A 72089-nucleotide genomic window follows, 5' to 3' on the forward strand; every position below is an offset into this window, starting at 1 on the left:
TGCTCAGAGCCATTTGAACCATTTGAACTACTATCACTAGTCTCACGGAAACCCAGGTAAATGTCCCTCAGTGCATAATACTGCCCCAACCGGCCTGCATCCTTGGTATGGAACATCTTCGAGCTACTGTTAACCTGAAAGATCGCATATTCGAGCACGACTATCCACCTGGTGTAACAAAATCGTCACTCATCCAATCATTCGACACACTTCTATTGATTTACGTTCGGTTCTCGATGCTACCACGTCCACAGCATCCCAACACACATTGTTTCCCCATTTCCAACAGTATGCACTGAATGGTGATCTCGGAAAATAGTATTACTCTCTTTCGTTAGTCCTAACAATACCACCACTTCTGTGTAAGTATGGCCCAGAGCCAGAAAATATCTTTTAGCACAGTCGTAGAAATGTCAATCTACTCTCCTTGATATGTACTGACATGGGTAGATACTTTATGACCACCAGAAAAAATGAAAAATATACAAACTTCGTTATTTATCGAAGACTTTTATTCACAACATACTTTTTAAAGATATGCTGATGTGTGGGAGGGTCCTGAACTTGAAAATATGAGTACAGGATTTTTTTTATGAAAATCGTACCTAGTAATAAGTCTTAAATTTTGAGGTACTGAACAATTTTAAACAGTTGCGGAATCAGGGAGATAAAATAATTAAGGAACAACAAACATTATTTCTAAATTTCAAAGTAGGAAGAATATATCCCCCCCCCCCCCTTCTCTCACCTTTTGGCGGTTTGAGGGTTAAATATGTCACAAATAGTTGTATATCCTAATTTACAGACCAGGCAAGACTGCGACCTCCGAGTTCTGTGATGAAGCGTGTATGTTCAACCGAGCATCAGCCGCTTTCATACACGCTCACAACAGCATCTTGCTAACAGCGGACTAGCTGCGCTGTTTCACAGCTTGTCGTTCCCAGGCATCAGCTCGTAACATTCTATCCTTTGTCATAGTCGTTTACCTCAATACGTTCTCCAGTTTGAGGCCAATATTGTCTCAAGAATGATCCCTATTGCTTTCTGCTGTGATTATAACATTCCCTTACCGAGTCAGATGCTGTATAGCTAGAATGTGAAACTGAGCCTCACTACGGTAGTGGTCATAATGTTTCAGCTCATCATTGTATGTCACATAATAGGCCTTGTAGACATAACAACTACGTGATGTTAACAGTAATGTAGATTGTCAGCGTCACCTGTTATTCCTTTTTAAGTTAGTTTTTTTTCCTATGGAACTGTATATTTGTCTCTACTATTAACGTTTTCATTACAGATTCTCATCGTATCTCTCTGACTTATACATTCAGTGTCCTGTAAACATATGAACAGCTGTTTCTGGTGTTTCATTCTCAACATATTGTTATCAGAGAAACCACAATTTCACCGTAAGAACTTCGAACACTCTTCTTTTTCTTATCTGAATTGTATTACTTGTCTCTGTAGCTAGTTTTTATTTCATCAGACACATTTCAGGTCTATTACTTTTACTGTTTTACTTTCCTTCAATGAATTTTTGCCCTTTCTATCCCGATCTGTTAAGGAACCTGTTGCCATTTTACATGGAAGTTGGCACATTTAAGTAATTTGATGCTTTACACATTAACACACTCTTTTTTGTATGCTGAGGTCTTTTGTCACATACTTAAATAATGTATGAAAAGCATCCTACATGCCCCACTTTCACATAAAGCAATAAATGTCTATGTGAGGAATTTACTCTTCCGAAAACTGAGTTTACAGAATTAATGGTTTATTAAATGACTGGTTCCCATCATAACTGGTAAATTTGAAATTGAACATAACAGTTAATAAACGTAGAAAGAGTTAATTGAATAACAGAAACCATAAATGATTTTCCCCTAGGATAACTCTGATATTCAATACCGTTTCTCATGTATTTGAATTTAATAAGGAAAACACTGAACTACTTATTTCTGTAGATTATATAAGTATTACATTAAATTATGGTGTACAGAAAGAAACGGAGATAATGTAATACTTAGTTTTCAGAAGATTCTTAAAATCATTTTCTGTACTTGTGGACACCTTACACGTTGAAGCAAAATAATAAGCACTTCCCATCAACGAGAACAATATCAATTCCAAACATAATAACTGCTGTGGAGTTCAGAACTAGCACAGACTATTTAAACTTTTTGTGTAGAAGTAAGTGAAAACATAATGTGAATAAATAATTTAGGAGTATGTGACATAGTAATATCATTCGAGATTTCAGAGCCAATCGAATACTGAAGTTAATATTTTGATTTCGTCATGCTATGTGGAACAATATTCCCCAGTTACTAAAATTTTTAGAAAAATGATATTGCTGCCAGATACACTGTTTCCAGCTACTCTGCACCTGTTACGAGACTTTTCTGAAAGCCACAGAAGACACAAAGCTACGGTTTCCAAGTATTGTGCATCGATGGAAGGGGTGTCCTACTTAAAGTGGCTGGCAGCTTAGGGGCACCACGATATTCCGAGGACCTAAGACAGTTAAGTGTGCATGCAATACTTTGAGTGCCATACCCGTTATATTACTTGTCTTCAGTGTGTGAAGAAAGTCTATGACCGTAATATTACAACAGCTTCGTGAAGGCTGCCATGCCGTAATATCACAGGTGTAGCAGTTCATACTCAGAAGATGTAAAATTACGGGCATGACATTATTTTCTCACATAATACAACGTAATATAATGGGCACGTCAGTAAAATTGTTAAGGGGTTTCCTGTAATTAACAAATGGAAATTGGGCTAAGCTTTAGCCTTCTTGACGCCTCAGGAATACCCATAAACACCTGAAGTGATGCTCAGCGGTTTTCTGAAGAAAATCTGGGAACTAGCTGCCAGCCGAGACAGGCGCCATAACGGCAGAAGGCTTGAGAACGCCGTTTGAATTCCTGCGTTCCATGCTAGCTGACGTCCAGGGGGTTTACGTATCAAAACCAGGAAGTCTGGCATCCTGTAACGGTGATTGGCAGGGTCTGTTACCCAGCATCGTTCCGCCATTGGGTGATATTACACACTGATATCGTCAATGACAAAGGAATCGGAAAAAGAAAATGAAAAACAGAACTATCGACCACAGGCAGCCTCTGGATCACTGGGAGGATTCTGACATTAGAAAGCCTTTTTGGTTCATTAATAGATATCTCTGAGTCCCCACTGTCAGACTTTCTTTCGAAGATGATTGCAAGAGCATTCTGCGACCTTTGTGAATTCATTCTGAGGTAATTAGAGATTCACACAGGAAATAATATCAGGAAAGATTACATGCGTCACAGTAAGTGATTCGCATTCTGTTTTACATAGAGCATTCTGCTTTGTCGTCATAGTTTTCAGACTGTGAGTCTTATAAGGGTACAATATTCTCTACATATGATCTTTGGATCGATTATGCACAGGAAACAGAAAGTACAAATGTAACTGCTGTGGAGCGACCGAGCTTGGAGGCAGTAGCGTTCAGGCAGAGCTGAAAGTCGCTCACTGGAAACAGTACCGTAAAGGCAGGACTGATAGTCGGTCATGCATACGGTTATCGTGTAATGGGACACATTTTGTTTGAAGTGCTCTTTAATTATGTCTGTTCATATCAATGCTAGTGTGTTTAACGAAATAAATGTTGTATAGTAAAGTCCGCGATCTGCTAATGTCAGTAGTATAACACCCAGCATCACTTTCTGTATTGAGTAAAGTTAATAGTAGGAACGTAGAATTTCCAATCTAAATGAATTAAATGCAGGACAGCCGTTGACAAAAACCAATGGGGAGTAGCCCTGCATATGGCGACCATGACAGGACATCGATTCCAATGCAGCTTCGGATAGCACAGAGAAGACATCACCGCAACTGGTGAATCCGTAGTAATTCGGCACAGCATCGATTGGAGTGAAATTCGATTTGACCCTGTGTAGGAGTGTCTCGGAAAGGAACAGTAACGAACTTAACAACATTTAATTACGAGGCTGAACTTTTTTAAATACGTGTAAGCGATAACTTATTAACAGTCAGTGTAGATAACACTGTTAACATGACCGACACAAAGCAGAACATTAGTGCTGTAAATGAGGAAGGAGAGTTCAACGATTGATTGAACGGAGAGCAGAGTAATGGGGTAGAAGATACCACAGCCGGAGTAAGCACGAACCTTGCTTACTATGCGCAGACGTTGTGTTATTGGTAATCTTTATGGTTTCAGAAGGGATACTATGGCTGTCAGTGGACATTTGTTCGTAGTGCCTCGGTTGTGTGATGCCTTGCATAATTGGGGAGCGTAATAATTTTTGATTTAACGTGATTACTGGCAGTGAAGAAAAGTCGATCGCATTTAGTAAAGAGAATTAACATTACTAAGATAATGCTGTGTTAGATGAAGCAGACAGCAACAATGTTGACGGGCTGACTGTTGACAGGACTGAGAAACAAAAATTTCTATAACTAAGATCATAAACCAGATATTCATGGGGTTTCCTTTATTAAGAAATTTAAACACGCATTTAAGAAGCTCTATAGTGAGAATGCTGAAATTTCACTTGCATCAGTCACATGTGGGGGGTATCCGAGAGTCCTAAAATCACTACAACTTTCAAGAATTTCAGTTCGCATTTTTAAATAAATATTGGTCTAAAGAGAAACAGAATGAGAACTGCTGGAATGAAATAATAACAGTAAATATCAGATTCGAAATAATGCCGGATCCGAGACAAATTCCAAGGGCTTGGACGACCAAGTAGATTTGATTGCCGAAATGACGGGAACCATCGATGAAATAATTATGATACATGCGATCGATTCAACCAAAGCAGTTCGCCGAGTCGACCATATATCAACGGACACAAAACACAGTTCCGATCACCGGAACGTGCTAGAAGGCGTGACCGTAATCAATGAAATAATGAACTGATAAACTAGGAAAGTTTCGGAAGCGACCCGCTCCGAAACTCAATTAGAAATGAAACGGTCATAAATGATGTTGAATACTAATCCGTATGAAAGCGTTGATGCGGTAGAACATTTGTACAGGGAAAAGAAAGAAACATAAAAAGAAGTTTTAGTGCCTTTTGTTGAAATGGAAACTTGTGGTATAATTATAGACGCTCTAACACTTTCAGAAAGTGAAACAAGCGCAAATTCTGAAAGTTTATTTACACAGTTATACAACAGGATGGCGTTCCAAACGTGTTGTCAGCGTAGTCGGTAATAGAAGCAAACCCATTAAAGGACAGGCCTCATTGAAGTTTAGGATTAAAGAGGATGAATACGAACAGAGGGTACTAATTGTTGGCTCTGTTAATGTTGGACTGGCTACCGGAATAGACTGGTGCACTGTAATGAAGTGTAGTATTTATTTTGAGGAAATTTGTCTGTGGATTAAGATGAATAGTGGACAGAAGAACATTTTTTTAAGGGATTAATAACTGAAGGTGATAGTAGCACTGCGTTCTTCAAGATAAGGTTAATGTGTTTTGGAGGAGAAAATGAAATTGTGGATGTCAGTGTTTCTGAGAACGATGTTGAACTGCAGGAGAAGAATAGTAATGAGGACGTTGTAAATAGTATGCAGCTCAAGATTTGATCGTTAATAGAATTGTCTGAATCGAAGGAAGAACTCATTGAAGTGTTGAAATTTTATGCTGGTTTAATTTCAGAATTAGGTGGATTAATTAAAGAATGAGTTTAGAGAAATGAAGGGAGGCACCATGAGCCGTTCCGCAATAAATCATATGCACTACCATTAACCAGGAGAGTAGTCGTTAATGAAGATGTCACTGGAATGTTGAATAACCAGATAACTGAGGGCACATATTGTGAATGCTCCAACCCAATGCACGTTATTGCTAAGAAGCGTTCGCATTGTTCTGGATGCCCGTGCGATGAATTAAATAGTTCTGTCGCAACTGTTCAACCTGAAAACTTAAGAGTGTTTGCTACAGCGGTTCAAATGAGTCAAATATTTAAGTAGTATTTTAGTAGTATTGACTTGACTAGCAGCTATTGGCAGCTGCTCTTGGACGAAGATAGTAGAAAATATACTGCATTGTTACACAACGGAAGATGTTACCAGTTTCAGAGGATGCCGTTCGGTTAGTCAATATCTTGAGCAGCTTTCATGCGAACACTTAATGAAATGTTAGGAGAAGACGGTTAAAGCATGTGACGTTCTACGTTGATGACGTTTAGTTAGTGGCTTACTGCCTCCTAGGAATGACATTTGGATATTCTTCGTTGAGCATATAACGCTTTTAGAAGACCTGAAGTTTGCATTTACTCGCAAAAATCAGAATTCACCAAATCACAGATGAAGTATCTCGGTAATGTTATTTCGTCGCTTGGAATTGAAACGGATCCGGCAAAAATGAACACAGTGAGGAATTTTCCGCTACCGAAATGCAGCAAGAAGCTTAAATCCTTTATCGGTTTCTGTCATTTCTATCGACGTTTCCTGCCTGGATTTTGTTTAACTTCTCCTCTGTTAATGGAAATATTGAAGAAAGATACCATTTGGAAGTGGGGTAAAAAACACTAAGACACGTTCGAATTGATTAAAACAACTATATGTAGGACCAATACAGCGCCATGCTGATCTAAATATTTTTTTTTGTCTCGAAACGGATTCAAGTGATTATGTTGTTGGTACAGTATTATATTAGCTAATAGAAATTAACGGAGTAAGTGGGCATCACCCACTTGCATTCGCTAGCCGTGAAAGCCGTGAAAGAAAATATGATGTTACAGAAAAGGAAGCACTCACTATCGTGTGGAGTCTTGAAAAGTTTCGCTTCTACTTGTTTGGAAGACACACAGTAGTTGTGAGATAGCATACTTAATTGCCAATTGATGTATGACAGGCTCAACGGCTGGGCATTGGTTCTTCGACAATACAGCTCCAAAACATAGCACCAGATGAGCTGTCAAGGTTATCTTAAGGACATGAATCTGTTAATGCTGCACACCCACGGTAGAAAGACGAGAGTATCCACTTCTTGAGATGCGTGAAAGGTGAACGTTCCGTAAGAAAAATACTCAGAAACGTAAGACATGAACAGGACGCCGACGAAACCCTTGAAATGGAAAAGGAGAAATATGACGATCTGAATGCTGTAGGTGGCGACAAAATACGTCAGCGTTCTTTGAAACAGGATGAAATTTTATACCGACGAAGAAAGGTTAACTCAGATCAATGGAGGTTGTACATACCTATACATGTTACAGACGATCTAATCTAATTTGTGCATGTGTGTTATGGTCCTTTTGGACAACGTATGTGCATCTTGAGGTAACGGGAAAATGTTATTTTCCACTAAATGGTTAAGAAAGTTCGCTAAATACTGAAGTCTTGCGAACTTCATTAAAAAACTCAAGTATCTACAGGGCCGCATAAACGGTTTTTGCACTGTATAATACGTCAAAAACCTCGAGAAATCTCGGCCCTTGACCTCTACAGGCCGCTGCCTCCATCTAAAAGAAATTTCAATCAAATTAGAGTGGTGATGGACATTTTTCCTAATTTATACGGTTTCATCCACTGAGCCAATAGCAAAATTAGAATCAAGAAACTGGGGGAAGAATATTACGTGAATGCGGTTAAACCAGAATGCATTTTATCTGCTAACAGCCCACATTTCCGATCTCATATGCGGAAAGATTTTTGTACGGTAAGGGGATTAGAAATGTTGCTATATCTACGTATGTCCATGTATTTGAGATGGCTGCGCAGGCCGCGGTGGCCGAGGCGTTCTAGGTTCTTCAGTCCGGAACCGCGCGACTGCTACGGTCGCAGGTTCGAATGCTGTCTCGGGCGTGGTCTATGGGACTGATGACCTCGGATGTTAAGTCCCATAGTGCTCAGAGCCACTTGAACCATTTTGGGATGGCTGCCGGACGGCTGTTGGATAGGCGATGTCAAATTAGATACCCTTAAGCCTGCCATGGCAGGTAATCGTGGAAGTGTTCCCTGTAGATTTCTACTAACTCCATTATCGCTGACCGCTGTTTTGATCACAACCGAGGTAGATTCTTCCTGCACATCGGTCAGGGGCCTGAAGATGGCGGAGCAAAACGCTGAAACTGGTGGCCAGATAAAATATGGTTGAAAATTGACTGCTGAAAGATTTTTCATTTGACATCTCCTGTTGCTATATCGGCTTATAGGCCCGTTTTCAGTCCTTCCAAGCACCCTAGTTGGGAGTTGGGACGTTTGTTCCGTGCCAATTGCGGCAAAAAACACAATAAATTGCTTGAACGACTAACTGATTTTGAAAGTGTGATGAGCAGCTTAGCTCGTGATTCAGCGGGATCACCATCATCTATAGTTCTCTTTGGCAAGGAGCCAGACAGCATATTTCATGAATACATTAAGTTTCCGCAAGATGACATCACGCAAGAGCAACGTTTAAAAAACGCTTTTGAGACAACGAGGAAGCGGGCACAAGGAAGGAAGTCACCTATGAAGTCGCTGACTTAATACTTACCCGAATGCACACGAAATCATCACGTATTAATGACGAGATAAAGAAGTTTCACCACTATTACCATGCCATTTACGATCAGGAAACTAGTACGTCCGAATTCAGTCGATGTAGAAAGGACACAATCTATGATCAGTATCACAGTCTTCAATACATCGGAAACATCTAAATGCACTATCAGTAACAAACACTGCGAAGATAAAATTCTGTGAACCATGTTATTGTGTTTACAAATGTCAGTACACTGAACTGTAGAAATGGACAATAGTCGGTAGCTATTGTGAGCTAGGATTAATAGCCTGAAATGGTTAACGACAATGACTTAGGTTTAAGCAAATATGAAAGCCATAGTCCGTAGCTACTGTGAGCTAGGATTAATAGCGTGAAGTGGTTAGCTACAATGACTTAGGTTTAAGCAAATATTAACGCCATTTATTGTTATATACTGCGTTCTGATTATCAGGAGAACGTTTCAGCAGACGCGTGATGCGAGTGTTTCGTCAGTAAAGGGTCTGAGAAGGCTAGGGGATGCGAGCGCAGCTTCTGTATTATAGCACCACAGCCTAAGAACTTTTTTGTGTTCGCATGTTGACGAGCCGTCTGGATGCGCATGCGCAGCGGTTGTCGCTGTTCAAGATTCAAGAGCTGTTAACTTGGCTAGCAGTCCCGAGAATCAGCCTGTCAGCGACGTGTAGCGAAGCACGCGGAGCGCGCATTTGACGTGTCTGCTGCTGTCAGCCAGGCAAAAAGTTCGCACGCTGTCTAGAAGGGAGACCTTGTCAGGGCATGGAATAATGGGACGCTGACGTCACCACTCATTTGCTGACCTGTTGATAGACCGTGCGTACAGTGTTTAGGCAAACGTGGGCGCAAACTTGACTTTGCAGTTATTGAAACGGTAACGACGGACTCTTCTAACCCATGCAGCATCGATGCCCCAGCCCTTATTCATCGAGATGCGACACAAATGCGTGCGATTTACAACACATCACATAGTAAAGTGTCTAAAGCATAGTACTACTGTATATGCTTACTGGAACTATTTGTCCCCGACGGCTCCAGTGCCACGTGTGATGATCTACTCAACATATAGGCAGCGACCAACAGCAGAGTACAAAGTAAAGCTATTATCAGAAATTGTGCACAGTGCAACGGCAGTGTATTCTCAAATATGTTTGTTGCAACGACAGTGTATTATCTAATTTTTTATGTAAATATTGGAAACCAATAACAAGTTATGACATGTTGTCAATGCTATGGTAAACATTTAAATAACCTGTATACTGTGTGACGAAGTAGTTCATAGCTCTGACCATTTTATTACTAAACCTGATGTAATAAGTCTCAAAATCATAACATTTTCATGTATGTCCTGTTTATTTGTGTATTGGTAGACTGAGATTGATGTAGAAGGTATCAAAAGCATAACATTTTCATGTATGTCCTATTTATTTGTGTATTGGTAGACTGAGATTTACATTTTTTGTCACTGAATTTTAATAATTTACGCAGTTTATGTCTTTATTTATGAGAAATAATGACTTTTTTATAATTAAATGATAAGGCCGATCGCAGAGCATTGCTATGGTCAGCGAAGTCAAATGTATAGGCCATTTCAGGCATATTGTTTCATTTACATAGCATTCAGCCATCAGATCAGTAAATTCTATATGGACCCTAATCAAATACACAGACAAGTAAGAATATTGATTTCGTGATTTATTGATTTTTTACGTCTTCAAGATCAATCAACTGTATAGCGCAAACTTAATTCTTCATAAAAATTGTTAGTGAAGTGATTGTGTCTATTCATACAGTTAGTTAATTTTTCATAAGATATGTAACATTTACCTTCCTGTTTGCTCTCTTTTGACTTTAATAATTAAAATTGAATGTCACCATTTAATTTACATGTATTAAGGTCTTGTTTTGGTGGGGATATGTAAGGGTACAATACCCTCTACATAAGCTCTTTGGATCGACTGTGTGCAGGCAACAGAGAGAACAATTGCAATTGTGGTGGAGAACCGAATTTGAAGGTAGTAGCGTTCAGGCAGAGCTGATATTCGCTCAGTGAAAGCAATACCGTAATGGCAGAGCTGATAGTCTACCATGCGCATGGTTATTGTGTTACGGTATGCAGATTGTTTGAAATGTTCTGTAATTGTGTCTGTTAATATCTGTGCTTGCGTTTTTAACAGAATGATTGTTGTATAGTAAAACTGCGAATTGCTCATTTCAGTAGTATATCAGACAGCATCACTTACAGTGATGAGCAAAATTAACTATATGAAAGCGACATTTCCAATCTAAATCAACTAAATGCACGCCGCCCATTGAAATGAGGAGTAGTCTGGCAGTCTGAACCCGGCATTCACTCCCAACTCTACTATCGCTTTGTGGCGTCTTCATTTCCCATTCTGTGTCTGATGGTATGTCTGCCAGTTCCATGAACGAGTAAAGAAGCATTCAACTTTACTCTCGCTAACCGATCCCAACTTCCTTACACACTGCCTCTGAAAACCACTACGACAATAGACACTGTGTATGTACACTGTACACTGGGAGCCAACGTGTGTCCCCTCCTGTGAGTACAACAAGTACGATATTATAGTGCCTGTGTTGTTAAGGGGAACAATGGAACATGAATTGCAGTGACTACAGCTGTTATGAAATACATTAAATGCATTTACAGTTGCGAGTATGAACAACCGTCAACTTTATAAGAGAATGACATGGACTCGAATACGAATTTATAACTTTACCCGAGTCGTCGCCTTAGCCGCTTTTGCTATCCGTGCATTGCTCACAGCAGGCCTAAACTTATGTATGTTGTCGATCCTACATTACAACCTGTACTCGTATTCAGATTATGTAATTACCATACAGTGGAAGACATTTTCATTGATAGTCACTGTCTGGTATCGACAGATAAGTATAATATCGCAGTGCCTGTCTTGCATGCATGCATGCATGTAGTATCTCACGCAGCAACGACTACTTATGGAAGTCTGAGTAGGACCGTGAGTAGCAGACATATAGCCAATGTAGTTAAGGCAGTGGCTCGCGCAAAGCGGGACATTTGGGTTCGAGTCCTGGTCTGGCACAAATTTTCATTGCCGTCATTCCTTTATACAGCTGATGGTTGTTCGTATTCGCAGCTGCGAGTGCATTCGAGTACATTAAAGATGTCTCGGCTGCTGGGTATCTGTTTTACCTGCAGAGAATTTAGTCAAGAAAGAACCAACATGATGAGAATAAATGGGCCTAAGCGTGCACCCCCACTATCAACCCGGAAACGCCGAGCTTCATGGAGGAAAAACTGCTGGCTGTCACTCAATAGCCGTCCCAAACCACGAGACGCTCTCCAGGAGATCGACGCGTCACGCCATCACATTACCCGCTCTAAACCTGCTAGAATCATCAGTTCTGTCATTTGGTAAGATGAACTATTAACTGGTACCTTCCACTCCCCCCCCCCCCCCCCCCCCCCTCTTTCAGCTCCTCCAGCCCAGCATCGCAACACTTATCTAATTAAATTTCTTGGAGATATGAATGTTCATTAGCAAAGAATGCTAGTAAAAATTTTACGACACTAGATGAGGAACTGACTTGCTTACCTGCTGTGTAAAGTTGAAATTCTTACTAGAGCGAGCTAAATTCTTTAAGGAAATTAAAAATGTCTCCTTCTAACATTTTTATCCATTACAAATATGAAAAGCATAGAACGGAAGAATGAAAAATGCTTGCTTTTGGGAAAACTACGATTTTCTGGCTATTTCGTATAATATTTGCTCCACTTCCATACTTTGTGCCCTCGCACAGTCGATCAGGGACTGTGTCGTCCTCTGGACATTGGATGTCAATAGGGTGGGCTATTAGGTTAACGGAACGCTCCCCTGCCCATAAATGTTTTCTGTATAAAACCAGAGCCGCAGTATGAGGAGATTTGCAAAAAGAATGGCAGCCGCTTCCTACGGAACTTCCTGGAATTATCTTTAAATGGTGAAACATAAGCATACATACTGAAGTGACAAAAGTCGTGGGATAGCGTTATGCACATGTATAAATGGCTGTATTATCGCACAGAAGGTACAAAAGAGCGGTGCACTGGTGGAGCTCTCATTTGAACTCAGGTGATTCATGTGAAAAGTTTTCCGACGTGATGATGGCCACACGACGGGAGTTAACAAATTTTTAATGTGGGATCGTAGTTGGAACTAGACACATGGGGAATTCCATACTGAAAATCGTTAGGGAATTCTATATTCTGAGATCCAAGCAACAAGAGTGTACCAACAATACCAAATTTCTGGCATTACATCTCACAACAGACAACGCAGTGGCTGACGGCAGCCACGTAACGACAAAGAGAAGCGGCGTTTACGTACAGTTGTTATAGTTAACAGACAAGCAACACTGCTTGAAATAACAGCAAAAATCAACGTGGGACGTACGACGAACGTATCCGTTAGGACAGTGAGGCTAAATTTGACGTTAATGGGCTATGCCAGCACACGACCGTCGTGAGTGTCTTTGTTAACAGAACGGCACACCCTACAGCTCCCCTTCTGGGCTCAACACCGTATCTTTAAGACCCTACACGAGTGGAAAACCTTGACTCGGCCAGATGAGTTTGGATTTCAGTTCGTAGGAGCTGATGCTCGTGTTCAAGTTTGGCGCTGACCCAACGAAACCATTGACCCTATTTGTCAACAAGGTACTGTGCAAGCTGGTGGTGACTCCATAATGGTGTGGGCTGTGTTTAGATGGAATGTACAGGGTCCTATGGTTCAACTGGACTGACCATTGACTGTAAATGGCTATGTTCAGCTACTTGGAGACCAATTGCTGCCACTCATGGACTTCATTCTTATTGATGACAGTGTGCCATGTCACTAGGTAACAATTGTTCGCTATTGGTTTGAAGAACATTGTGGACAATTTTCGCGAATGATTTGGCCACCCAGATCATCCGTCATGAACACCATCTAACATTTATGTGACGTAATCCAAAGATCAGTTCGTGCACAAAATCCTGCAGCGGCATCACATTCGCAGTTATGGACTGCTATAGAGGCAGTGTGGCTCAGTAGTTCTGTATAAGACTTGTTGAGTCTATGTCACATACAGTTGCTGCACTACGCCAGGCAGAAGGAGGTCTAATACGATATTAGGAGGTAAACGGTGAATTTTGTCACCACAGTGTTTACTCAGTTGCATCACCATATAAGCACGCTCTTGCCTGACGTTACTATTGTTACGTACATCCAACATGTCCACTTTGTGCATTTCAAACAAGTTAAAATATAAATATTTATCTAATAGTTTGTATTCCTACATTATGATATGGGAGGCTATACGATATGTAATTCTGTAGCCAGAGGCTGTAAGTATTGCCGTATAAAGAGTAAAACTGCATTAATGTGGGGCCATTGGTTCAAGGTGTTGATTTGTTATTGAGTATTAGTGTGAACGGTAAGTAATGTAAAGCTATATTTAACAGAAGCATATGATGAAGCCAATGAAATTTTACCATAATCAAATTATTTAGGAATTAATAGAATGGAGTAGTAACTCACGGTATTCCTCCTATGTACAGCGGTAATTCGACATTGAGTTCAGTTAATGGTGGTCCTGAGGTCCCTCTCGCGACTGGCCCGTCGTCTAACTGCAAGGTTCCTTCTCGGTCCACACGGCTAATCTTCACGGAATGCCATTTTCTGAGGTCTACTCTGTTTGAGGTCCTGAAAATAATGGCGAATCGCTAATACAGCATATACAATAAACTAAAGGTATAGGTACAATACAGTTCTTCCATTGCGACCTCTGCCTACAACTTCAATCACAATCAATCACAAGACATTGTTTAGAATTAGAACTACGTAGGTTGTCTCTCCTAAGAACTGTCAGGCGTATTTTCTACTGTGCTTCAAATCATTTTTGCAATTTCACTTTGGTGATCAGTAGATGGAGCCACCCCACTCAAATGTTACTCATCACGTCTTTCATGCGAGGCCACATGTCGGAGGTAAGTGTCATTACTTTTTGCCTTAGAAGCAAAATTGTTTTTAATGTGGCATATGATAGAGAGGTTCCAAATTAGTCTAGTCTGATATTCGTTTGCTCTAAATGTGTCAATAGGGACAGTAAAACCCGAAACATGGCAAGTACTCTAGCAGCGGCACAGCAACGCCTTCGTCAGTGCTGACTACTACGCCATGCAGTAGCGCCGCTGAATCGCTCCTGAAGTACTATTTATTCTTCCTTTTTCACTGCCCTTGTTGCGAGACATCGCTAAAACGTATTTTGCCTTAGACTAATTCCGAACCGTTCTATCAAAAACGCACGTCAATTCCCGCTTTAAAAATCATTTTGTTTGTAACGGGAAATAAACCGACGCTTTCGATCAACACAGGTCATCGCACGAATGACGAGATTCAGAAAATGTGTTTGCGCTGACGCCAGATATACGTTGCAAAAGCCAAATTTCAAATATCTGCCGAAAGACCAGAGAAAATGTTGGTAACGACTCTTAGGAGAGACATTCAGTATAAATTTAAATATGATGTGTTCTCTGGTGACGATGGACATATGCATTCAAGATAGAAAGCAAGTAGCTCACATTGGAAATAAAGGATCATTTAACAAAATAAGCTAGTAACTCACGTGTCAAACATTAACGACTATGTATAGTTGTCCCACGTGTATCTTCACTTACAGACTGCGAAACATACTGATAATTGTATCCTAAAACCAACGAGAAAACACCTTCCGAGAGAAGGTCAAATGAATTCAAAGGTATATCTGTATGCTATGGTTATGTTTTCTATGAAAGTTAAAATTACGTCTTTAGGATTAGAGTACAATGGTATTCTGTAATCTGTATACCTATAAACTTGTAGGATTTGAATTACTCATTGAAAAAACTCAGTAATTTCTTTTTATTTATTTTATCCCTCCAAACGTATTCAAGCAGCTACCTCTCACCATCATTTCATTAAAAGGACGTCAGCCAGCGTTTACTCAGTGCATTGTTCAATAAATCTTAAGCCAACCTAAAATAACAACAACACATATGCTTTAATATCTATGTTATACTATACGCAGTAGGCTTTTGAAAGGCATATTCTAAATATAGACTTACCTCCAATGCTCGAGAACGTGCTTATTCACGTTATCTACTTCGGGCACTTCGATGGCGTTAGAATTTTGCTACAACACTGATTTACAGTTCGTTGGTCGATGATTGACTGCGAATCGCTTGTGACAACCCATTCATCCACCTCGCACGAATCCATGTCTTCGTATCCGGGAATTATTTTCACTATATCTCGCAAGTTTTCAGAATTTTGTGACTCGTCTTCCTCAAATTCACCATACAGTTCTCTCTAGCACCTTGAGGAGTACCTGTTTTCACATTATCCCAGGTTTCACGTAATAATACATTTTGTGTTTCATATTCACTGTCTTTAGATCATCATACATGGCTTTGTTTCACATGTCATTATCGTGCAGAATGGTTCTCAAAAATAGTCCATGGTTGTGCAGTTAGATACCACTGTTACGACCCGCAGTAGTGACTAAATTAGAGTGGTAAAATTTGGGAAAATGAAACGCTCACCAATATCGCCAATTTTTAACTAGCAGCGATGCACAGGCGCATTTTTAATTAAAAAGACCATTCTTAGATAAACATTTTCAAATTTCGATACGAATTTATCTCTAAACAATTCGGCAGAGTTCGTAAGACATCCAAGAACATTTTTGGGTTACATATAAAAAGTGGTAACACATTTTTGGCAACATCCTTCAAACAAGGCTCGAGTTTTTCTCGGCTTTCAGATGGACACTGGGGGCAGTATGTGTCTATGAGAAGCGTTTGATACAACAACAGTTATTCATCCTTTTTTCACTTTGTATCCTGGGGTGGACGTTTATTTCGAGGAAGCTAAGGATTATGCAGGCAAATTCTTGAAATTAACTACAATTCATCGGCATTGTAAATGTCGTTCTTTCTGTAACCTTGCCTGTAATCTTAAAACTCTGTTCTCCATATGTCAACCGCGTCTGGGTCCGCAGATAACTTTTCTCTATATAAGTCAAATTGCCGAATGCTGTATATCTTTTGAACCTGTCTAGCCAAACAGAGCTGCATAAAAATCTCTTCGTTGGTCACCTAACAACTCAACCAACATTTTACGTTTTTCTTGTAGTATTTGATTGTCAAACGTGTGCCCTTTTGTCGTTGTTTGATGGACCAAAGATAAAGAGCATCGCCTGCTTTTTCAAAAATCAGATTTTTAAGTATTTTTCGAAGATAGTTTTTTACAGTTTGCTCTAGAGGTCTGAAACGTCACCTCTGCAAAACCGCAATCATTTTCAACAAACTTCATTAACAGTTGCATATTTATTAGTGAAATTAATCATTAAGTGCTTTCCGCTTAATCGCCGGAGCACAAAAATACACACAAAACAGAAAGAAACAACCATCTCAATGCACTTTTGTTGGCAGCGTAGCTTTGTTTACTTTCCCCGCAACTGCAGGCCAGCACACTCTAGCATCGAAATATTTCCACGATGTACAGGTTTGTTTTTTATTTGCGATTTTTGGAGTCGTTTCGGATAAAGCGGATTTCGCTTGACCCGAGATCGTTTAACTGGAGTTTTACTGTACTATACTACTACTACTACAATGTATTTCGATCGAGTCTCCTTCACTCCCTTCAAAGAAGAATTAGGTTGTACATTGCCTTACATTACTACACAAATTTTCCTCATGTGCTTCAGTTCCCATTTCCGTTAATTGCTCCCCACTCGGCATATTGAGCAAGTTAGTTTACGTTAGTTTAAAAAGTGTGTAGGCTTAGGGACTGATGACCTCAGCAGGTTCGCCCCATAAGACCTTACCACAAATTTCCAATTTTTTCCGTTCATTGTACCGTTATGGGGCGTAGCCACCATAGTGCTTTCCGGGTTCGTTCTGGTTCTATAGCATCGCCCACTGAGCATTCTCGTCATGCTGAGGTGCCTGCTGACTATAGCTAGGACTTGGGTTTCGCGATACAGCGTCAGCTAAAACATTTAAACTATCAAAGTCCACTTTTACTGCAAATATGCTGTAACATATTTAAAACTGAAATCTTGCTTAGCAATCCTTGTTATATTTGCAGCTAGGAGATATTACGATGGAGCATGATTTGTGTAGCGATTTCGCCGAATCTACAGCTGGTGTTTGCCACCCACCAGTTTTGTTAAGATATTTAGGAAAAGGCTTATGTCCGGAAATGTTCTTATCAAGTTCCCTACTTGGGTCAAAATACGCTGGCTGAAGCCTTTCCTTTGCATCAAGGAGTAAACCTAACGTTTTAGTTTGTGTTTATGAGGGCTTCTGCCGCTGATAACGTTCTGTAAATGTAAAATTATTTATTGCTAAATGACTTGTCGATGACTTCCCAAGAATTTCGTGTCTTTCTTGGTAATGCCTTTCTCTTATCAAGTAGACTGAAGGCGGATTCTTATTTGCAGATCCAAGGGGCATAAACAATACATGTATATAATTACGCCGTCTGTAGATGTGCCGCTGAATATTCTACAGCAGGATAGCGCTCTTCGTCGCCGTATTTCTCTCATAATAGTAGCTCGTTTAACCAGCTGAAACCTGTGTACAGAAACACTGATGTTATAGCTCACAATATATGTTAATATAGCATCGTAGTTCGCTGTTAAATTCGGGGGCAGCAGAACTTTTTCGTCTCATACACTCCTGGAAATGGAAAAAAGAACACATTGACACCGGTGTGTCAGACCCACCATACTTGCTCCGGACACTGCGAGAGGGCTGTACAAGCAATGATCACACGCACGGCACAGCGGACACACCAGGAACCGCGGCGTTGGCCGTCGAATGGCGCTAGCTGCGCAGCATTTGTGCACCGCCGCCGTCAGTGTCAGCCATTTTGCCGTGGCATACAGAGCTCCATCGCAGTCTTTCACACTGGTAGCATGCCGCGACAGCGTGGACGTGAACCGTATGTGCAGTTGACGGACTTTGAGCGCGGGCGTATAGTGGGCATGCGGGAGGCCGGGTGGACGTACCGCCGAATTGCTCAACACGCGGGGCGTGAGGTCTCCACAGTACATCGATGTTGTCGCCAGTGGTCGGCGGAAGGTGCTCGTGCCCGTCGACCTGGGACCGGACCGCAGCGACGCACAGATGCACGCCAAGACGGTAGGATACTACGCAGTGCAGTAGGGGATCGCACCGCCACTTCCCAGCAAATTAGGGACACTGTTGCTCCTGGGGTATCGGCGAGGACCATTCGCAACCGTCTCCATGAAGCTGGGCTACGGTCCCGCACACCGTTAGGCCGTCTTCCGCTCACGCCCCAACATCGTGAAGCCCGCCTCCAGTGGTGTCGCGACAGGAGGGACGAATGGAGACGTGTCGTCCTCAGCGATGAGAGTCGCTTCTGCCTTGGTGCCAATGTTGGTCGTATGCGTTTTTGGCGCCGTGCAGGTGAGCGCCACAATCATGACTGCATACGATCGAGGCACACAGGGCCAACAGCCGGCATCGTGGTGTGTTGAGCGATCTCCTACACTAGCCGTACACCTCTGGTGATCGTCGAGGGGACACTGAATAGTGCACGGTACATCCAAACCGTCATCGAACCCATCGTTCTACCATTCCTAGACCGGCAAGGGAACTTGCTGTTCCAACAGGACAATGCACGTCCGCATGTATCCCGTGCCACCCAACGTGCTCTAGAAGGTGTAAGTCAACTACCCTGGCCAGCAAGATCTCCGGATGTGTCCCCCATTGAGCATGTTTGGGACTGGATGAAGCGTCGTCTCACGCGGTCTGCACGTCCAGCACGAACGCTGGTCCAACTGAGGCGCCAGGTGGAAATGGCATGGCAAGCCGTTCCACAGGACTACATCCAGCATCTCTACGATCGTTTCCATGGGAGAATAGCAGCCTGCATTGCTGCGAAAGGTGGATATACACTGTACTAGTGCCGACATTGTGCATGCTCTGTTGCCTGTTTTTATGTGCGTGTAGTTCTGTCAGTGTGATCATGTGATGTATCTGACCCCAGGAATGTGTCAATAAAGTTTCCCCTTCCTGGGACAATGAATTCACGGAGTTCGTATTTCAATTTCCAGGAGTGTATTAACATTTCCATTTATTATAAAACTGCCCTTTTTAGTACATATTTTGTGCAATCCTGTAATATACATTGTCAGGCACACGCATAGCTAAATACCTGGTATATTTCTCTGGTTTCTTGCCGCATAAGATCTGCTATCTGTACCTTTAAAAGTGTGAACTAACCTGAGTGTGTGTAATACAATTAATGACCTTACCGTATTGTCTGTCATTCGAAAGACTTAGGAAGCCCTCGCTCATTTTATTAAGGCATCTTGGAGGCTAACTGAATTGCTTGTGTGTCACAGTTCGCCTCATTACAGAGGTATCATCAGCGGTTATTTGAATGTCCCAACTGTCGCCCCACAACAGTTTATGAGCCGCTTGGCCGATTATTCACGTAGCTAGCAACTCGCGTCTACCGTCCACGGCTGCAAACTCGATGCAGACTGCTCTCCAGTCTCAATGCTTCAAATGGTGGGTACTAAGCTGCGCTGAGGGCAAAACCGTTATCTCGATTGACAAGATTCCCAGTCATTCGTATCTCAGCTGCTTCCTTAATAATGCTGTCCTGAAACAGTTAGCCAACAACAGGACAGATGTCTTTTCGGAATTGTACACGTGATTTACGTTAAGTTATGCTCGGCCAATAGAGATCTGTTTTGTTGCCCAACTCTTACGTTGCGTATATGTATATACACGCTGAGGTGCCAAAGAAACTTGTATAGGTATGCCTATTCAAATACCGAGTTATATAAACAGCCAGAATACGGCGCTGCGTTCGGCAACGCCTATATAAGACGACACGTATCTGGCACTGTTGTTAGATCGGTTACTGCAGCTATGATGGTAGGATATCAAGATTGAAGTTAGTCTGACCGTGATATTATAGTCGGCGCACAAGCGATGGGACACAGCATCTCCGAGGTAGCGATGAACTGGGGATTTTCCTATACGGCCATTTCACGAGTGAACCGTGAATATTAGGAATGTGGTAAAACATCAGATCTCCGACATCGCCGTGGCCAGAGAAGATTCTGCAAGAACGGGACCAACGACGACGAAAGAGAATCATTCAACGTGACGGAAGTCCAAATCTTCCGCAAATTGCTGCATATTTCAAAGATGGGCTGTCAACAAGTTTCAGTGTGCGAACCATTCAACGAAACATCATCGACATGGGCATACGGAGCCGAGGTCTCACTCGAGTAGCCTTGATGACTGCACGATACAAAGCTTTACACCTCACCTGGGCCCGTCAACACCGACATTGGGCTGTTGATGGCTGCAAATTTGTTGCCTGGTCGGAAGAGCCTTGTTTCAAACTCCATTTAGCGGATGACGTGTGTGGGTATGGAGACAAGCTCATGAATCCATGTACAATGCATGTCAGCAGGAGACTGTTCAAGCTGGTGGTCGCTCTGTAATGGCGTGGGGCATGCGCAGCTGGAGTAATATGGGACCCCTTATACGACTCTGACAGGTGACACGTACGAAAGCATCCTGTCTGATCATCTGCATCCATTCATGTCCATTGTGCATTCCGATAGACTTGGGCAATTCCAGCAGGACAGTGCGAAAGCCAACACGTCCAGAATTGCTACAGAGTGGCTCAGGAACACTCTTCTCAGCTGAAACACTTCCGTTGGCCACCAAAATTCTCAGATATGAACATTATTGGGCATATATGGGATGTCTTGGAACGTGGTGTTCAGAAGAGATCTTGACCCTCCAGTACTCTTAAGGATTTATGCAAAGCCCTGCAGGATTCATGGTATCAATTCCCTCCAGCATTACTTCACACATTAGTCAAGTCCATGCCACGTCTTGTTGTGAAACTTTTGTGTGCTCGCGGGGGCCCTACACTATATTAGGCAGGCCTACCACTTTCTTTGGCTCTTTTCTGTGTATTTTTTATTTGGTAAGTGGTCGAAATATGAGCTTCATACATTTCTTACACAGAGCTCGACCGATTCATGCGGAATATGTCTGGCAGGATAGCAATCTTCTATTCTCTTTCACCGTTTCGTCCTTCTCCGCTCTGGTTCTTGCGTCTGTGTGCATCATGCGCAGTTTTAATTTACTTATTTCTCTAGCCAGTGGAAATAAAAGGTTATACTAACCGGTTCTGCTCCTTCGATAAGATACTCTCATCAGATATGGTCTTTGACGTATGCATCACCGTTGTCACAAAGGTGTATCGCTATCCTGCATGCTGGCAACTAGTCGCTTGTGTTGGTGAATTTCACGTATACTCCGTATTTGCTTGAACAAAGTTTTGAACCACATAGCACAACATTCCTGGGCAAATCGTTACCCTTAGTATTTTAAATCATGTGGAATATCAGACACAGAGGGCCTTCTAAATATCTACAATTATGCCTATTAAATATTTTGTACCTGTTGAATATGCTAACTTTCTCGCCATATTATTGGTGTCTTCCACAAATTTCCGCTTTCTCAGCCCATATTGGGTATTGCGTTATCATATTAAAATCCTGTGGTATTTAGCGTATTTATTACACACTACTGGCCAGTAAAATTGCTACACTACGAAGATGGCGTGCTACAGACGCGAAATTTAACTGACAGGAAGAAGATGCTATGATATACAAGTGATTAGCTGTTCAGAGCATTCACACAAGGCTGGCGCCGGTGGCGACACCTACAACGTGCTGACATGAGGAAAGTTTCCAACCGATTTCTTATACACAAACAGCAGTTGACCGTCGTTGCCTGGTGAAACGTTTTTGTGATGCCTCGTGTAAGGAGGAGAAATGCGTACCATCACGTTTCTGACTTTGATAAAAGTCGGATTGTATCCTAATGCTATTGCGGTTTATCGTATCCCGACAGTGCTGCTCGCATTGGTCGAGACCCAATGATTGCTAGCAGAATATGGAATCGGAGACCTCAGGAGGGTAATACGGAAAGCCAGGCTGGATCCTCGTATCACTAGCAGTCGAGATGACAGGCATCTTATCCGCATGGCTGTAACCGAGTGCAGCCACGTCTCGATCCCTGAGTCAACATATGAGGACGTTTACAAGACAACAACCCTCTGCTCGAACAGTTCGACGACGTTTGCAGCAGCTCGGAGAACATGGATGGGGTTACCCTTGACGCTGCATCAGAGACAGGAGCCCCTGCGATGTGTACTCAACGACGAATGTGGGTGCACGAATGGCAAAACATAATTTTTCGGATGAATCCAGATTCTGTTTCAAATGATGGTCGCATCCATGTTTGGCGACATCGCGGTGAACGCACATTGGAAGCGTTTATTCGTGATGGTATGGGGTGTCATTGGTTACACGTCTCGGTCAACTCTTGTTCGCATTGACGGCACTTTAAACAGTGGCTGTTACATTTCAGATGTGTCACGACCCGTGGCTGTACCCTTCATTCGAGCCCTGCGAAACCCTACATTTCAGCAGGATAATGCACGACCGCATGTTGGAGGTCCTGTACGGGCCTTTCTGAATAGAGAAAATGTTCGACTGCTGCCCTGTCCAGCACATTGTCCAGATCTCTCACCAATTGAAAACGTCTGGTCAATGGTGGCCGAACAACTGGCTCGTCACAATACGCCAGTCACTACTCTTGGTGAACTGTGGTATCGTGCTGAAGCTGCATGCGCAGCTGTAACTGTACACGCCATCCAAGCTCTGTCTGACTCAATGCCCAGGCGTATCAAGGCCATTATTACGGCCAGAGGTGGTTGTTCTGGGTACTGATGTCTCACGATCTACGCACCCAAATTGCGTGAAAATGTAATCACATGTCATTTCTAGTATAATATATTTGTCGAATGAATACCCGTTTAGCATCTGCATTTCTTCTTGGTGTAGCATTTTTAATGGCCAGTAGTGTAGTTTTCTCCATAATCTTAACCGTTATATTCGCCATGCAGGTACGCCGATAAAACAGGGGGAGTAAGCGATCTTCGTCTTTTTCCTTTTTTAATGGCAGTACTTCTGCTGTATTACAACATTTTCGGGTCGTCCTTGGGTCATGTATACGATGATTAAACGGTTCTCGTAAGGAACTACACTGGGACATAATGACTGCATGAATTTCCATGGTATCCCATTAGGCCCTAGATTTCCTTTGTTTCTCATTTCGCATATATTATCAGCTGTATGAAGTGCACGGATACGTGTCAGCTGTATTGTTGGAAGGGGTTTCAAGCTCCTGCCTCGGTTTTTGAGACATTCACTGTTGCCGACTGCGCTATTTTTTTGGGAATTTAGAAAGACGGCGTAAGTTATCTTCAATCAGAAGGATTCTCAACAATTATCAATAAAATGATTCTTTTTAAATGTGAAGAAATACTCAACCTAAATGATGCTTGTTCTTGTGAAATGTCCAGCACAATTACACGTTTGAAATTATTACAAAACCTTAAAAATATTAAAGTCCTGTTACTGTGGGTCTGAGTGATGCCTATTTACAGTCCAGAGCTGGCCTACGGAGCCTAAGTCGGAGACGGCGGACGAACACTGCAGCTTGTAGACTTGGCAGTAACTGGAGACTGTACACGACCAGCAGCACTGAAGACAAACCGGCCGTAGTGGCCGTGCGGTTCTAGGCGCTACAGTCTGGGACCGAGAGACCGATAAGGTGGCAGGTTTGAATTCTGCCTTGGGCATGGATTTGTGTGATGTCCTTAGGTTAGTTGGATTTAATTAGTTCTAAGTTCTAGGCGACTGATGACCTTGGAAGTTAAGTCGCATAGTGCTCAGAGCCATTTGAACCAGTTTGCACTGAAAACAACTCTCCTGAGCGGGCGCACTCTCGACGGTTTCTCGGGCCCTCGCAAGACAGACGTCGCGGTGCGGGCTGGGGGGAGCACCGTGCGCTACAGTTCCTCTGTCAGTCTCCTCATCTAGGAACAGCGGAAGTGTTGCTCCACCCCCCCCCCCCCCCACGCCTCCTCCAACCTCCGCCTTCGCCCCCCCCCCCCCCCCCCCACAGCGACGAACACCATATAGTTCTCCGACGACGGTGCGTCCTTCGAGGAGCGAGAGGTGTGGTGATGGTAGTCACCACAATCGATAAGCCGTGCTAGAAACACTCCTAGCGCAGCAGCTGTATTGGTTTGCAGTACTACCTATACCAAGATCCCCAAGGGGTCCCAGCTGCCAACGCATGGGCATCACGTATGTAGATAGCGATTGGTCGATGCCTCGTTAAATACCGGAGCACTGAGCTACGGCGGATAATTTTCTTCAGTTCGCCGAGTCGTGTACAATCTCCAGTTAATGGCGAGTCTACAAGCTGTAGTGTTCATCTGTCGTCTCTCAGACTTAGACTTCGTAGGCATCGTTAGCCAGCTCTGGACTCTACGTACGCCTCAAATGTTCAAATGTGTGTGAAATCTTGTGGGACTTAACTGCTGAGGTCATCAGTTCCTAAGCTTACACACTACTTAACCTAAATTATCCTAAGGACAAACACACACACCCATGCCCAAGGGAGGACTCCAATCTCCGCCGGGACCAGCCGCACAATCCATGACTGCAGCGGCCTAGACTGCTCGGGTAATTCCGCGCGGCTACGTACTCCTCACTCTGAAGCACAATGACATGACTTTAATATTTTAGAGGATTCGGAATAATTTCAAATGTTTAATTATCCTAGACATTGCACAAGCACAAGTATTTCCTCATATTTAATAAATATCGTTTTATTACTAATTGTTGAGAATCTTTCTGATTGAAGATAGCAAACATCGTCCTCCTGCATTCCCAACAAGTTTCATCCTGAATGAGACTTTCACTATACAGTGGAGTGTGCGCTGATATGAAACTTCTTAGCAGGTCAAAACTATGTGCCGGACCAAGGCTCGAACTCGGAACCTTTGTCTTTCGCGGTCAAGTGCTCTACCATCGGATCTACCAAAGCACGACTCACGCCCCGTCCCCACTGCTTTACTTCTGCCAGTACTTCGTGTCCTACCTTCCAAACTTTACAGAACCTGTCCTGCGAACCTTGCAGATCTAGCAATCCTGAAAGAAGGGATATTGCGGACACATGACTTAGCCACAGTTGGGGGATGTTTCGAGGATGAGATTTTCAATCTGCAGTGGATTGTGCGCTGATATGAAACTTCCTGGCAGATAAAACCTGTGTGCCTTACCGAGACTCATTCTGGAAACATCCCCCAGGCTGTGGCTATGCCATGTCTCTGCAATATCCTTTCATTCATTAGTGCTAGTTCTTTAAGGTTCGCAGGAGAGCTACTGTAAAGTTAGGAAGGTAGGAGACGACGTACTGGCAGAAGTAAGGCTGGGGGACGAGGCGTGTGTGGTGCTTGGGTAGCTTCGATGGTAGTATTATGTAGGTTCTTAACAGGGTCGGAATGGGAGTTTTTCTATGTCTGCTCACAAACTGTCACTCATCTTCAAAATATTGAAAATGCCCCCATACCTCCAGTTATTGCTCCTTGCCCCAACAAACTAATAATGTATGAGCGCTGTGGGTCTGGAGGCATTTATTTTGTTTGCTTTCTGTTGTAGGTACTGCTGTTTCAGTTTCGTTAATGTGTGTTATTGTTGAATAAATTACTTGCAGCTCTGCGTATGTATCGTAGCGTCTTACCTTCTCAAAAGAAGGCTTAGTTGTTAATTTTACTGTTATTGTGATGTTTGTACTGTCCTGTACACGAATGGTTCAATGCATGTCATTTTATTAGCTCTAGCAATCCACAAGCTGAACAGAAGAAAGCCTCGGTCGGTCCTCATACTTCAGATGGTGGACCATGTGCTGTATTTACTGTACGAGAGACCTAGCAGTGGTGCGGAGATTGGCAGTAGAAGAGGTTGTGAGTCATCGCCTTGTTTGAATGGTACTATATAAACATTTTTGTATCCACATATCTTCAGCGCGTCCACCCACTAAAGCCAGAAAACCACCAAAGCAGAACGAAGTTCCGTTAATGACTCTTGCCGAAGTGTGTCGTAGATCCATTGTTTATGTCGAAGACCTCATTCGACGAGACGAGGTTCACAAGAGATGGCGTTGTGAAATTTCATTACCACCATGTACAAACCGGTGGAAATCTCGGCGCAGTTTCAGAAAGAGGGTATCAACATTGCTTTTCCATTGAGCAGCTGTTCTTGATAATAAATTGGTCAAATATACGTATCTACATGACAGTAGTAAGATCGGAAATATAACGGCCAATTTATTCACACGGAACGGTATGGCGTATCACATTATTCTCCCTTATGTCAGAATATTTTAAAACTACATGAAGCTTTTGGACTGACCATTGAAAACTTTCAGCAGTGTGAAGATATGAACGTGGAATGACAATGCGTGAATATCTGAGACGACTTTTCACTCAGAAAACAGAACCGATTCCATTGCGTCAGAGTTTATTCATGGTGTATCACTGCTCGCAGTAACCTGTACGTCTAGGTTGGTGTCCCCATACGACACAAATTTCTAATCGTCAGCACGTACTCATTCGTTTATCACTTTCACCGAATGTAAATCCGAAAGCAGCACGCTCCTCAGATTTTACGAAATCAGCACTGCACTGTGGATAGAAGAGACAATTTAATGGTATTGTGGTGCGAGGTACTCTCTTCATATTTGTATGACCATGTGATATGGTGAAATACTGTGTACAATTTGGGTAATACGTGAATAAGGATCCATTCATGTGGAGGCACTGCTTACATAACTATTTTTCGTTTTCTTCTTACGTATAATTATTAACTTGGATAAATCATGTAGATGCTAAGGATCGAACAATTTCGTGTAAAGAATCTACATGTCAAATAATTGATTACCTTGTAATGTGTGAACACAATTGGAACAGAGCATTTTGTTACATTATCTTCCAAGTACACATTTTCCTTTCATTTTGTAAATAAGGACAATATAAGAAAATAGCCACTTTCTAAGAAGAAGCTCCCGACATCTTCAGAACATCTGATTATTACTGCTTCCTACCACTTTACCTATTTATTGATGAACGGCAGGCGATAATATATAGTCACTTATAAATAGACATGGACACATAAAACACATGTCTTCTTTGCAGTTTGTAAGGAACCACTGAATATGTCAACGTCCATAAATTACTTCATTAATTTTTAAAAGTCATTAACAGTAATAGACGCTATTGCCAAAGTTTTATACCAAGAACATGGAAAGATAAATTTTACCTGATATTTGCTGGTCCGCTTCCGAGATTGAAATGAAACTGTATATGACCACTTATAAGCACAAGGGCAATATAATCACCCTTTCCATCTAATTGTTGACTGTTGTAAAGCAGAATTCCATCATTCATATTTGTGAGGAACCATATTTCCAAAGCGAAAGCTCTTGCAACACCATCCAGTCTTGGTAGTTCAATATACGAGCTACCATTAAATTCAGGTACGAATGCTTCCCGGTTTCCGGCATCAGCTGTGGAAGACAGGACCTATAATTAAGTTAGATTCAAATGAGTATTGTACAATGCTGATAAGTGGTTGGTAGAAGATGTAAGGAAAAGTGTTGGTGTACGAACAAAAAATTAGCACACCTTGATATATTTGAGAACTTAGCATTGGAACAGATTTGAAGAGAGCACAGCCAGTAGAACGTGTAAATCAAAAATAGAAGAGTCGAAATTTTTAAAATACGAGCGCCCGTATCATACAGTCAAACTGAAACAGTTTGCTGCGCCAACTATTTACCTGTGAGATGGGACGCAAATTCCATTGGAGCTGTCTTGACCATGGAAAACAATCTTGCATGGAGTTACACCAACCCAATGGCCTATGAATATATGCACAAGTCAGTTGCCTCCAAAACTGACAACAGATATAATTCGATTCGGCTAAGATAACCTGTAGTATCCGCAGAAAGGAATGGTCTCAGTTACTGCATAAATAAAGCGCAACGATAATTCAGAATATTTTTGTGCACAGAATACACACGTATTGAATACTGTTTTTCTTCACAGACTCAAATCGATAACGTGAGTCAGGCGAGGGTGAAGAATTGAAAAAGAAAACTAATAATGAAAGGAAAAAATTTGGACCATCACCATAATAAACAAACGGTGATGAGGAATTTTTGCATAGACACATCGTGTATGAAATACAATCATAGCTGCTTTTAAAATACAATGACTACGTTAGTAAATGAGCTATAGCGACTCCAGCGCATTTTGTTTACACTTGTAGCTTTACGTGCAGAAGTCAGTACCATACACATGACGTGACAAGTCATGGCCCCCTATCTATGATATTCGCATAATGACGTGAGAAGCCACATCCCCTTCTCTATGATGTATTACTCATAGTGTTAGAAGCAACTCACCATTTACTTGACTTCCGTTACCGACAAACTCAAAAAATACCAACGAAAGTATGTAGCTATCATGTTTAAAAGTATTCAAACGGTTTGAAAAATTATTTTCGCCGTATCCAAAAGCATCCAAAAGACCTTTTTTATTGATTAGACTAAATAAATTGTAGTCGTGTTCAAACGCATTAGAACTATCTGAATTTTGCGCCATATTTCAAACTGTTCTGTTATATACCAAAAATAAGTAAATATATCTACAGTACTAGTATAACTTATCATTAGTGATCTGAAGTGCAAGTCAACGAGCTTGGTTCGATCTCTGTACTACACTTGGTATAAGGTGCAATGTAGCCCCCAAATTATGTGTTTCCATATCCATATTGCTTGTGTTATTTATCATACATGTCTAAGTTTGTGTAAGTATCTACGCACATCCAACTAATTTACAAAGTTAGTCAGACTTTGTAAAGAGCCAGTGCTAGGGTATTAACTATTTCTACCACTACAAAACGTTTGTCACCTTCTGCTAATAATGCTAAATTGAGGTGATTGCCATTATCCTTGTGTTTATTGTGGGGTAATGACAGACAGTTTACACTGAGTGACTTCATTACTTCAGATAGTACTGAATAAAAGAGAGTCACTTGACAAAGTGATCCAAATTGACCCTGGTACCATTAAGGAGCAGAGAGGTCATTTGACATGGTGAGTGCTATTACATAGGGTACTACTGTGGGGCAATCATGGACAGTTGAAAAACGGTGACTGCCATTACCGCAGAGACTATTACAGGGCAATGATGCTCAGTTTACGTGGTGCTTGATACTACTCCCGATTCTATTGTGGGTCAATGTTGGGCAGTTTATGCATGGTGACGGCCATTATCCAAGAAGATTTGTGAGGTAATTATGATTATCTGACATACGGTCAAGTCCATTATGCCGTATACTATTTTGGCCATGATAACCAACTGACAGGGTGATTACAGTTTCCCTGGAGGTTACTGTGTGGGGAAGTGACTATTAGTTGACATTGTGACTGTCATCACACCAAATACGTATTCATCTCAACTAGGCGAAATATGACATGCATGTAGATATTATCATTGTGTATGAACATAAGTCATTAACTCTAATGATGACATGCTTTCCTTTCATGCCTTCTAAGTTTAGAACAAAGCTGGACTTGTGTGAGTGCTTGCACGTTAAGCTTACTTACGCATCTCAGCACAGGCGCCCTGTCATCACACTCACACAGTAAGGTACGAGTGGGAGAGGAAGGAGGGTAATAGGCTGCACATTTCTTATGTAAGGAAGGCTATGGTAATTTCAGTACATGGGTATATTCAGCAAACTTTCAGGCAAGACGAGGCTTCCTCTAATGTTAGGAGCGTAATCAGTAATGACACCATGATTGGAGTTGAACACTTCTCAGGTTTTCAGCCTGTTCATAATTTTATTACGCTGGGAAAATGTAATATCACAAATAATTACATTTCCTAATATCTGTACATATGTGTTGAAGCAAACTCCAACCGCGACATATCTCAGAAATTTGAAATAAATGCATATGTTCAGCCTATTCATGATTTTACTACGCTCGGAAAACGTAATATCACAAATAATTACATTTGCTGATATCTGTACATGTTTATTGAAGCAAACTCCAACCGCATCATATCTCAGAAAATTGAAATAAATGCATATGTAGGGTAATGACCTTTAGCATATCAACAGAGGATCATTGCTGCAATAAAATATTTGGTATAACAGTATCAACTCTCTCAACTGAGTGTCATTGGCCCTCAATACTATGGAAGAACGTTATTCCCCCTGATAACTCATGAGCATTACCCACAATCGTAGTTGTGGTAGTGAGTCACCCACTCAAATGACCAGCATCTGTTGCAATGGCTGGCACTATAATCAACCAACCATAATTGCTCCACGATAATGTCTATAGTAATGGAAGTCACTGTATCAGCTGACCATTTATGTCTGTCAATAGTATCGTTCATGCAATTGGGGTAATCGTATCCACCATTTCAGTTGGCCATCATTGCTGACCCATAGCATCCACCATGCATTCGTACTGCGTGGGGACGATAAGTAGTAAATTAACGTTGCGAGCAGCAATGTCAACGTATGGTGGGCAATTTGTTACAATTTTACTATAAACTAGTCAGACAGAACAGTATGACCACCGACCTACTATCGATATAAACCCATCCATGCAAAGCCGAAACACCTGGCGACGAGTCACTGCTAGTGAGACACACGCACAGTGTATGTAATATCAGTGAGTGTGCTGTCTGTGTGTAGAATGGTGAAGGTGGGCGATCTATCGTTTGACCTAGGGCACAATGTGATGGATCGGAAACTCAGCACGAGTATTTCGGAAACTGCACAACTTGCAGGGGGCTCGATGAGGGCTGTGGCGAGTGTCTTCAACACGTGGTGAAACCAGGGCGAAACCACTTCCAGATGTCGTGGTATTGGGTGGCCACCTCTCATTCCAGATGTTGGACGTTGTAGGCTGGACAGCCTGTTAATATAGGATGGGTGACGGACTGTGGCGGAACTAACATCATACTTTCACGCAGGGCAGAATACAAGTCCTTCTGAACATGACTGATGATGGGCCTCCACATCCCACAACCCATACAAGTGCCAATGTTAACACCACGATGTCGGAAACAGTGTCTGAAATGAGCAGGTGACCATCAGCACTGGTACGTTGGCCCAGTGGCAGAGCGTTGAATAGCCTGCTGAACCACGGTACCTTCCTCATCATGATGGGACGGCGCAAATCCATCGTCTTGCATGGCAACAGCTCCTTGACACCTATACTGCGGGATGGAGACAAGGTGGCAGCGGCTCCATTATTCTCTAGGGAACAATCACGTGGGCATCTGTGGGTCCAGTGGAATTCGTGCGTGGCACTATGATGGCGATTGAGTATCATCACTGTTTGCAGACCATGTGGACCACTTCATGACGATCATGCTTCCCAGTGGCAGTGGCATTTTTCAAGAAGATAATGCACCTTGTCACAAGGCCACCAGTGCAAAGGAGCGATCGAGGAACACAGTAACAAGTACCATTTGATGTTCCCTCCCCCCCCCCCGTCCCCCAACTCGCCATATATGAACCCAAAGGAACACATCTGGGATGTGACGGAACGTAGTGTCTGAGCTCAATGTCCCCTTGCCAGAATCATCTGAATGTGGTGCCAACCTCCTCCAACGATGTACGAAGGCCTCATTGCTTCCACATCATGAGACATCGCCACTTTTATACGTAGCAGTGGTGGACATACTATCAATTAGGTAGGTGGTCATAAAGTTCTGTCTGATGAGTGTAAAATAGTAGATGTGTTGGAATTCTTTGCAGTTTTGCTGTTAAATTATGAAGTATCCAGGAATTTGTTACCAATTTGCTATAACGTTCCAATGTATTGGCCAGTTTTCTACAATTTTGGTTCAACATGGTCAGATTCTTAAAAGTTTGCTACGACACAGCGATTCGTACAACAGTTTCTTACAATTTTATTGTCGGATGCTAATCTATGAAGGATGGCGTTTCATGCAGCTTGCACTGTGGGACAGACAAAGTTAGTATTATCAGCAGAAGAAGTAAAAGTTTGTAATTCAATATACAGTTAGTACCCCCACATGAGTTCATCATAACGTTTGGCTGACTTTAAGAGTTGGTTGAAAGTGGGTAGGTGAAAATATAGCAACCGTTCTTAGGAAATTTGTGGTAAGTTCCTACGGGACCAAACTGCTGAGGTCATAGTTCCCTAGGTTTAGACACTACTTAATCTAACTTAAACTAATCTACACTAAAGACAACACACCCACACATGCCTAAGGGATGACTCAAACATCCGACGGGTGGTGTCGTGCGAACCATTGCGAGGCATCCTGGACCATGCGGGGTAGCATCTTTTGTTTCCTCTCTACATCACTGTATAATACTGCTGTTCTGTACGTTATTTCACAGAATTGTCATATAGTCTCCAATAAGCGATAGCATAAATTATCATTATCAACAGAAGATGGCTAGTGTTATTGCTGCAACATAGAGTTAATGTGCTAGCATTGGATTCATTATGTTTAAGTGACTTCGAAAAATAGTTGAAAGTGGGTAGCTGAAATTTCAGTGACCTTCGTTTATTCCTTACAGGACTGGATGTTACAACTGTTCAGTACAAGTGTTGCATGATCTGTTAATCTAGTAGTCATATTATGCGAGGAATGCGTATTCCTTTTTCTTGTTATAAAATCGTTAGGTTACAATAATGGTGCTAAACGTGTATTGTATTATAAATTTTTAGGTATTTTTATACATAAGTTATATTGTTATCAAGATCGAAATTTCATTCATGATCAGATTCCTGTATTTATAATTGCGTACTATGTAAGCTACTTGTGTATATTTTATTCTCGAAATATTTACTTAGTTTGATATATAATTTTATTTTGGCACAGATATTTTATATTAGTGATTTCAATCTTCCCACTTCATGTGTTTGTTCCTTCCCGTTTTGTCCATACTGTGTTGTGCTTACATTAGGATTTCTTCTTATCTTTGTGCACTATGAAAACATGTAGTTTATGTGATACAACGCTTTAAACATCCTGTCAAAGGCATCATTTTCAGGATAGTTTGTTGTGCTAAATTGTCGGACTATCTCATGTCAGTGTATAGAAAACCTGTGTAATATAACCGCAGGTATGCCCAAGATCATAATCTAATGAACAAAAATATATTATCCTGTCAAAAGCGTCAGTTATATTTTTCTATTGTTTGACATTCTTCACCACTACAATGGTGCTTGGTAAAGTGAAGCTTTACTGGAAAATTTCTAAAACATCGAGTGTTTAAAAATAGCATTATGGTACGTAACATAATGATCCTGTTACTGACGTATTTTTTGATATGGAAATGCGGTAAATTACTACCTCCATACATTTTCATAGAGACTGTATATGTGAAAATAACATTGTGACATTTCACATAAACATAGTGCGTGTTGTTATCTTCTTCACCTAAAATTGCGCTTGGTGGGGTCAGTTTCTGTCCATAATGAAATTCCGGCGTAGCGCGAAATGTCAACCGGATGTTTAGCATGTTACTTTAGCAGATCTCATATGTTTTGTAACGTTGTAGGACAATTTAGACGAGGAAGGTCTACAAGATACAGCTTCTACGTATTTTAGACAGTGTAGCAATGTTGTAATATACGACATAAACATTTGTGTGTGTGTGTTTTGTATTTCTCTTTCAGGAATAATATAGGTCACTGGAATAATATTTGACATGACACAACAAATTCAGACTGAGTGAATAATTTTCAACATGATGCGTACTTATGCATAATTCAGGTGAAGGCTAGATATTTTTGATCAAAAATACATACCAGTGAGATATTTTTGAATAAAAATTTCAAATGTTATGATAGTTTCTAATATGAACACATGCATGAAAAAACGGGCTAACCCCGAAATGTTAAAACTTAGAGATAAGTGTTGCTATGTGTTGCTGGGCACTGGAGCTATCAAAATTTACAGTGGACTCACCCCAGAATATGACTTAGGGGTCAGAGCAATTTCAGTTTTTATAGTTTCCATACAAAGCAACAGATGACATCACTTAACCTCTAAGCTTTTAGATTTGTAGGGTTACTTTCCACACATGTCTTCATATGGAGCCTACGTATGCCTGTCACCAGTCTTTTTTAAAATTTCCGCCAATGTGACGTCATGTAAAGGGAGTGTTCTTTGTGATGTCATGATAATGATGTAACAGATTGTGAGCCATAATTTATTGTGCTATGGGAATGGAGCTCACCTGGTTAGCCGTGTGGTCTACAACACTACTTTGCAGTGGGAAGGCGTGCCGGTCCATGGGGCGAATACTCCTGGCAGATTAGTGTCAAGGTTCGGTATCGTGGACAGACCCTGGATGATTTATAAGGCGGTTTTACATCTGCTTCGGCGAATGTGGGCTGTTTCCCCTTATTCAGCCTCATTTACACAATGTCAGCGATCGCTGTGCAAACACTTTCTCAGCTTACGCATACACAATCATCACTCTACTACACAAACATTGGGGTTATACTCGTCTGGTGAGAGATAGGGTTGCAGGGGGGAGTGGGAGTGTCCACTGGGGGCCTAACCGCACAATAACTCTGGGTTTGGTGTGGGTTGGCTGTCGGGTAAGTGGACTGTCATAGCCTATTGTGGGGTTATAGACCATTGACAGCTACGGAGGGAGACAAAGCCTCTCCGTCGTTTCTAGGTCTCCAGTTCCATACAATACAATAGGCAGAATGGGTATGGAACTGACCCATTTATGTGATGTCACAAGTGTAAATAAAATTGTGCTGGAGTCACTATAGCCATTCTACTGAACATTACCAGAGACATAATGATGCCCAAGTGGGGAGAAAGTATATATGAATTAAGTAATCTGGGGAAATGTGGAAACTTAAATTACGACAGGTAAAATAGTACAGCAACTAGCACCTGTATGCTGCTAATTACCACACTCTTCCCTTCATTTTATGGTAAACACATAATATATCGGTTCTATTTGGAGTGGTGAGGAAGAAATTATATCCATCCACAGTGCTGCACAAAAGTAAGTCAGCATTGAGAGGAAAACGTGTTGGATCATGTAAACAGACATTTCAAATATACAAAATTAATGGAATAGGCTTTAACACTATGGAATTATCTGTTCCGGGTTTATATCTGAAGCCGCATCTATGAGTGTGATGAGCACCTCTGTAGTTGTCAATCCACTAGCTGATTCTATGAGTTTTCTTGACCTACATGTACCCATGTTCTTCACACGGATTTCCAGTGGTTGCACAGTACTCTTCCAAGTGTTACTTGAACCTCATATCACACGGGTTCTTTGTGATATCAGACGAAACTTTCCAGAAGGATGCAATGTTGATGATAACAGGAAGTAGGGCCTACCACAGGATTTAGACTTAGAGCATGATAATCAGGATCATGAATATTTCCATTATTTGTGCCAAGGCAAATCAATCTGTAGCTGAAAGCCGAATATTCAACAGTTTTCATACAATAACATGAAAAAGTTTAGTCAGTCACAGACTCTTGTGGACCATCAAATGTAGATTTCGCTACCTTGTGAACTGCGCAGGTTAGGTGCTGGAATTAGTTAATGCCATAGATACTGTCGATAGGTGTAGGTGAAGTTATGTGCAGGGATCGTAGAGTTGATGTTAAATAGCACTTATATTTCCTTTCCCAAGTTACTACTATCAAAGAAGCAGTTAGGAGTGTTTTATAGCGTTTAAAATAAAATTGCAAGAGTTTTTTACGTTAACTGTAGTAGTTTGGCCAAAGGTCGTACCACCCCACGCTACACTGTTGCCAAATATATTCAGGATGGCGGATCGAAGATGGTGGCGATAGATATGGCAATGTCCCAATGACGTCATGGCGGGAAGTTCAAATTTTGGCGGGAAAATGAGTGAACTGTGCAACCTAATCCTCTCCCCTCTCCACAATCCCTCCGGCCCCCTCCCCCACACCAAGGAAACGGTGGGAAGTTCAAATTTTGGTGGAAGAAAGACCATGTGGGCTACCTCCACTAAAATACGAAAATGGCGGGGAACTTTTGGTGTGAAAATTGATCAATTGGGCTACTTGTATTAAGCTAAGTCATCCGACCAGAACGTTTATCTTGGAATTGGTGGGAAAACGACTCAGTCTATGGTGGGCTGCTGGATAGGATGAACATAAGTCTTTATTTTGCATGAACTGTTTGTATAAAACAATTTGGGCTGTCCAAGGAAGTAGCTGAGTACAGTGTGTTCACCATGAGGTCCATACTCTAACTCACCTACTACACAGTACTGCCACCAGAGGGCGCTGTCGTTGCAGGGCGGTCTGGGGCATAAGGCAGGAATAGGACTCAGTCTGTGTCCAGCTGCAGGAGAAGGAAGGAGTATTATTTATTTAATTTTAGTGGGAAGGTGAAACACTTTATTTAGCAAAGGATTTCGCATAGTTAATTTATTACACTGACACAAAAGACTCGTCCAGACGTTCTTGGGGTCACAATACATAGCCTACATACCTGAAAACCACTTACACATTATCGAAACAGTTCAGCACACTGATGTACAGATACGCAAACAACTCGTGAATTGTCAAAATAATACATGTAAAACGCTTTGCAGACACGCTGACTAATTGTAAACTGTCGAAATAGTGCACTGCACAGCCTACAGACATGTTCAAAAATAATGCAACAGACACTATCACTGTGTGTAAAATTGGCGAAACAGTGCACGTATAACGCTCTGCAAACACACCCACAACGTTTAAACAGCCAAAAATGATGCAGTGCATAAACACTCATTGCATGTAAAAGTATTTCCGGATTATTGTTACGTCAGCAAAATGTTCTCTATGGAGTTCGAAGTCGGAGAAATATCCAGCGGCGTCATGAGGGAGTTTCTAATATTGAATTCATACCGCGTTCCTTAACCGAATCACTTTCTAATTTCGGTGATTTTATTACGAGCTTAAACCCGTTGGCGACATGTAACCGCATTGCTAGACTGATAATATACACTCCGGCGATCACCGTCTGTATTCAGTGTCACTGTATTTGTCTGGCAAAACCATTTCATTCGTAGGTAATGTCATACCTCGATCTGTAAGGCTTGTATAGTTCTCAAGCCGGATGTCGTTAGCGATACTTGTGAGCACCTGTAGAACCGAGACCGCTTGTGGCAGTAGTATAGTCGTTGCGTCGTGTTCTTAACATCTGGCAGCTTGTTAGACGAATACTCACACGAAAAACTTATGAGACATGTCCACCCATCGTCGATTGTTGCTCAGTATTTTTTCGTATCTCCAGCAGTTAGTAGTAGGGGATGCGTGATAGGTTCACCTTGAGCATCAGGCTTATAAAGCATGTGTGTGTGTGTCTGTGTGTGTTCCGATATGTGTAAAGGAAACGACTATATCGATTCGTAAGAAAGGTATGGATTTGACACGGAATACTGCGAAAGCAAAGGGAATGGAAGATTTTTTTTTACTTGGAAAAGTTTGTCAAACCATAAGAATGGTGCAGATATTTCTATTTCCTGAGCCACTGCCATCAGCAGGTTGTATTTCCGATACTACGCTCATTGTCAAATGTCGTCCAATTGAGACTGCAGTCACAATGTTTTATTTTAATTAGGATAATTATGTCTGGTTTGCGAGGAGTATGTGGCGGCGGTGGCCTGTGGCGCGAATGATTCACATTTACAGCTAACAGCAGGAACCGTCTGAATGGAAACACCAATTGGGGTAGTGGAATGTAGCTCACCTAACCGTGTCGCCCTCTTGATGGCTGAATAGTGAACCACTCAGCATGTGATGAACAGCTTTCGTGATCTTATGTGTTCCTGATCGATATTTGAGAAGATTCAATATGCACATGTGTTTGCACTGGACCATTATTCCCTTCCATGAAAATTGTCCGGCTGACTGCTTCTGCACATTTCCCACCTTTGTTTAGTTGAGAGAACATCGATAGTGGTGTGTGCATCTAGCAGGTGAAAGACGGGTGGAAGACTTGTTTGCTGGTTCTCTAGATATAAGAATCACCTTAGTTGGCTTTATAAATTATAGGAATGATTTTAAATCTGTTATATCACAGAAATCGGTATTCGTGAGTGGAAATACCAGTTTCCAGTACTTTTATCGAGTTTTCACATAAAGATCTTAACAGATGAGATAAGTTTCTAGTTATGAAGTGGTTTACAGCACGCTGCATCTCACAAAAATGTCGAGTTTCTAGATATATAATTTCTAGTCTTTTTCTTTGGAATTATACTGTGCAATGGATACTGTTATGATAGCGATATTGTTATGTACTTGATATCCAGAAGTATCGCGTAAATGGTATAATTTTTTGTGCATCCCATGTGAAAATAATTGTGCTCTTGTAATCGCAGAGTCTGGAGATGAATTCAAAAAGCAAGCAGGTGAGGACTAGAAGCAGTGACGCCTTTGTGCCGAGGGTTAGAGACACAACCTTTGTATAACAGTCTTCACGGTATATGTACTAGTGGTGGTCGCTAGGTATATGCAGGATGCATATACCTAGGATACGAATTGTGTGTTTACTACATTGATACGGTATGTGGTGATATATAGCCGGGTTGGAGATCGGTTTCACGATGAAATATCCAAGCTTCCGTCGTCAGTGGCAGAGCAATGTAATTGAGGAAGTGTCTTCCCGTATTTGACGATCTGTAGACCATTTTTGCAACGTTTCACTTTCAGTGCAATAGAGTGATCTGTACAAATTAGTTTTGCCGCCGATAGACTCGTTTGCCGAAAGAAAGCTGGACAGTGTTCCCGCACCAGCAGCATCAGTAATTTGTCAAGTAAATTCAGTAAAAGCCAGTCAGAATGCTCCATTCATTCACAATACATCCTTTGTGCTGGGACATAGGAGCATCTACAGACTAATTATAACAAGCAGTTGGCAGGTTTGTAGTCGTTCTAGTGACCCCACGTTTGTTTGGTGTCAGTGTAATAAATAAACTACGTGAAATCTTTTGCTAAATTAATGGTTCCACCTTCCCACAGAAAATAAATAAATTACACTCCTTCCTCCCCCCAGCAGCTGGACACAGATTGAGTCCTTTTCCTGTCATTTTTACCCAGACTGCCATGGGACGATAGCGCCCTCTGGTGGTAGTACTGTCTGCTAAGTCAGTTACGTTCCGGACCTCTTGGTGAACACACTGGATTCAGGTACTGCCTATGACAACTCACATTGTTTAAATAAACAGAGCATGCAAAATAATGACTTACGTTCATCCTATCTAGCAGCCCAGCATAGGATGAGTTGTTTTTCCGCCAATTCCAAGGAAGAGGTTGTGGTCGGATGACTTATGTAAATAGAGGTGTTGCAATCGACCTACTTTCCCGCCAAAATTTCCCCACCAATTTCTTACGTTAGTGGAAATATCCCACGTGATCTATCTTCCACCAAAATTTGAACATCTTGCCGTTTTCTTTGAGAGAGGGAAGGGGTTAAGGGGAGAGGAGTGGATTAGGTTTGTGAAGGTGGCCTAAATTTGAACTATCCGCCATGACGTCATAGTGATGTTGCCACATAGGTCACTGCCATGTTGGATCCACCATTTGAATAGCTTTGTCAACACTGCAACTTTGGGTGGTATCAATATTTCCCTACTACTAGTTGTTTATTACTGACAGGATTTTAGACAGCAATATCAAAATGGCTCTGAGCACTATGAGACTCAACTTCTGAGGTCATTAGTCCCCTAGAACTTAAAGCTACTTAAACCTAACTAACCTAAGGACCTCACACACATCCATGCCCGAGGGAGGACTCGAACCTGCGACCGCAGCGGTCTCACTGTTCAAGACTGCAGCGCTCAGAACCGCACGGTTACTTCGGCCGGCTACAACAATATTATCTATGGAACAGATTTACCTATAATTTTCTTCGAGCATGGGTTCATAGATACTAGAAATTTCGGAAATAATAAAATAATTTGCTACAACTGTGAGTTTGATACTTTACTGTTAGTACTATTGAACAATTTCTGCTTAAAGCCGTTTTGAAGTATACTAGATGTAAATTATGAATGCAGAATCGTTTCTGATAGCAATTATTACTATGATGGAATCTTCCACTGACTTCTAAATAAACCTTGCGACATATTCCTACAACGAATGGTCTTGTTTGAGAAATTTCAATATATAATTTTTTTGTCGTTGAAAACACCCTACTGTTATGGATGCATGAAGAATCGTCTTGGTTCTGTACGTTTAAACTGGGACTGCTACGGTCGCAGGTTGGAATCCTGCCTCGGGCATGGATGTGTGTGATGTCCTTAGGTTAGTTAGGTTTAAGTATTTCTAAGTTCTAGGGGACTGATGACCTAAGATGTTAAGTCCCATAGTGCTCAGAGCCATTTGAACCATTTTTTTGTACGTTTAAAGTTAATAATGGGTGATATTTCAGTGTACTCCAACGTGTTATACATTGAAATGACTCAGAACTGAAAATTCTTTATGATGATTTGATGACTTTTTCGTTTATAAATAAAGCAAGATAACAAGACAGCTTAAAAGAATGCTCTAGCTGTTGTAGGTAATTTACGTCGCCTCGTGATTCAAAGTCAGCTAAACTTGTGCCTTGCCCACATTCTTCATCAAACGTCTACTGAAAGTTACCAAGCGTTCGTAACTAGACCGTCACGTGTTCCCCACCACCGATGGCAGAGGCCATGGTCACCTTACCATGATCATTACCACATGACAAACCATATCCCCTATAATTCCTCACACCTCCCTCTCCAACAATCAGATACTAGTATTTCTCCCGCCACTAAGGAAAAGTAGCCAGTCTCTGGGATTTTTATGACTATTGTAATGAAACAGATTACTACAATGTAGCCCTGGAGTAGCCATCTTCCCGCTGCTCAAAAGTACCTGAATAATCTGCAGCTTTTTCGTTTGTGAATCCATTCTTGCGTAAATGGTGTGACTTACACTATTCCCTCATCTAAAACGTGTTAAACACACACACACACACACACACACAGACACACATGAACTTGCTATGCACATTAGTGCAGCCACTTAATGGATGGCGTATGACCTAGAAAGACAAAGAGGCCTTGGGTGCTATGGGTGCTAGTGGAAGAAAAAGATATAGTTCCTCACGTTCTCAGCAGCGAAAGAGTCTGATAATACACGCAGCTGGCGTGCTAAGAGTGACGCATACTGTCCTAATTTTATATCAAGTTTGATCCATCCCTCTATTTCTCTCTTCCTCCACCCCGCCCCTCTACTTTCTCCCCCCCCCCTCTCTCTGCGTGTGTTTGTATGTGAGTTGTGTGTGTGTGTGTGTGTGTGTGTGTGTGTGTGTGTGCGAGTTTAATGATTACTTGCACGTATCAAAAAAAAAAAAAATTCGTGTATTGTGTATCAACTGGGAAGGATAAAACATCTACATTTAAATACATACTTCGCAACCAACAGTGCGGGTCGTTGCGGACGTTACCATGCATCACAACTAGTCATTTTCTTTCCTGTGCCACTCGCAAATAGTGCAATGGAAAAATGAGTGTCTAGATGGTTCCGTTCGAGACTTAATTTCTCTTATCTTCCTGGTAATTATGAGAAATGTACATTGGTTGCAGTAGAATCGATTTGCAGTCAGCTTCAAATGCCGGATCTCTAAATTCTCTCAATAATGTTTCTCGAAAAGAACGTCCCCTTCACTCCAGGTGTTCCCATTTGGGTTCCAGAAGCATCTCCGTAATACTTGCTTGTTGTTCAAATCTAACGGTACCAAATTTAGCACCCTGTCCCTGAATTGTTTCAATGTCTTCCTTTAATGGGCTCTAGTGCAAACCCATCCATTCGAGCTATACGCAAATTATGGATTGCACTACTGTGCTGCGTGCGGTCTCCTTTACAGATGAACCACACTTTCCGAGGTGTTTCCCAAGAAACAAAAGTCGACCGTTCGCCGTCCGTACTACAATACTTACATCCTCGTTCCGTTTAATATCGCTTGCCAACGTAACCCGTTGATTTTTAAACGAAGTGAGTGGGTAAAGTTGCACATTGATTATGCTGTATTCGAATTCTACAGATTTGTTTCTCCTGCTCATCTGCACTAATTTACATTTTTTTTTTTTGCATTTAGAGCTGTCTACCATTCATCACACCAACGAGATATTTTGTCTTAATCTTATTGTGCACTCCAATAGTCACTTAACGATAACACCTGCCAATACACCACAGCATCGACACCAATACAGCCGTAGATTGCTGTAGACCCTCTACGCCATATCAAAAATGGCTCTGGGCACTATGGGACTTAACATCTGTGGTCATCAGTCCCCTAGAACTTACAACTACTTAAACCTAACTAACCTAAGGACAGCACACACATCCATGCCCGAGGCAGGATTCGAATCTGCGACCGTAGCGGTCACGCGGTTCCAGACTGAAGTGCCTAGAACCGCACGTCCACACAGGCCGGCGTGCCATATCACTTATATATATATTCTCTGATGAACAGTCAGACAACGTAATGGGTTCTATTATTTGAGCCGCTCATGTACACTATGTGATCAAAGGTATCCGGAAATCTGGCTGAAAATGACTTCCAACTAATACTGTAACTTAGTATGGTGTTGGTCCACCCTTAGCGTTGATGACAGCTTACACTATCGCAGGCATACGTTCAATTAGGTGCTGGGAGGTTCTCTGGCGAATGGCACCCCATTCTTCACAAAATGCTGCACAGAGGAGAGGTGTCGTTGTTGGTCGGTGAGACCTGACACGAAGTCGAAGATCCAAAACATCCCGAAGGTGTTCTATAGGATTCAGGCCACGACTCTGTGCAGGCCAGTCCATAAGAGGGATGTTATTGTCGTGTAACCACTCCGCCGCAGGCAGTGCATTTTCAACAGGTGGTCGATCATGATGAAAGATGCAATCGCCATCCCCGAATTGCTCTTCAACATAGGCCTGTACTGTAATAGTGCCGAGCGGTTCTAGGGCTTCAGTCCGCAACCGCGCTGCTGCTGCGGTCGCAGTTTCGAATCCTACCTCGGGCATGGATGTGTGTGATGTCCTTAGTTTAATTAGGTGTAAGTAGGTGTAAGTATCTGGGACTGATGACCTCCGATGTTAAGTCCCATAGTGCTTAGAGCCATTTGAACCATTTGAAATAGTGCCACGCAAAATAACAACGTGTGCAAACCCCCTCAATGAAGATCTCCACCACACCAAAAAATCACCGTCTCCGAATTTTACTGCTGGCACTACCACGCTGGCAGATGGTGTTCACTGGGCATTCGCCATACCCACAGCCTGCCATTTTGTGCCGTGATTCTTCACGCCACACATCGTTTGACACTGTTCAATCGTCCAATGTTTGCGCTCCTTATACCAAGCGAGGCGTCGTTTGGTATTTACCGGCGTGATTTGAGGCTCTTGAGCAGCCGCTTGACCACCCGCCTAACTGTCAGAGTACTTGCAGTGGATCCTGATTCAGTTTGGAATTCCTGTGTGATGGTCTGAATAGATGTCTGCCTATTACACATTACGACCCTCTTCAACTGTCGGCGGTCTCTGTCCGTCAACAGACGAAGTTGGCCAGTACGCAAAAGCGTAGGCTGTACGTGTCCTTTCACGTTTCCACTTCACTATCACATCAGAAACAACGGACCAAGGGATGTTAAGGAGTGTGGAAATCTCAGGTACAGACGTATGACACAGGTGACACCCAATCACCTGTCCACGTGTGAAGTTCGTGAGTTCCACTGAGCACCCCATTCTGATTTTTCACGATGCCTAATGACTACTGACGTCTCTGATGTGGAGTACCTGACAGTAGGTGGCAGCACAATTCACCTAATATGAAAAACGTATGTTTTTGGGGGTGTCCGCATACTTTTGATCACACAGGGTATGAGGGAACCTATTCCGTATGCTTGTAGCTTCGTTAAGAGTCTGCAGTGGGCATCATGTCAACTGCTTTTCGGGTATCTAGGAATATGGAATCTGCTTGTTGCCCGTCAGCCATAATTCACAGGATACTATGTGAAGCAAGGGAAAACTGAGTTTCGCACGAGGTATACTTCCTTCAACTATGCTGCCCGGACAGAAGCTTTTCGGACACAAGGAAATTTATTATATTCGAACTGAGAATATGTTCAGCAATTCGGTAGAAACCGATCTTACGGATATTGCTCTACAATTTTGCGGGTCCGTTCGTTCACCCCTGTTATATACAGGAGTCACTTGCACTTCTTTCCATTCGCTTGTGACTTCGCGCTGGGCTAGAGATTCACAATAACTACAAGCTAAGGAAGCGGCCGAAGACGTAGAGTACTGTTTGTAAGCCTAACTGGGATTCCATCCGGCCCTGGCGACTTTTTCCTTTCAACTCTCTCTGTTGTTTCTCTACGCCAGGGATGCTTGTTACTATGTCCTCGACTCTAGAGTCTGTGCGATGGTCGGATGACGGAATGTTTGTACGATTCTTGTGCGTGTACAGTTTGTAAAAAGCGAAATTTAAAACTTTGTCTTTCTCTTTACTGTCTTGTACTGCAATACCAGACTGATCAACGAGTGACTGGATAGAAGCCTTCGACCTACTTAGCGATTTTACAGAGCACCAGCATTTTCTCAGGTTCTCAGGAAGGTATTTTGTCACGGTATGACGGCGATAGTTGTTGTATGCTTCGCTCATCGATCCTTTTATAGTCTACATCTACATCTACATTTATACTCCGAAAGCCACCCAACGGCGTGTGGCGGAGGGCACTTTACGTGCCACTGCCATTACCTCCCTTTTCTGTTCCAGTCGCGTATGATTCGCGGGAAGAAAGCCTCCGTGCGCGCTCGAATCTCTCTAAGTTTACATTCGTGATCTCCTCGGGAGGTATAAGTAGGAGGAAGCAATATATTCGATACCTCATCCAGAAACGCACCCTCTCGAAACCTGGCGAGCAAGCTACACCGCGATGCAGAGCGCCTCTCTTGCAGAGTCTGCCACTTGAGTTTGCTAAACATCTCCATAACGCTATCACGGTTACCAAATAACCCTGTGACGAAACGCGTCGCTCTTCTTTGGATCTTCTCTGTCTCCTCCGTCAACCCGATCTGGTACGGATCCCACACTGATGAGCAATACTCAAGTATAGGTCGAACGAGTGCTTTGTAAGCCACCTCCTTTGTTGATGGACTACATTTTCTAAGGACTCTCCCAATGAATCTCAACCTGGTACCCGCCTTACCAACAATTAATTTTATATGATCATTCCACTTCAAAGCGTTCCGCACGCATACTCCCAGATATTTTACGGAAGTAACTGCTACCAGTGTTTGTTCCGCTATCATATAATCATACAATAAAGGAATCTTTTTTCTATGTATTCGCAATACATTACATTTGTCTATGTTAAGGGTCAGTTGCCACTCCCTGCACCAAGTGCCTATCCGCACGAATCTCTACCAACTTTGGTCTGCCGTCATATGCCTATTTTGTTTGGAACCGAGAATGCAACAGACTTGGCGTCCTCAGTATTTACCGAACTTCGTTTTTAAACCTCGGTGGGGCTTTCCCTTTCTTAATCCTCTTATGCTGCACATATATCTCCACGGCTCGATGTACACTTTCAGTAGAACAATTACACTCCTACAATCCGTAGTAAGAACAGACCTGTAATGACACCGTGGTAACATCAGCTTTCTCTATACTGACGCCGACAGTAAGATCAGGCCTGTTTGTAGCTACAACGCATGAAATATCTCCATTGGGCTTGGGCTGTCGAGATATTTGCTCAAGACAGTTTGCGGGAAACGTGTTCGAAAATGTTTCACAAGGCTGGCTGTCTCTATCTCCTGCAATGAATCCATAGACGTCCCAATATGTGCTCAGTAGATTAAAGTCACCTCCAACTAGTATTGTACGATCTGGGTATTTCCGAGATACTGACCCTAAACTTCCTATGCGTGATTGTAGAACTATCACACCGGAATCGAGTGGTTGGTGGAAACATCCAACAATTAACTGGATTTCACCTACACCTGTTATACGCAAGCAGAAAACCTCTGTATCATACTTAAATTCGACCTCACTGGAGAAAACGTTTTTGTCAGTTGCAAAGAACACTGCCCTTCCTATGGCATATAATTTGTCTTTTCGATATACGTGCCCGGAATCGGTAAATGGCTTAGAGGTTTCTGCATCGGGTTTCACCCAACTCTCTGTCCCGAGTGGAACTGGAGGGCGATAAATTTCCCAGAGGGCAGAAAAATCGAGAACTTTGTTACGAGTACCAAAGAAGACGATATAATCATAATCTAATTCGAATCAAGAGCAGCTGAGAACCTTAGGTAACACAGAAATAGATACCCGCGAAGTAGTGAAGCAACATAAACCATTTAATGAAAGAAAGTCTTCCGGTCCAGACTGTATACCAATGAGGTTCGTTGCAGAGTACGGAAATGCAATAGCCCCATACCTAACTATCATGTACAGCCGCTTCCTCAACGAAAGATTCGAACCCATAGCCTGCAAAGCTGTACAAGTCTCACCACTATTGAAGAAAGGCAGTAGTAGTAGTTGTTGTCCACCAATTTACAGCCCGTATCGTTTTCTTCGAAAAACTCCAGGATTATGGAACGGATATTGTGTTCAAACATCATGAATTACCTCGAAGAGAATGGGCTATTGACGTACAGGCTACACGGATTTAGGAAACATCGTTCCTGTGAAACACAAGTAGCTCTTAACTCACACGAAGTGTTGAGTGCTACTGGCAATGTATTTCAAATGTATTCAGTATTTCTAGAGTTCCCGTAGGCTTTTGACACTGTACCTCAAAAGCGGTTTGTAATCAAATTGCATACTTTTGGAATATCCTCTCAGTTATGCAACTGGTGAGAGAGATCATAGTTCGTAGTAACTGACGGAAATCTATGGACTAAAACATAAATCATTTCTGACGTTCCCTGTGTAAGTGTTAAGGGGCCCATTGCTGTTTCTTATCAACGTAAGCAAAAATCTGAGCTAACATCTTAGGTTGTTTGCAGATGATGCTGCCATTTATCGTCTAGTAAAGCAATTGCAAGACGATTTAGATAAGATATTTGTATGGTTCGAAAATTGGTAACTGACCGTTAATAGTGAAAAGTGTGAGTTCATCCTAATGAGTGCAAAAAGGAATCCGTTAAATAAATAAATCAAATCTAAAGGCCGTAAATTCTACTAAATACACAGGAATTGCAATTACGAACATCTTAAATTGGAATGAACACATAGTAAATGTTGTGTGGAAGGCAAACCAAAGACTGCGATTTATTGGAAGGATACTTAGTAGATGCAGAAGATGTACTGAAGAGACTGCCTACACTACACATGTCCGTCCACTTTTGGAATACTGCTGCACGGAGTGGGATCCTTACCAGATAGGATCAACGAAGTATCAACGAAGTACATAGACAAATTTCAAAGAAGAGAAGCACGTTGTATTATCGAGAAATAGGAGAGCATCACGGACATGGAAATTTTGGAAACTTGTAGTAAGGTCTTATGGGACCAAACTGCTAAGGTCATCGGTCCCTAAACCTGTACACTACTTAATCTAAGTTAAATTAACTTACACTAAGTACAACACACATACTCATGCCCCTAGGGAGGACTCTAACCTCCGATGAGGTGTCGCCCGGACCGTGACAAGACGCCTCAAACCGGGCGGCTACCCCACGTGGCTATCACGAGCATGATACAGGATTTCGGAGTACCAGTGATCTGGCGAGAACCAGAAACCCACCATGATGATTGTTACTTTTTTGTTATAGATGTCACAGGTTTCAATCAATTCAAAACATGTAAATGGGAGTATCCAAATTTAGAATCAGCCGGGAGACCTGGGGTACACAGTGAAGAAGTTCCTCTACCATTTTTTACTAAATTACCTGAACTTGTAATGTCAGAACCAGACAAAATACAGGATTTGGAGTGTAAAAGCAGCATCTAAAGGCAAACAACTGTCTTAGTACAGAAGCGAAAATATCAGTATACTGTACAAGAGAAGCAGGTCTTCTATAGTGCTTCAACCAAGACGAAGAATTTTTGTATTGCAGCATCATTCTCAGTCTACTCATTCAGTTGAAGTTACAGTCATGTCAATCGAAAGAATGGCGGTTTTTTATAGAGAGCTTCACCAGAAGCCTGAAATATGTCTTGCTTCACAATAGTAACATCTTTGCATCCAGTTCCATTGGCCACTCAACAAAACTGAAAGGGAAATATGAAACTATCAAAATTATGCAGGTGAAATTACACTATCATTGACATCAATAGTCTATTTTTGTGATCTGAAGATGGAAAACAGTATGCTTTGGCAGCAGTGTGGGTACACGAAGTACCTTTGTTTTGTACGCTTATGGGACAGCACAGAAAAACAAGATCTATGGAGCAAAGTGTCATGGCCTTTAAGGGAAAGCCTTACTGCACATGCAGCCAACATCATTCAGGAGCCATTGGTTAAGAGAGAGGGCATAATTCTCTCTCCACTACATATAAAGCTAGGACTGTCGGACCAATTTGTCAGAGCCCTAGATAAAGAAGGGAATTGCTTCATATACACATGTAAATATTTTTCCTGCAATGACAATGAAAAACTGAAAGCAGGTATATTTGATGGGCTACAGATTCGCGGACGCAAGAATGATTCCAACGTCGCCAATTTCGTGAATACTTCAGAACTGTCAGTCAGGTGTAGTTATATGTTAGTCATTCACACTGTCAGTGATTTCATGCCACTGTTCACTGAACCATATCGTGCAATCACTACGTCTATACAGTTAAAACTCGGAATATACCTCACCACAGCAACAGTGTAACTAGTACGCCATGTTGCAATATGTATGCAAATGTACTTCATTCGTGAAACAGTGCCACTACTTTACTCTAGGTAACAGCTGAGTCTAACATGCATTCTATAGCAGCAGAATTTACTAATGGCAGTTTCAGTTTTTTGTTAGACTTGGTAAATTGTATGAAATAGTTCTTCCCTCTACGCATGGCACTCTTGACTGGAGTAAACGGCGAAGAGACAATTAAACTTTTCTTGGAATACAAATCGCTCACACACGCAGGTATAACAATAAGATGAGTATTGGAACTACGTGTAGGCATCCAAAGGGTATTTACGCCATAGAAATGGTATACATCCGTTTCAACAGACTATAATATTAATAGATTCCCATGTTTCATGTGACAGTGCTTTGTGATATGTAGTTGTATAGCCCAAACGTTTTACTCACCTCTCATATATTCCACAGTCATTCATTCATAAACAGAATAATGGATGCCAGAAGCTTTTACAGAGACGTTTCCATTCTGCTTTCCAAATACGTGAACAGCTCGCTAGGAAATGGTATGTTGTCAAAGTTTAATTTGGTATAATATCGCCAATACATAGACTCACATTGTGCATTCTTATTTACATAATAAAATCGGGCTAAAACTGACCACTTAAAACGTGCATCAACCTTTGAATTAACGTTTATTACTGCTTGTTTGTCTGCTATCACTTTGGTAGTTTTGTGTACACTCCTTCAAAGCACCTCTTACTTTTATTTACACTAATATGCTGTTAAATATTTCTGTCACGACCCAGCCGTAATCTCTCTCTCGAAAAGCCTCAAGTTTCTTTACCAAATCGTGAAACCATTACTCGAGTACTACATATTACTTATTTCTGATAGCAAAAATGTTCTTTGTACTGGGGTACATTTATTTTCACTCAGCCGACTTGCAAGAGGAAAATTTGGAGGCTAGCAAACAATTAATATTTAGAAACTGGTTAACTGGATGATTTATGCCCTCAAAAAGGGAAAAACAGACATTTAATAAATGTCTACGCCCCTTAAACCCGACACTATTAACACATTTGGCTTCTTAATGCACACTCAGCAGCGACTTATTGGGGATGGTAGGAGGCGTCTAATTTAATGCGTTTTGGGGCTAGCTTGTTAGTCTGTAAGTACTTGACACAAACACAATAAAATTACTTAGTTAAAGTCATAGACGGGAGATGACAATGTCCATGAAGTTCAGCCTACTGAGAGACTTCTACATTGGTGGTCTTCTTCTCCCGTTGGGTACTAGCCGCTGAAGTCCTTTGACCACTGCTACTGCTAGATCGGGGTACTAGATGGCAGTTGCTTGCAGAATTTCCACCTCTTCATCGAGTGCTAAATGGGACTTAATTGCACATTCCGAAACATTGAATGAAAAGCAAGTATGAGCTACAGCAAGTACATGACTGTTTGTATTCATTGATACAACAAGGAATGCGAGGCAGGCTGAAAAGTGATTTCTACGAATTTTTTTACGTGAAAACTCTTAAAGCTTTTTAAATAAACAAACGTCATTAACTTTCTACATCATTTTTCTTCATGTCTACATACTTTCAGCCTTTTGCCGCTACAGAGCTACGAATTGAAACGTGTAAGATTACGCTGCGTAACGTAACTCTGTTGATGTCTGTGAAGCAGCATACTGTACTCGAGTTTCGAATTGGAAGAGTTCGTCCACACATGGAGAACCGTCTCCTTCCTCGTAACAATGCCAGACCACACACAAAAGCTGCGATACCAGTAACAACCTGACGCCCTGTGTTCACTGTCTTCTTCCACACAGTCCCAAGTTGGTTCCATGCGATTTTTATCTGTTTTCAGAATTTAAACAACACCTTCGACGACTTCACTTTTATACTGATGAAGCGGTGCAAGCAGAAGTCAGGCTAAGGCTTCGTGAACAAAGTACAACATTGTAAAGTAACAGTATCAGCAAATTGGATTCTCGTTGAGAGAAATTTGTTCGTCGTATAGGTGACTGTGTCGAGAAGTAAATAAGTAGATACGAAGACAAAGATGTAGACTGTTAATTACGTATATTATATTTAAAAAGATATAACAGTTTTCACGTATAATTTTCTGAGGTATCGCTTTTCAGCACGTCCACGTACGTATATCTTTTTATGTTTCAGATCGTAAGGAATACAAAGTGTCCCAGAAGGAACGGACAATATTCAGTCATATGACAGGAACGATCATTCGAAGCCAAAAAGAGCAGTAAATTGTTGTCTAAACCGCATACCTTAAGAGTTGTGAGCAGCTCTTCATCTTCGACTCTGTGAAACAAGCTTGTCTTCTACAGCAAGCTCTTTGCTTTGGGAGGATGTAGAATAGATTAAAACAAGAAGAAAGTATCTAGCAAACATTGGCTCCAAACTTCCTTACTGAACAGGTACGAGCATGTTCAGTAAAAGAGATGTTTTTCACAGTAGCAAAGATGTACAAGATATGCACCTGTGAGCCCATGTTCAATAAAGATTTTTTCTTCGAATGATCCTGTCATATACCTAAATACCGACCATTTCTCCTGTGAAACTCAGTATATTTCGTAGACGAAACAAGGTGTTGCTGAAGTTTTATCTCTTAGAAGTGCTGCTGAAAATTTTTACATACCTTTCAGTGTATATCACATCAACATGAGTGGAAATAATTCAGATCCGAGCTTAGGAAGGAAATGTGGCCATCATATTAATGTACCTGAAGCCACAGTTATTTGAAGATGCAGTTCAAGAAGCTTGCGCTTTAGTGTCCCCTCAGACCCATTTGTCATTCGCAACAGAGATTGGAACAGATGATTCGAAAGGAGAAGAAAGAACAGGGCACAGGACCCAAGAAAACAATGCATTTATGCAAGCAGAAGGTAGAGAGGAAGAAGGTAAATACAGTGAAGAAGATGGTGATGTAAAAGAACAAGAATCATGAAAGACAATCATACCAGACTCAACGGGTAAACTGGCAAGGAAATGTTTTAGTAAACTTATATAATCTATTGTTTAAAACTAGACCTTTTAAAATGAGTTACACAGCATGAGATCATAAAAATTGCTTTCAGATGTCTTTTGGATGCTAGTGGTCATAAACAAAACTACTTCTCCATCAAAAGCTATACATATGGCCATATCATGAAGACTGCATTGGTAAAATTGCCTATGAATCATTACTGCCAGATAACGACATACATATCAGCATGGGAGAGAACGGCCAATTCTTTGGCTTGATTGGGAAACAGTGTCCATCGAATGACCAGCACAAATTTATTTTGCTCGCTGGAATGTTCCAAATTAAGTTTTGGAACTATTTGTTTTCTTTGTACGGGCATGTACGTGAGGTGAAGGAGTGGACATCCTGGATAAGGTGCTCAAATAATCAATAGGAAGTTGGCTCCTAAAAGTACCTGAAGGGGTATACGTGGGTAACCAATGGTGCCTGGAGAGTTGGAAAGGCAACCAAGGAAAGTCTAAATACAGCTCGCGAAAGTATAAGTCAAGGGATAGGCGAGTGGAACAGAACGTGGTAATAGTACAAGCGCCAGCGAGCCACTCCACATTTCCTGGCACGTTCGCGCTTGCGTCCGAGGCAATACTTAATTCCTCTGACGCCACCCTATTGGCCCACTGAAAAAAGATGACTGAAGGCATGCTTTGTTAGCAGCCCCCACATTGAAAGCTCTAACTCAGTATCATCCTACGCTGAAGATGTGAGACCGAGGTGGCTGCCCAGAGTCGAAGCTGGCTAATACGTCTTAATAGAGGGAAACACAAGAAAAAGTATTCTCTTAAGAATTGTTCAGGTGTATTCTCTCCAATGCCGTGGACACATAGCTAGATTGTTAGCTTCAAAAGCAGTATGGAATAATTCGCATGACAATGAATTAATATCAACTGACGACGAGCTATGCAAAGCATTGATTATTACAATCAATCTTGGGTTTTAATAATCGCTTCAGTTGTATTTTGGTCCTTTATTACCGCATCACTGCGGGTTTCGTTGCGCTAAAGCCACATCTTCAGGTGACATCTGATTTAAAGATTAGAGCGGAAAATCTCGGCATCTTTTTTCCCTACATTCGTGACCAGTCAAATACAAAACACCGCTAAAAGACGGTATGTCGTGGATTAAAAACTGCCATTACATATCGTCTTTTAGCGGTGTTAAATATTTAACAAGGCGGTCGGAGTAGCCGAGCGGCTCTAGACGCATCAGTCTGGAAGCGCGACAGTTACGCTCGCAGGTTCGAATCCTGCCTCGGGCATGGATGTGTGTGATGTCCTTAGGTTAGCTAGGGTTATGTAGTTCGAAGTTCTAGGAGACTGGAGACCTCAGATGTTAAGTCCCATAATGCTAAGACCCATTTGAACAATTTGTATTTAATAGACAACAATTGATGGGAAAAAAGTTTCCGAGCTTTTCCGCTCTAATGTTTTAATCGTATGTCACCTGGAGATGTGGTTCAATGAAAATGGTTCAAATGGCTCTGAGCGCTATGGGACTTAACACTGAGGTCATCAGACCCATAGAACTTAGAACTACTTAAACCTAACTAACCTAAGGACATCAGACACATCCATGCCCGAAGCAGGATTTGAACCTGTGACCGTAGCAGTCGCGCGGTTCCGTACTGAAGCGCCTAGAACCGCTCGGCCACCGCAGCCGGCACTGGAGATGTGGCTTTAACGCCACGAAGCCGGTAGTGGCGCAGTAATAAAGGACCAAAATACAGCTGAATCGATTATTAATAACCAAAATGAATACTTACAGCAGTAGTTGTCCCACCTACAAGACTGTCTGTATTACAATGACGTTCATAAGGGTTGTCAAAAATAAAAATAAAATGCAAAGATAATTTGAAAAGCAGCAGTTTGCATATGAGAACATTCGACCACTTGAAAAGATCCCCCCAAATAGTGTGTTTCGCAGACTGAGGAAGAGTCCACACGTGCCTATATTTCGTATCCCGCTTGGACATTTACCGGAGAGTAGCATGAAAGGCAGTACTGAGCTCAGCATCTTTATTATCTGAGAAGAAGCCTTCGATTGCTGACGTTTGTATAGCGTTTGAGACATGGTGGCTTGAATTAAAGCACGCCTCAAACTACGTGACTAAAAAAAAAGTAATTTTCAAAAAAATTGTGGTCAGGCAATGTAACGCATGCCTCACAGAGATGCGGAGAGTTAACAACACGTACCTTTGAGTTCTCTAGATAGGCTCATCTGTTTCCTGTCGTTCTGGAATTCAGAAATTCAAGACGCACATTCGATACTGAGCTACCTTGCCTAAGCGTATCTCGAAGTATGCCTACTTCCAAGATCATGTTCCTTGCAAATGGAAAAGTGAAATGTGATACATGTGTCGATAAGTTAGGACTTGCCGACTAATGCTCACTACACGAATTTTTTGGCAGTCGGAACTTGTTGACTTGGCATGTTAATGTGTTATAAAAACTGATGTCTTACTGTGAGTAGTTTCTCATTGGTGCTGCACCATCTAGGACGTGGTCACCATAGTAATTGTCATAGCCGCGCCGACCTTGTGGTGACCATCATTGCCGCACCTTATCAGTTGACGTCACTACTCCTTGTAGCAAAAAGGGTAATAGAGGTCACGCTGACCATCATTGCTCATGTCCAGTAATATATACAGTAATGGCAATCATTCAGTCAGTTAACCACTATCCCCTTTCCCAAATCCAGCAGTGTGCGTGCGTGTGTGTGTGTGTGTGTGTGTGTTTTACTAACATATTATACGTGTGGAAATACTACAACTTACACCCTTGTCACAAAAATTTTAGATCATTTGGATAGTTTTGAACCCAGCCAAGATAGTTGCTCTGGGGCTGCAATGTCACTGCCTGTTTCGTCTAAATGGCAGGTGAATACCCTTCCCTAAGTAGTGGGGTGGGGTCGTGGAAGGGGAGGGAAAGGGAGGAGAGGGCGCAGTCTTTTCACTCTCAAGAGGTCATGGTAAGGTGCGCAATGTCCAGTATGGCACGACAAAACGCTGCTCAGTCTCGCTCGCTTCTCGCTGAGTACGCGGCTCATTATCGCTGGCACTGGCGCCTGAGGTGGGGAAGACTGACGTCACGCTACGAAACTGAGCTGAGGCGAGGATTGTCGAATAGGAAGGACACGTGGTGGCCCGAAACTGCGAGAGCGCGAGCTGGCCGAGAGACTCGCATTATCGTAACGTAGCGGTAGGCAGTAAATTTTCATGGGACTTAACTCAGCATGAGTGGTTGCTGAACAGGGACCATTGCAATGACTACCATCACAAAAGATGTTGTGTTGAAGAAACTTGCTGATGGGACGGAAATTCTGGTAAATAAAGAGGGAGTGAGGAGTGGCAGTTCCTGATGGGAAAAATTTAAGGTAAGCCTCCCCGAGACCTGCTACCTTCCCCAAGGACTGTAGCATGACATTTTAAGGAATTGGCTGATCAAATAAGGAGTGAATTGATTCCAGTAGTGAAAGACACAGTTGATAAAAACCAGCCTTCAATGACGTGCGATCTGTGGACAGACAGTTATCGTAAGACCCATTACCTGACTGTCACGTCCAGCTACATTGATGAGTCAACGGACAAATGGAAACTAAATAAACATTTGACAGTATTGGATCACTGTTCATATACGCGACTACGTCGCAGCTGGTGAAAAACTGTGTGCTCTTAACTAAGAGGTTTCCTGATGTCGCCAAGACTGGAGAACATATCATTACGGAAATATATGAACAAATGGTAGAGTTGCAGATAACGTCCTCGGAACTAATACAGGTTACTTTCGTTGCAGATCAGGAAGCTAACACCATGAAACCACTAGAAGCACACAAACGACTCCCATGTGTGATGCACTATATTAATAAGCACTGAGGCACACATTCAATGAAGGTTTATTAATGGATGAGATTCCTGCAGTGTATGACTCCATCCCGACTGGATGTAAACTGGTAGGCTTTATGAAACGATCTGGCTAAGTAGCGAGATTAGATAAAACCTTACACCATGATGTAGAAACTAGGTGGAACAGTGTGTACATGAATTTAGACTCATTTCACTCACAGACAGACAAAATGAAACTGTTTTGCGTGATTCAAACAAACTCGAGATCAAGACGTCGTATCAGAATGCGACTATGGAAATTTCTGAAGGTTTCAAAGAGGTCACGGACGATTTGGAAGGAGACAATGAGCCAACACTAACATTTGTTGTGCCGTGGATTTTGAAACTGATAAGTCTCTGCGAAACTGGAGCCGAAGCTGTGGCAATGTGTAAGCTAAAGGAAAGGGCGAAACTGTTTATAAAACAGAAAGTTCTAAATGAACTACATGACATCCATTACGTGGCAACATTCTTGCATCCCTGTTTCAAGGAACTATTAGCTTTTCCAGAAAAAAGAAAATTTCATCAAGATGTGCGAAAAACGTTAAATAACGTTGTTGATACGAACGTAGCCAGAGATTTCATGCCTCCCACAAAAAAATCTCAAAATTGGCGAACATCCACCTCAAAATCGAAAGATGAGGTTGAGAAATATATGAACATGGAGGGTCCAAACGATGGCAGCGTGGGATTAGCCTCGCGGTCTTAGCCGGTGCAGTCATGGACTGTGCGGCTGGTCCCGGCGGAGGTTCGAGTCCTCCCTCGGGCATGGGTGTGTGTGTTTGTCCTTAGGATAATTTAGGTTAAGTAGTGTGTAAACTTAGCGACTGATGATCTTAGCAGTCAAGTCCCATAAGATTTCACACACATTTGAACATTTCAACATCCAGACGATGAGTTCGCGAACCTTCTTTCATGGTGGAAAACAAATACGTGTGCTCTGTCGAAACTCAGCATACTCAGCAAAGAGGTTTTCTGTATACCTCCCAGTAGTGCCTCGAGTGAAATGAATTTTAGTAAGGCAGGGATGGTACTGACTCAGAAAAGAAGTTGTCTACATTCCGATGGCGTTAATGATATTCTCATCATCCATAACAATAAGAGAACCAAATAAGCTAAATTTGAGGCACAGAATCAAAGGCAACTGACAACTGGTTTTCTGAGGTGTGTACGTAATCAAATATATTACTGATAAGTGATATCTAATGACTGAACAATTATGCTGTGGATATTACATGCTGTGGATACATAAGTAATGTAAATTGTTGTATGACTGTGGTACTAACGGGAGAACAGGCTCAATTGCAGTGCAATTTCTTCAGAAATGGGACTGCTGAATTCAGGTTTCAGATTAATTTGTGAAACTGTATCGTACATTATTCGTTTTGAGTATGAACACTTCCTTTTAATTAAATGAATTTATTATTGTGTACTACGGTTGTTTACATAGCTTGAGTAGAAGAAAATTGGGTGTGTATAAGACGCGACTTCTCCAATAAATAACAGAATAATTTCAACTTAAACTTTATCAGGTGGATCAGATCCTCAGCTGCTGCTTTAAATCGTTTTTCTTTTGGGTGCTGTTGTATGACTGACGGCACAACAGTCTTCGGTTTGGTCAGTTAGTTAGTTAAATGTTCCATAGATCATTTGAATGATTCTTTTATGGAAATGATGTGGAAAGAGCGTCTTTTTTTCTCTGGCTTCCACCTTTTTAATACATATTCATCAATGGAACAGAAGGAGTTGTCCAGGAGAAGTGATTCTTAATTTCGATTTGAAACTCACATTGTTACCTGCCAGACATTTTTATTTTTAATTTCGATTTAAAACATACTTTGCTACCTGCCAGACGTTTTATGTTATTGGGAAAGTGATCAAAGATGTTTGTTGCTGCCAGCTTCTGTGGCCGAGCGGTTCTAGGCGATTCAGTGCGGAACCGCGCTGCTGCTACGGTCGCAAGTTCGAATCCTGCCTCGGGCGTGGATGTGTGTGATGTCCTGCGGTTAGTTAGGTTTAAGTAGTTCTAAGTCTAGGGGCTGATGAACTCAGATGTTAAGTCGCATAGTGCTTAGAGCCATTTGTTTGTTGCTGCACATTTATCTCCTTTCTCAGCCACTGACAGCCTTAATCATGGGTAAGATCTTCTTTCCCTCTAGTGTTCTCCCTATGGACATTACTGTTCTTCTCAAACTGAGATGGGCTGTTTATGACGAATGTCGTTTGCAAATTTATGTATTTTGACGGTGCAGTTAAAATTCCAACCTCCTTGAAGCTTATTGGGCCTGCATGATTTCCGTGAGTGAACATCGCATATTATTTTTATTGCTCTCTTTTGTGCAATCAGTACTTTCTTTCTAAGATATGAGTTACCTCAGAACATCATTCCATAACGCATTTCATCATAGTATTAAGGTTATTTCAGCTTTAGGAACAAGTGGATCCGACTTTCTGTAGTTTTTTTATGTCTGTGGCTGTGATTTGTTTATTTTCAGTCAGAAAAAACAGCATTTAAAAATAAATTTGCATGGCGGTGTTGGTTAGCAGAAGGGTATCAAACGATAACAAACAGTAATTACGTACAGTGATTAATACATTAAGCACCTGTGACCTGAAAAGTGGAACACCTGAAAAGGTGCTCGTTTCCTTCAAGCGTTCTAAGTATGTAGCTACAGAGCCTGCGAAACACTGTTCGTAAGTCTAAAGCCCCTGCTTTCTTGAAGATTCTACTTGTACAGCGCTGTTGCAGAAGTGAAATATCTTTTATAGAAGTAGGGCCTAAAACAAAATAAAAATAAAACACAAAATTTACACAATTTGCTTTGATAGAAAACATTACAAAATTAACTCTGAAACAGATGATATGTTAACAACCTTGCACTAGTTGACGGCAATCGTTAATGCTAACAGAGTTCGTCATAAATACAATGAACCGTATTAAGTCGTCAAAGAGTGAAGAAACAGTGGGATAATAAAGCTATAGTAAATAAAGAGGAAGAAATAAACACAAGCATAAAATCAATAAACTTCAAAACTAATTCCGTGAAAGGAAATCTTGCGTATGCGCAGTTACACACGAGATAGGAAACAATTGTAAAATGATACGTCACGTTAAAAACAACTGTAAGTACAAAACACGAAATTCAACATTAATGTCTATGGTAGGCAGGAAAGTGGGTGGCTGGTTTTCCTTGGTACTGCAAGAAATGACTTCGCGTTAATGCTTAGCTTAGACCCCACGGTAATCATATCCCCATGTAGAAAATAATTTACAGTCGTCATCTCTTGCATTATAATAAGGTTCCACGATTTCCCTTGTCACCGTTACATGACAGTTTCTAAGTAACCAGAATGCCATCACTGATAGCACTTTTACAGGAAACTTTGGCTGCTTTACATTTATAATTACGTGGACTGTATTTGTTCGAATGTCTCAGTTTTGATTCGTTCGACCGAAATTTGTGTTAAATCTCCCAAAATGCATTCACTCATACCAGCACATTTGTGACACGTCACACGTGCTTGTTGCTTGCTAGTACTACATTACAACCTCACTATGTCTGAAACAGTCTTCACGTTTTTTCCCTCATAATGTGGTCGAATGCAATACAATGAATGGATACTGACAGGTTAAAGAAAGTTTTTCTTCATTTTGGAGCCGGCCGGAGTGGTCGAGCGCTTCTAGGCGCTACAGTCTGGAACCGCGCGACCGCTACGGTCGCAGGTTCGAATCCTGCCTCGGGCATGGATGTGTGTGATGTCTTAGGTTAGTTATGTTAAAGTAGTTGTAAGTTCTAGGGGACTGATGACCTCAGAAGTGAAGTCCCTTAGTGCTCAGAGCCCTTTGAACCATTTTTTCTTCATATAGGAGCGCTTAATCTTAAACATCCCATTATGTAATCTTCAAGAGAGTCCTAAGACATTAAAGGAAGTATCTCAATTTCTAATACAATAAATACCGTTATTACATGTCTCATTAAACATTTAACTCAACCCCCTCTTTTACAGTGACAATTTCTCTTAACATTTGTTGCATCCTTGTAGGTACAGAGTGGTTATGATTAAAGTGCAGGTATTCACGGAGGTACAGTGCGCTGTTAGTGAAACTGTTTTGCGTGAACGGTGGCAATTACAGCGCTGAATTAAGAGAGTATCTCCGACTGAAAATTCTGAGGAGAGACCCGACGTCATTATATGGTTTAAATAAGATGTTAATGAAGCTGAAAAGTACAGGTTTGCTTGGTGTGACACCTGGAAGAGTAAGGTGTCCTATCCCAGTGGAAGTAATTGATGAGGTTGATACTGCTGTACGTGACCACGCACCACGTGTCTCGAGTAGTGCTGGTGCTCGTACAGTGCCACGAGCATGCTGTAGTTCATCCCACTGTTAATAATACGGGTTGTTATGCGTTCTATTTTTCACTGGTGCCGGTACAATATCCTGATGACTGAAGAACTAGAACCGCATGATCTACACCATCATTATGAATTTGATCTTCGATTTCTGCCACGGGTCGAAATTAATGATATGAGGCCGAGGAGTATTTTGTGGAGTGACGAGTCGCATTTTACACTACAGGGTTCAGTGAAAAAACAGAAGTACCGAATATGGGGTACAGTTAGGCCGTGTGTTGTGAACGAAAAGCAACTGCACTCGCCATACGTAACTGTGTTGTGTGGATTCACAAGCACATATATTCTCAGTCCATTCTTCTTTGAAGAGAATACACCCTGAGGGCCTGACAGGTGTACCGTGACGTCTGCACGTTATCGTGACCTCCATGTACAGCATGTTTTTCCTGCTATGGAAGAGCGGAGCTGCGTGGAAAAAGCTGTTTTCATGCAAATGGGGCGACACCTCATGTCGCTCGCCCAGTGAAAGACCTGCTTAATGTAACCTTCCACAAACGCGTTATCTTCTGAGGTTTTCCTGATACATGTGCTGAAAGATCACCTCATCTGAATCCATGTGACTTTTGGCTCTGAGGATATCTAAAAGAAAGTGTTTACCAGGAACACGTAGGGTCTACACCTGATCTGAAGGTCGGAATGCAGGAATACGTAGGTCAGATTGCACCGGAACTGGTGCAAGCACCCTTTGATCACTTCGTTTTACGGATGCAGCATCTAGTCAACGTCTGTGGAGCTCGTATCGAACATACTGTGTAAGCGGTGGATTATAATGAAATCTACGTTACGCCTTTCTCACTTATTTGACTTTTCAGCCCAAGTCTCGTTCCTATTTCATTAGGTACGACATCATTTATATACGTCTTTCTTGCAGCCACAGTGTCACATTTGCACCTGGTGGCCAAAAGTGGAACTAATTTTCTTCCAGCGCTGATCGGTTCCGCATTAGCGCATTAGAGTAGCTATCAAGTTTCCCTGTCATACGATAATTACAGCCCACACTGTATCTCTGTGAGTAGCCGCAATTTAATTATAACACGCTGGCATATCTAAGGGTGCGAGTCTATAGAAAGGCTGAGGAATTTTCAAGAGTGGCTCAGTATGTAACAAATAATGGTTTTTAGATCAGTCTTTCTCTTCGTCAGGATTGAAGTTGTAGGTCCTGTTTTATGTTTTACCTAAAATACTAACAAAGTATTACAATTTTGTAGAGCAGCAGAAATTCTAGTTATCTGTCGTCATCTTTACGAGTTGAGACTTTGATCACGTTAGCTCAAGGTATAGCTTTGAGTCATTAAGCTATAGCTTTCAGTCATTAAGTTGGTTTATGAACTGGATTCACATATTGTGAAAATATATTAGCGTTCTCTACTTCTGACAAATAAAAACTGCCGGACCGTGATCCGAACCCGAATTTCCCGCTTGTCATGAGCAGTAGCCTTAACCGCTTCGGCAATCCGAGCACGCCCCAGTGACGGTCCAAGCCTTCATGTATCACGCACTTTCGTCAAACTAAGTGTAGGAAGACCTTTGTTATTTACTGTATCCTCATTTTGTCCCCGTCTTGAGTAAGTATATCATCAGTGGCGACAGTGTCTATGTTGATACAGTATCTGCATTTATTACAATACAATGTCTTTCAGACATGCATTCTTTACAGTTCGTTTATCGCCTCAGTTCTTGTTTTCTATGAAATGATCCGGAAAACGCTAACCAAAACACCACTTTTAAATGTATTTGTGTGGCTGTAAGTATCAGTTATTCGTAAGTGGGTGATATCTCTATATACAGCATTTGTCAGCCCTCGGTTTTCAGAGGCTGTTATGCTAAATGGCAGAACTGTTCGTTACAATGCAAGTCATTTGTCCTGCCATTACACCTCTTATTTGCAAGCAAAGTATCCAGACCCCTGTTAGTGGACATTAATGTGCTACGTGTCCGCCCTTTGCCTTTATGACGACTTGAACTCTCCTTGGGTCAGTTTCATTGAGGTGTATAAATATCTGTGGGAGAATGGCAACTCACTTTTATTCGAGGGCAGAAACCAGAGAAGGCAGAGATGTTGGTGGAAGCACGGGTCTGGAGCGAGGTCAACGTTCTGACTCCTCCGACAGGCGCTCCACTGGGCTGAGGCCGGGACTCTGAGCAGACCAATCCCTTTCGTGAATGTTACTGACCACAAACCATTGCCTAAGAGATGCTGCTTGATGAGTGGCTGCATTGTCGTGCTGCTGAAAAAATCATCGTCTGTGAATTCTTCCTGTACTGTAGGCTGCACATGACGCTGTAAAATGTCTTGATATCCTTCCTTAAGTGAAATAAGACAACCACACCTTAACCACAAGAACACACACACCTTTATACAATATCCCATTCTCCACCGTTATTTACTTTCGGCACTAAACATATGGCGGGTAACATTCTCCAGGCCTTCGTCATACTCAAATCTTTTGGAGGTCAAGTATTTCGTAAAGGGAATTTGGACCACAGTTATAAGGAAATGACAAAACTCATTTTGGCAGATTGATTGTAGTTTGATGACAGTCACTGTGGTATATGGACTGCTGGTAGTACTCTGGAACTCACGAGTTATTACTTCTACAGATTTCATTATTTCCAACACCCTCCGCAATGCTCGACATTCTATGTGCATCAGTATATGAGGTCTGCCGGGTCTTAGTTTAACCGTTGTTGTTCATTCGATTTGCCACTTAAAATCATATCACCAACAGTCAAGACATCCAATGTCTAGTTTCAGTTCGACGACACTGAGCTCTCATGATTGACCAATTACACTGTTGCTCCATCTCCAATGACAAATTAATACTTCCCACCACCTCTTATACTGGCAGATGCGTCTTCCGTGATATCGTGTGGTCAAATTCGCATTACATACGGGAGTCCTGATAGCTGTGATGCGAAGTATAACATTCCTGTGCCATTACATTCAAATTTACGTCAGATGTATGTCGTTAATTACTTAAATTAAATGGGTTGGTAGAGGAAAATCCCTCAAACTGCAGTTTTAGTAAGCAAAATTAGTGTAGATTACTATAATCATTGGATTACTACAATACAATGTAGCCGTCAGGGGCTCGGCATTCATTTGCTGGGTACGGGCTTGGCGACCGCGGGGTTCCTGAGCTGCGGACTGGTAAGCGCGCCAGTCTCCTGTCAACGTAAACTCTGGGCATGCTTCAGCGACCACAGTGTTTGCGGCGATGGAACGTTGTGTGTCACAGGGAACGAGGATCTTGGCTTGACCACCCGGATCGCGAGGATGGAGAAAGCTCTATTACAAAAACCTCAGTCTCAAGGTTGCTGCTCGCTGATGAGTTGCATGGCTGTTGAGGTCGAACAGTCGATAGCGGGCAACGTCTGGGGAACCTGTCGCCTCTCAGTTGTACAAGGCTTAGTCAGGCACGCAGGCCTCTGTCTAAGTGGACCCTTATTTCCCTAGCTGCCCGTGGGACTGTAATGCAACCTTCGAATTTCTCTGTACCCCCTCCCAGCGGAAAGGGTAGGCCGCTGAAAGGTACCAACACCCAATCCAATGAGTAACCAGTCCTGATTCAGTCAGTAGTAACAGATTGCATGCTGCTTGCCAGAATAAGTTTGCTTTAGTTAAAAGAAAAGAGGGGAGTTTTGACAAAGTTTCGCCATTTTACATACAGAAAGGCTTAGAAGGCATTGCTGGCACCTTAAAAGCTGTTAAACACTTGGGACCCTGGCGGTTGTAACACCTAGCTTCCAACAAGTCAAGAACCTTCAGAAAGCACAGTGCTTTCGCGAGTATGCGATAGAAACTGCATTGCACAACACCTTGAACTACGGCAAAGGTTTTCTGACTTACAGGGATCTAGTTGGCATTCCCCGAGAAGAACTGAGAGATGAATGGTTGCGGGAAGGCATAGTCGACGTACAACACGTTATGAAACGGGTGTATGGCGCTCTCGTGAAATCAGACTCGTTTACCCTTACTTAAAACAACACCAAACTACTGGAGCATGTGAAAGCGGGTTTCCTGCGCCTCAGTGTATTATTATTACTCCAGTCCGATGCGGCATTTTAAATGCCAGCAATTTGGGCACACTACTCTCGGCGGTAGAGGAGAAGCCACTAGCAGGAAATGAGGCAAAGCTTCCCATGAGGGAGTTGGTTACTCCTCTCCTCCAAAGTGTGTAAACTGCTCTGGGGATCACCCTGTGTGGAGCAGTTTTCCTTTAGGAGTGGAAGATCCAGGAGATCAAAACCACAAAGCTCATCCCGTATGGTGAATTCATGCAACCACCCACGTTCACTGCCTCCTTTTCTTCCGTTCTGAAACAGGCTGTCCTGAAAACTCATTCCGCTAAACAAACGGAGGTTGCTACTGGCAGCAATAACACCTTCGTTTGTCAATGCACATGTGCTGCTGCGGTTCCTTTGAAGCCCTCCCCCCCCCCCCTCGAACTTCGGAAAAGGCTGTGATTGCTGAAATAGTGACTTTCATGCCCCTTTACAGGTCAAGTCTTCTGCACCGCCCAGCGCTGCTACGCTCTCTACCGCCTATGAGGTTGTAACTCCAAAGCCACTTCAGACCAAGGAATCGAAATCAAAGATAAAGATTCACCATTGAAGGAGATAGAATGTACATAGTCCGACGATGTCGATGTCATTCTCTCTGACGTCACTCTCGACTCTTCTTCAGAGGTGATGGAGGTGGATGTCAGATTGAGGAAATGATCTCGCCCCAAACCTGAGCCTCGACTTATTGTGGGCTCCCCTCCCAGCAGAAAGCCAGGACAAAAGTACTCTCACCCTGATAGATGGTTCCCATTATACAGTGGAACATGCATGGATTCTGGACACATGTGGAGAAACGGAAACTCTTAGCACAAAAACGCCCCCTGTGCTCGGGTTTACAGGAAACACAATTAAAAACATCTGAGACTCCTGTGGTAAGGGGCTATATGCTATATCGCAAGGATGAACTACTGAGGAAAGGGCCAAAGGAGGGGTCGCCATGTTGGTCAATAATGGCCACCACTCCTGTGCTCTCCCCCTGGATACTAACCTGCAAGTAGTTGCAGCTGAAATCCATTCACGTCGGAGGCCTACAATTTGCCCCTTTAATTTACCTCCTCCGGATGCAGCAGACTTTGAGGCTCTCACGGATCTTACGGAACAACTCCCCCGAACATTTCTCCTCCTGGAAGACTTCAATGTGCATTATGACCTGTGGGGCTCAAACTCTACTTGCCATCGGGGTCGAGTTTGGGAGAGCATTCTGACTACTCAAGTGTTGTGCACCTTTATTCCAGTGATCACTTCCTCATCCGCATTCACCTCCTGGATGGTACGTGTCTGGAACAGAAGCCACCAACATGGTTGACTGGCACGGCTAACTGGTCCCTGTTCAGTCGGGTGGCTGTCTTTGAAAGTCGTAACAGCATCCCAGAATGGGTGGATCACATCACGCATGTGATCCATCATGATGTTGGCCTGTCCATACGAAAGTCTTTCAGCCCTCTTAAGCGGCCACCTGTACCTTGGTGGACAGAAGAGTTCCATTCTACCATCAGGGAGACGTGTGCAGCTCTTCGAAGATTTAAATGCTGCCTAACAGCAGACAATCTCACCGCCTTTCGAATAGCGAGAGCCAAGGCTCACCGTGTCATTAAAGATAACAAAAAACAGTCATGGCATGAGTTCGTGGATTCAATCAATCGTTCCACTTTTTCCACAAACGTATGGGAAGCTATCTCCAGGATTTTGGGTACACGCAGCTGTTTGCTGGTAGCAGCAGTACTGAAACAGAGGTGTGTCCAAACGACACCCAGAGACATTGCTCAGATGCAGAGCATTTTGCATAAACTAGTGCCAATGCAAGCCAGGATCCAGTGTTTCATGGCTACTATGCAACTGTGGAGAGGGAAATGTTGGAATTCAGGTCCAATGGTCCTGAGGCCTAAAACTCTCCTTTCTCCATGTGGGAGCTCGAATCTCATGACACTGCACCCAGTCGCGACCACATCCGGTACCGCATCCTTCGACATTTGCCAGTGGCATCCCAGGAAATTCTCCTCGAATATTTTAATCTAATATGGTAGACAGGCAACTTTCCCAACTCGTGGAGGGAGGCAATTCTGATCCCTCTCCTCAAACGAGGGAAGGACCGCACATGCCCAAGTAGTTATCGGAGCATCGCACTAACGAGCTGTATAGGAAAGACCACGGAGAAAATGGTTAACTGACGTCTAGTCTGGTTGTTAGAGACCAGGCAACATCTTAGCCGTTCTCAGTGGACAACGTGACGCTCCTAGATGCGGCTATTCAGCAGGCTATCCTTCGTCAGCGTCACTGTATTGGCATTTTCTTCTATAAACGTAAGGTTTACGATAGTAGTTGTAGACACTGTATACTCGCGCAAGTGCATCGGTGGGGCTTCAGTGGCCACCTCCCCATTTTCATTCGGTCTTTCCTGTCTCAGTGGTCTTTACGGACCCGAGTTGGTGCCACGCTCTCTGACAGATTTTAGCAGGAGAATGGTGTCTCTCAGGATAGTATTTTAAGTGTTACCCTTTTTGCAATAGCCATCAACAGTGTTACATCCACGGTAAGGAGTCCTGTTCAGTGCTACTTATTTGTGGACGAGTTTTCTGTTTTCTGCTCCTCCTCCAGTGTTGCAAAGGCGAGCTGTCAGTTGCAATTTAGAGTTCGGCGGTTAGAAGAGTGGGCTGTAAAGACGGGTTTTCGGTTTTCTGCTGATAACTGTGTGTGCGTTCATTTTAATCGTTCTCGTCGTCCTTTTAATTTGCCTGCATTGAATATGGGAGACACCATCCTACATTTCAGGGAGAAAGTTCGATTTCTGGGCCTCATTTTTGATTCCAGATTCTCAAATGCCTTAGCCACACGGATCACACCCATCTCCTCCAGCTTTATGGGGGTTTTGTACGTTCGCGGCGGGACTGCGGGTGAATGGTGTATGGGTCAGTGAGGCCCTCTAATTTGCGGATCATTTACTCTGTCCACCATGAGGGGATTCTGCTGGCCACTGGTTCTTACCGGACCAGTCTAATATCCAGCCTCTGTGCTGATGCGGGAGAACCGCCACTTACCATCCGGCGCCAGCTCCTCATGCTGAGCCAAGCGTGTAAGTTCCTCGCAGGTCTACATCTACATCTACATCCATACTCCGCAAACCACCTGACGGTGTGTGGCGGAGGGTACCCTGAGTACCTCTATCGGTTCTCCCTTCTATTCCAGTCTCGTATTGTTCGTGGAAAGAAGGATTGTCGGTATGCTTCTGTGTGGTCTCTAATCTCTCTGATTTTATCCTCATGGTCTCTTCGCGAGATATACGTAGGAGGGAGCAATATACTGCTTGACTCTTCGGTGAAGGTATGTTCTCGAAACTTTAACAAAAGCCCGTACCGAGCTACTGAGCGTCTCTCCTGCAGAGTCTTCCACTGGAGTTTATCTATCATATCCGTAACGCTTTCGCGATTACTAAATGATCCTGTAACGAAGCGCGCTGCTCTCCGTTGGATCTTATCTATCTCTTCTATCAACCCTATCTGGTACGGATCCCACACTGTTGAGCAGTATTCAAGCAGTGGGCGAACAAGCGTAATGTAACCTACTTCCTTGGTTTTCGGATTGCATTTCCTTAGGCTTCTTCCAATGAATCTCAGTCAGGCATCTGCTTTACCGACGATCAACTTAATATGATCATTCCATTTTAAATAACTCCTAATGCGTACTCCCAGATAATTTATGGAATTAAGTGCTTCCAGTTGCTGACCTGCTATTTTGTAGCTAAATGATAAGGGATCTATCTTTCAATGTATTCGCAGAACATTACTTGTCTTCATTGAGATTCAATTGCCATTCCCCGCACCATGCGTCAATTCGCTGCATATCCTCCTGCATTTCAGTACAATTTTTCATTGTTGCAACCTCTCGATATACCACAGCATCATCTGCAAAAAACCTCAGTGAACGTCCGATGTCATCCACCAGGTCATTTATGTATATTGAGAATAGCAACGGTCCTATGACACTCCCCTGCGGCACACCTGAAATCACTCTTACTTCGGAAGACTTCTCTCCATTGAGAAAGACATGCTGCGTTCTGTTATCTAGGAGCTCCTCAATCCAATCACACAATTGGTCTGATGGTTCATATGCTCTTACTTTCTTCGTTAAACGACTGTGGGGAACTGTGTCAAACGCCTTGCGGAAGTCAAGAAACACGGCATCTACCTGTGAACCCATGTCTATGGCCCTCTGAGTCTCGTGGACGAATAGCGCGAGCTGGGTTTCAGACGACTGTCTCTTTCGAAACCCATGCTGATTCCTACAAAGTAGATTTCTAGTCTTCAGAAAAGTCATTATACTCGAACATAATACGTGTTCCAAAATTCTACAACTAATCGACGTTAGAGATATAGGTGTATAGTTCTGCACATCTGTTCGACGTCCCTTCTTGAAAACGGGGATGACCTGTGCCCTTTTCCAATCCTTTGGAACGCTTCGCTCTTCTAGAGACCTACGGTACACCGCTGCAAGAAGGGGGGCAAGTTCCTTCGCGTACTCTGTGCAAAATCGAGCTGATATCCCATCAGGTCCAGCGGCCTGTCCTCTTTTGAGCGAATTTAATTGTTTCTCTATCCCTCTGTCGTCTATTTCGATATCTACCATTTTGTCATCTGGGCGACAATCAAGAGAAGGAACTACAGTGCAGTCTTGCTCTGTGAAACAGCTTTGGTAAAAGACATTTAGTATTTCGGCCTTTAGTCTGTCATCCTCTGTTTCAGTACCATTTTGGTCACAGAGTGTCTGGACATTTTGTTTTGATCCACCTATCGCTTTGACATAGGACCAAAATTTCTTACGATTTTCTGCCAAGTCAGTACATAGAACTTTACTTTAGAATTCATTGAACGCCTCTCGCATAGCCCTCCTCACACTACATTTCGCTTCCCGTAATTTTTGTTTGTCTGCAAGGCTTTGGCTATGTTTATATTTGCTGTGAAGTACCCTTTGCTTCCTCACCAGTTTTCTAACTCGGTTGTTGTACCACGGTGGCTCTTTTCCATCTCTTACGATCTTGCTTGGCACATACTCATCTAACGCATATTGTACGATGGATTTGAACTTTGTCCACTGATCCTCAACACTATCTGTACTTGAGACAAAAAAATTGTGTTGAGCCATCAAGTACTCTGAAATCTGCGTTTTGTCACTCTTGCTAAACAGAAAAATCTTCCTACCTTTTTTAATATTTCTATTTACGGCTGAAATCAACGATGCAATATCCGTTTTATGATCGCTGATTCCCTGTTCTGCATTAACTGATTCAAATAGTTCGTGTCTGTTTGTCACCAGAAGGTCTAATATGTTATCGCCACGAGTCGGTTCCCTGTTTAACTGCTCAAGGTTGTTTTCAGATAAAGCACTTAAAAAAATTTCACTGGATTCTTTTCCCCTGCCGCCTGTTATGAACGTCTGAGTCTCCCAGTCTATATTCGGCAAATTGAAATCTCCACCCAGAACTATAACATGGTGGGGAAATCTACTCGAAATATTTCCCAAAATATTCTTCAGGTGCTCAGTCACAACAGCATCTGAGCCCGGGGCCCAATAGAGACATCCAGTTACCATGTCTGAGCCTGCTTTAACCGTGACCTTCACCCAAAGCATTTCACAATTCGGATCTCCGTCAATTTCCTTCGATACTATTGCACTTCTTATCGCTATGAACACGCCTCCCCCTTCACTGTCCAGCCTATCTCTGCGGTATACATTCCAATCAGAGTTTAGGATTTCATTACTGTTTACATCTGGTTTCAGCCAACTTTCTGTCCTTAGTACTATATGGGCGTTGTGACCGTTTATTAAGGAGATCAGTTCTGGGACCTTTCTATAGACGCTCCTGCAGTTTACTATTAGCACATTAATATTGTCATTCCCTCTTGCATTTTGCCTACTCCTACCTTGCCGCGTCTCAGGAGGCGTCTTGTCGGGCCTAGGGAGGGAATTCTCTAACCTAAAAAACACCCATGTGCACTCCACCCGCTACTCCGCTACCCTTGTAGCCTCTTCCGGCGTGTAGTGCACGCCTGACCTATTCAGGGGGACCCTACGTTTCTCCACCCGATAGCGGAGGTCGAGAAATTTGCACCCCAGCTCTCCGCAGAATCGTCTGAGCCTCTGGTTTAAGCCTTCCACTCGGCTCCAAACCAGAGGACCACGATCGGTTCTGGGAACGATACTACAAATAGTTAGCTCTGATTCCAACCCGCGAGCGAGGCTTTCCGCCTTCACCAAGTCCGCCAACCGCCTGTACGAACTTCACCCACACTCCTCGCTGTTGTTCGTTAACATCTGGAGTGCCTTTATCCCTACCGTCCACGAGGCACTATGCCGTTTAGGATCCGCGTGCAACGTGTGCTAGAGTCACTCGGTGTGGCCAGTCCAATCCCAAATCCAGGGTTTTAACCTTCTGCCACCCTGATTACTGGAGCGGCCCAGAGTGATTTTAGATTTGGTGCGGTACAGGAGAGATAGCACACTTGCTTCCGTTTTTAATGCGGTATTTTCTGCCATTTTATCTGAGCACCGCCTACTATGTAGCTGTTTTTACGGATGGGTTTAAGCAGGGTGTCTCCATTGGTTGCTCTGTCGTTTTCCCGTATCGTGTTCTCAAGGTCAAAGTGCCTCCCGAATTTACCACTTTCGACGCAGAATTATATGCGATCTTACGGGCACTGGAACAGATGAGACATTCTCCCAGTGTTATATTTCTGGTGTGTTCAGATTCTCTGAGCGCCCTTTACTCTCTCCAACGTTTGTACCCAGCGCATAAAGTAACCCAGACTATTCAGGACGCCCTCCTCCAACTACAGCGACTGGGGAAGGAGGTGTCTTTCTGCTGGGTACCAGGGCACGTGAGAACTACGGGGAATGAAAGGACGGATCGAGCATCCAAGGAGGCCTGTCTTGAACATCAGGTCTATCGCTGTGCTGTTCCCCTGGGTGCTCTCACCTCTTGTTGAGGTATAATGTCCTGTGTCGATGGGAAGACGAGTGGCTAGAAGTGACCGACAACAAGCTCCGGTCTTCAAGCCAAAAACTCGGCCGTTGCGTAGTTCCTCCCAGCCACGATGATGTGACGAGGTCCTCCTTACTCGTCTTCGCATCGGCCACAGCCCTATGACGTATAGATATTTACCCCGCCGATGGGACCCTCCAATGTGTGGTGCTTGTGGCGTGCGGATCACGGTGCACCACATTTTCTTGGACTGCATTTTATTTGCTGACCAGCGAAATGCAGCGGATTTGCCGATGGATCTGAAGTCTATTTTA

This window comes from Schistocerca gregaria, chromosome X (assembly GCF_023897955.1).
Source record: "Schistocerca gregaria isolate iqSchGreg1 chromosome X, iqSchGreg1.2, whole genome shotgun sequence".
Lineage (NCBI taxonomy): Eukaryota > Metazoa > Arthropoda > Insecta > Orthoptera > Acrididae > Schistocerca > Schistocerca gregaria.